The following is a 70321-nucleotide window of genomic DNA, read 5'->3' on the forward strand; positions in this document are numbered from 1 at the left end:
TTTGCTACAACAGTGTTTCCCAGCGTGTTTTGTCTTTCGTGCCCCTTTGGCCTTTCAGTCGTCAGCCGCCCCCACCTCAAGGGTGTTTATTTAGAAAGTAATTACTTAAAGCAGTATAAGTAACTTATTTACCATAATAAACCCTCCCCGTAGTCCCTGTGGGGGTGATACAAGTGTTTATGGAATGATCGGAGGGTCTTTCATCGCCCCCTGGTGTCTCTGGACAGAAAACCATGTTTGCAACTTGACTGCCACCGGTGCGGAGAAAGCAATACACACTAATGGAATCACGAAGAAGAAGCTAACATGCTAACGGGCAAAGCTAACTGCGGCTAACGTCACTTTAAACAGTATTTACAGCCAAGTTTGAGTGAAAAGAAATATCTCCGTTGTATAATTGGATGCACAGTAACCCTCTGTCCCTTCGCCTTTCCTGTCAGCGTAGTATTTACTCTCCAAGACAATTAATACATTAAAAAATCTTAACTTGCTACGACACCTGCAGTTGCACTTATGGCCTCTAGGGGGAAGAGTTACTTAGCACTGCTTTAAAAGTGGTATTTGTAAGAAAAAGGACAATGTCGCCGTCAAAATAAACCTACAATTCTCCCAAAGCTGCACATTTTACTGAACGATATGGCTTTTCCTATAAACATGATGTTACATTTTCCCCTTTTTTCAATCTGAAATAGTTCCAAGTACCAGGTCCTCGAGTTCCCCCAGGGGTCTCCGTACCCCTGGTTGGGAAACACTGTGCTACAACACCATAATAATAATATTAGAATATATTTTTTTCTCTATATGCTCTGGCGACCCCCCAAATGTGTCTCGACCCCCAGGTTGAGAAACCCTGTGCTAGAAAATAGTCCCTCAGAATGCGATCATTCATGTGATGCAGGTCAGTTTTATTCCAAACATTAGACGTTTATATGGTTAGTCTGGTGTTATCAGTGACTCAGGTGCTCTGTGGGTCACACTGTTTTTAATGCAGGCTAGCTGATACCATAGACATGCACTAGCCTCGCATTAGCCTAGCACCACGAAACTCTTCAAATATAAGAACTGCATGAATTACAAAAAAAAAATATCTCCATAAATCAGCAACACTCTGGATAACGAGGACATGAGGCCCTGAGTCAAACATCCTGAAACATCCCTTTAAGGGTTACTTTTAGAGCAAGTGGACGTCGTTTATAATTTAATCTCATATGCTCTACTATTTAAACTTGTTTTTTCAGCAAATTCTATCAAAACGAGTCAAAAATATTCATGAATCAGGACCAAAACGAGACCAACATTAGATGAAACTCGGACGATTCTGACTAAAACTGAACTTTGCACATTTTTGATTTATTTTCCGTTTTCTAATCTAAGGAAACGTCCTCACAAATACAGTCACTCGCGGCGTCATCACATCCATGAAGAATCTCCAGGACAAGCCTCGATCACCTCGCCCCCCCCCCCCCCCCGTGCGTCACATCCTGCCCCCCCCTTCCCTCGTCTCCGTGGGTGAAACCAAACGTTGATTTCCGTGCAGCAGGTGATGTGTTTAAAGCAATAGAAGCAGAGGAGATTCGTAGAGCAGCCTTAACTGTTTATCACATATAAAAAAACAAAGTATATCTGTGTCTGTTTCTGTGGGATTTTATTTTCTTACTGTTTAAATGCTTATAAAAGTCCTCCGAGCGAATCCTCTGAGTCTCTGTTTGAAAACCTGGGTCTCGGGTTCGGGTTCGGGACGGTTTCTGTGTCGGGCGAGCGTCACTGTGGCGACTTCGGCGTCAGTTTAATGTCATGTTGCTCTATTGTTTTTCACCACAAACCGTCTCAGAAATATAAACAATCAATAAAGGGTGGAGCGGCGGAGTGATCTGTGAGAAAATAGTCCCTCAAAGTCATTCATGTGATGCAGGTCAGTTATATTTATATGGTGAGTCTGGTGTTATCAGTGTCTCAGGTGCTCTGTGGGTCACACTGTGTTTAATGCAGGCTAGCTGATACCATAGACATGCACTAGCCTTGCACTAGCCTAGCGCCACAAAACTCTTCAAACAAAAGAACTGCATGAATTAGAAAAAAACATCTCCATAAATCAGCAACACTCTGGATAACGAGGACATGAGGCCCTATGTCAAACATCCTGAAACATCCCTTTAAGGCGAGACACTGCAGGGGAAACATGTATATTTACAGATATCGATCAGTGGCATAAATGTGAGAAAAAAATACATGGCAAGTTTTCTGTCATTTTATCTTTTCATATCAGAACAAGGTGTTTTATGCCTAAAAATGCCCCAGATTTCCTCATCTTTTCGGCGACAAATTCTGAATAATGGACAGAGCTACATTCAAACTTATGGTTTCATTTTATTGATGAATGAGTTGCCAAGACTTTCTCAGAGCGGATTTAGGATTTCTTGTTTAGTTTTAAAATAAGCTGTTTTTTAGTGGAAAAATGTGTAAAAATGTAATTCTCGTCTTATTTTTTGACATTCAAAACTCAATAAATGGGGCTTAAGGGATTAAATAATAAAAAATCCCTCTGAAAAAATGTTCCAAATCTTGTTCAGTCCAAGGCTGGAAAATGTGAAGTCTTTAGGTCCGACTGACGTGGACATAGTGTCGCCACAATGACAGAAACATGTGTTTGGAGAAAAAGGCCCTTGAAATTGTGTTCTCCCATATAAGTCTATGGGGGAACATTGAATCAGGGCAATATTTAAACATGTTATTGTGAAGATTAGGCATGTTTTCTGTTTCCGGGTGAAGCTTATATGTTCAGAGACAGATTTGGCCCAAAACCTGAAAACTGATTTTTTTTTAGTTTTGCCTGTAGTGTCTCCTCTTAAAGGAGGAAAACAATTCGGAGAAAAATCTAAACTTTCTCTAATTATTCAAAAACTACTGTAGCAAACGCTGAATTCTGAATATAGTTTCTACTAAATAAAGACACAAAGACATGGAGAGGAGCAAAGTGGTTCAACAGCCCATAAATACATGAATAACGGAGAATTCTGACATGATGCTACATGTTAGCATCGGGCTAATGCTAATGCTAGCAAGCGCTGGCTACGACTGCCGTTTTTTCACTTTTACTGAACAATCTGCTGTGAGAAAATATCCACATGGACCCGAGTTACACTTGACTTTATTTGCATGTGATAAATAAGTTCATATTCCACCAGAAAATGTGTAAAAAGAGAGAAAACTGATTCTGTTTCCCCCTCGGCGAAGCCACGCCCCCTTCTATGACGAGACGCGTCTGGAGCTGTTGCAGAAACCAGACTCGAGTCAGACTTGATTTTGACGACTTTGGGACTTGACTTGGAGGTTGCACTTTGAGGAGACTCGCTTTTCCTTAAACAAAACTAAACTTACTAAACTTACTGTACTTACTATACTTACTATACTTACTCTACTTACTCTACTTACTATACTTATATAGTGTCACATTAAAGGGACCAGACGGAATGTAGACGTGTTTTCCAGCCGTTTCCTGATGTGCAGGACGAGCCCAGACTTATTAAATACCAACTTTCTCCATCGTCAGGCACGAGCTTAACATAGAGACTGCAGTTACACGGACGGCCTGAGGGGGCAGTGGAGAGTAAAGGATCACAACTTCCATCTGGTCCCTTTAACAAAAGCTCTGCTGCAGAGATGGGAAAATGTAAAGAATCTTATAGGTTTGTTAAGTGACATCACACACAGTAATAACCGAAACAACAACAGACAAAAGGCCAGAAACTGTTTTACACCTGAGTAGAATAATATATGAGTAGAATAATATATAAGTAGAATAATATATAAGTAGAATTATATAAGTAGAATAATATACGTCTCTATTTCTAAAGCAAAATGAAGATATTTTTTATGTTTTAAGAAACGCCTTCATTATTTGTGGAAAAAATGATTTGATAATTAATGTCAGAAAAGATTTACTTAAGAAAATCTGGAGTTAAAGTAATATTTCTGTGATGTTTTAAACTGGCTAAATCAGAGAAATCCTGGAAGTCGAGCGATGACGTCACTTCACTTCTATGAGAACTTGGAAAAAAAACTAATTTTAAAAAGGTTCTTGACTTGCAAAAAAAGAACTTGTTCCACTTCTGGCATAAACAGTAAACAAACCTTTGAAGGTGCATTATGGAACTTTTTATTAAAAAAAGAAAAGAAAATGTCAATATTAGTGCATACAGTGCATAATATGTGAGGAAGAAACCACAGAAATGATATAAATGCCATGAAAAGTACAAAACAAACCTTTTATTATGACGCTCGGCCTCCTCTTCATTTGCACAGAAATGGATCATTCTATTTAAATCGGGTCCAGTTTGTGAAGAAAATTATTGAAAATGAAATTAATTTTTGAACTATAGCAACACCTTTGCAATGGAAACTGCTGTTTGGTGATTGGTGGATAGGGGTACACTTGGGACAATAAAAAAACAATAAAATAGGAAGAAAAAACGTGTAATTCAGCATATTATCTAGTTTAGAACATTTTTTTTAAACACAGGAACTAAACCAGGTCTAAGTTGTTTTTGCTGAAGTGGTTTTAGCGTTTTGGAGTTCAGTGCTGTTAATTGTGTGGAAAGAAAAGCCTCTTCCTTCCACATAGGACACTTTCTCAGCTTCAGCTCCTCATAGTGTTCGGGACGTTTTACTAGCAGCACTTTTTATACACAGGTTTCCGACAGGACACAGTTCTATCATGAACACGTTTCTCTCAAACTAACCCACACTTTTCCAGTGGCTCAGTTACAGGATGACTTAATATAATAATAAAACTAAAGTGAAGCTTTACTTCTCGCTCTGACAGAGGCACTGAAGCCTCAGAGACGTCCCAAAGGGGGGGCCACAAGTCTGCAGGTTTAAGTCCTAAATTATGAAAAGGGAAATAAAACTATGTAAAAATCATTATTGTGGGTTTTATTTTTTCATGTTGGTTGATTCTCCAGTGATTCAAACGGAAAGAGAGTTTACACAATATTCAGGCTGCAGAGAGGGGGGAGGACTAGACTGTACATGACATCACAGCAGGACCCAGACCTGGTGCTTAGACCTGAGTTTGGAAACATCTCACGCTGCCCCCTAGTGGAGGACACGTCTCAGAGTCACTTTCTTCACCTCCTTTTTAACCTCTTCCCTCCTCCTTAACCGAGAGCATCTTCTCCTGCTGAGCTTTACAACAGGCCAGAGTGACGCCTCATTTGAAAGCTGAGACCTACAAAACTAAATGGATCTTTTTCTTCCACTTGTCGCCGCCTTGTCGTGACTTTGACATGTTTTTTTCAGCGCTTTTTTGTCACATTTTTGCCGTTCTTCATTGGCTTTTTGTTGCATTTTCAGCTCTGTTTTAGTCCCGTGTTTGTCATTTTTTTCCTTCGCTTTTTCATCATGTTTTTGTCACTTTTTCATCATGTTTTTGTCACTTTTTCATCATGTTTTTGTCACTTTTTCATCATGTTTTTGTCACTTTTTCATCATGTTTTTGTCACTTTTTCATCATGTTTTTGTCACTTTTTCATCATATTTTTGCCATATTTTTCATCATGTTTTTGTCACTTTTTCATCATGTTTTTGTCACTTTTTCATCATGTTTTTGTCACTTTTTCATCATGTTTTTGTCACTTTTTCATCATATTTTTGTCACTTTTTCATCATGTTTTTGTCACTTTTTCATCATGTTTTTGTCCTTTTTTCATCACTTTTTTGTCACTTTTTTGTCACTTTTTCATCATGTTTTCGTCACCTTTTTGTTTTTTGTTTCATCCTCGTATTTTGTCGCAAATTTGACACTTTTTCAGTAATGTTTGATTTGGGTAAAGCCATTGAAGAGAATGTGCTCTGTTCCGGTGGGAGCTGAAAGGTTAAAGCTGCTTTTGGAGACAAAAAAAAGCTTCTGAAACAAACTGAAACAGCAGCACTTCTGTGAGCAAGAGGAGGCAGAAACAAGAACTAATGTGTCTGACTATGAATCCCACAGGGGGCGGGGCCACATGACGGTCAGAGGCGGGGAGTACTCAGATACTTTTTGATGTAATTGTACCTCTTAGAGTAGTTTACCACACAGTACTTTCTACTTGAGTAATATTACAATGCAGGATCTGAACTCTTACTTGAGTAAAAAAAACTCATTCCACAGTGAGTAAATCTTTAAGGGACAAAAACTTCATGTGACAAATAGAAAAACAGATGTATTTTATGTCTCACATGAAACTTTGAGGTTTGAGTTTCATGGTATTTCCTTTGGGAATACGAGGATTTTTACATAATTGCAGATTTTCCCCTCGTTATTTTATGTCTGAATCGTTTACGCTCAAACAGTTACTCGGATGCTCAAGTTTAAACCTTTTCCACCTTTTTCAGGCACTCAAAGCGCTTTACAGTGAAGAACCACTCACCCATTCACTCTCATCCAGGCACCAGTGTTCACAGACACTGGAGGCCAGGAGGGAGAAGTGTCTTGCCCAAGGACACGACAAAAGCGTGACGACCCACTTTTGTCGCCCATTTTCCGCAGGTTCTTTTTTCCTCTTCCTCGGGTCATTCAGTCACTGCTTTTTACTTCTTCTGGAGTAAGATTATTTTAAAATGAAGCTGCTCTTACTTGAATAAACCTTTCAGCGACTCCACAGCGGCTTCACATCTTTACAGTCACCGGTCACAACTGCTGCATTTTTCCGATACCTGAACGATAGCTTTTTCGATGCCTGTACTAAATGATTTGTCAAATAGAACCCATTTTTTCTATTTTTTATTCTTCTTTTCTTCTATTTTGAAGAACAACGGCATCAAAACGTGAATATAAAGATTTGAAAAGGCGGAAAAAACACTTTCCATGTTTGTCTTATTTTTTTTCTCTTATTTTTTCCCCCTAAATTTCTCAAAAAAAATTTCTACTTGTTTTTCCCATTTTTTCCCAGTTTTATCAACTTGTCTTTGTTTCTTTTTTTCACCTTTGATGAACAACAGCATTAAAACTTGAATGTAAAGATTTGTAAAGGGCAGATTTTCTTAATTTTTAACCATTTTTTCCCCTAAATTATCCCAATTTTTATGAACTTGTCTTTCTTTTCCTTTTACTTTTTTTCTTATTTTGATGAACAACAGTTTTAAAACTCTGGATCTACATTTCTTTTCGGCTCCTACTTTTATTTTTCGATCCCAGTAGAACCTGAACCTTTTTGTCGTCCCACAGACGGGTTTAAGGGTTCCCGAGTCACAAAGACAATCCCGACAACAGAACGAAACATGTGGGACAAAGTCAGAAACAGCTTTTGAAGCAAAACGTCAAGAACATGTGGAGCTCCGGGTCCTCACAGTCCCGCCTCCCCTCAGCCCGGCCCCTTGTAGACCCGGCCCTCACAGTCCCGCCTCTCCTCACAGTCCCGCCTCTCCTCAGCCCGGCCCCTTGTAGACCCGGCCCTCACAGTCCCGCCTCTCCTCAGCCCGGCCCCTTGTAGTCCCGCCTCTCCTCAAAGTCCCGCCTCTCCTCACAGTCCCGCCTCTCCTCAGCCCGGCCCCTTGTAGTCCCGCCTCTCCTCAAAGTCCCGCCTCTCCTCACAGTCCCGCCTCTCCTCAGCCCGGCCCCTTGTGGACCCGGCCCCAGTCCCGCCTCTCCTCAGCCCGGCCCCTTGTACAGCTCGTACTCTTTGAACAGGATGTAGTTTTTGAGTCTTTGGGGCAGAGGCAGGAAGCTCATGAAGGTTTCAGATCGGAGGCGCAGTCGCCCGAGGCAGCGGCGGATCCGGAGGCGACACAGGTGCTGCAGCGAGCGCGGGTTTTCTGAGACAGAGAGAGGAGGTGAGTGTGAGGAAACCCTGATGAAACCCTGAGGAAACCCCGGTGAAACCCTGGTGAAACCCTGATGAAACCCTGAGGAAACCCTGAGGAAACCCTGGTGAAACCCTGGTGAAACCCTGATGAAACCCTGAGGAAACCCTGAGGAAACCCTGGTGAAACCCTGATGAAACCCTGGTGAAACCCTGATGAAACCCTGAGGAAACCCTGATGAAACCCTGGTGAAACCCTGAGGAAACCCTGGTGAAACGCTGAGGAAACCCTAATGAAACCCTGATGAAACCCTGATGAAACCCTGAGGAAACCCTGATGAAACCCTGATGAAACCCTGATGAAACCCTGAGGAAACCCTGATGAAACCCTGATGAAACCCTGATGAAACCCTGATGAAACCCTGAGGAAACCCTGATGAAACCCTGATGAAACCCTGAGGAAACCCTGAGGAAACCCTGATGAAACCCTGATGAAACCCTGAGGAAACCCTGATGAAACCCTGATGAAACCCTGAGGAAACCCTGATGAAACCCTGAGGAAACCCCGGTGAAACCCTGGTGAAACCCTGATGAAACCCTGAGGAAACCCTGAGGAAACCCTGGTGAAACCCTGATGAAACCCTGGTGAAACCCTGATGAAACCCTGAGGAAACCCTGAGGAAACCCTGATGAAACCCTGATGAAACCCTGAGGAAACCCTGATGAAACCCTGGTGAAACCCTGAGGAAACCCTGGTGAAACGCTGAGGAAACCCTAATGAAACCCTGATGAAACCCTGATGAAACCCTGAGGAAACCCTGATGAAACCCTGATGAAACCCTGATGAAACCCTGAGGAAACCCTGATGAAACCCTGATGAAACCCTGAGGAAACCCTGAGGAAACCCTGATGAAACCCTGATGAAACCCTGAGGAAACCCTGATGAAACCCTGATGAAACCCTGATGAAACCCTGAGGAAACCCTGATGAAACCCTGATGAAACTCTGATGAAACCCTGATGAAACCCTGAGGAAACCCTGAGGAAACCCTGATGAAACCCTGAGGAAACCCTGATGAAACCCTGAGGAAACCCTGAGGAAACCCTGAGGAAACCCTGAGGAAACCCTGGTGAAACCCTGAGGAAACCCTGATGAAACCCTGAGGAAACCCTGATGAAACCCTGAGGAAACCCTGAGGAAACCCTGAGGAAACCCTGAGGAAACCCTGATGAAACCCTGAGGAAACCCTGAGGAAACCCTGATGAAACCCTGATGAAACCCTGAGGAAACCCTGATGAAACCCTGGTGAAACCCTGAGGAAACCCTGGTGAAACCCTGATGAAACCCTGAGGAAACCCTGAGGAAACCCTGGTGAAACCCTGAGGAAACCCTGGTGAAACCCTGAGGAAACCCTGAGGAAACCCTGGTGAAACCCTGAGGAAACCCTGGTGAAACCCTGGTGAAACCCTGAGGAAACCCTGATGAAACCCTGATGAAACCCTGATGAAACCCTGATGAAACCCTGAGGAAACCCTGATGAAACCCTGATGAAACCCTGATGAAACCCTGAGGAAACCCTGAGGAAACCCTGATGAAACCCTGAGGAAACCCTGAGGAAACCCTGAGGAAACCCTGATGAAACCCTGAGGAAACCCTGATGAAACCCTGATGAAACCCTGGTGAAACCCTGATGAAACCCTGAGGAAACCCTGATGAAACTCTGAGGAAACCCTGAGGAAACCCTGATGAAACCCTGGTGAAACCCTGATGAAACCCTGATGAAACCCTGAGGAAACCCTGATGAAACCCTGAGGAAACCCTGAGGAAACCCTGATGAAACCCTGAAGAAACCCTGATGAAACCCTGAGGAAACCCTGAGGAAACCCTGAGGAAACCCTGAGGAAACCCTGATGAAACCCTGATGAAACCCTGAGGAAACCCTGAGGAAACCCTGAGGAAACCCTGAGGAAACCCTGATGAAACCCTGAGGAAACCCTGATGAAACCCTGATGAAACCCTGGTGAAACCCTGATGAACGCAGGGCGAGGGGGGGCCTGACCTTGGATGGCGCAGATCTCGGGCCACTGCCTGGTCTCCATCAGAGCCGTCTTCAGTTTGGAGCACAAAGTCACATGGTCCTGGTAGTCCAGCAGGATCCGGACCACCTGACCCGAGAGGTGTCTGAGCGACGAGAGGCAGATCACCTCACAGAACTACAAACATGGCCGACAGACACGGTTAGGACTACAGGACCACACGTGTGAGACAAAGTTCAAATCCAGCCTGAAAATCATCACTGTTGCTGTGATTATGACAACTGGAAGTGTTTTATCTGCACTTTGCCTTAAAAGAATATATGATTTATGTTTCATTGTATTGTTTTTGCCTTTAAAGATGCACTATGCAACTTTGTATGTGAAAAAAAGTGATATTTGTGCATATTTGACCTTGTAGTCTCTCAGTGGTGATAGAAGTGCTTTCCGGATTAAAAAAGGCACTATCTCGGCGATATTACTGCGCGGATGTCAAAGTACTCCAGGTGTTATTACGCCTCACAATATAGTGCCCCCTTTTTATCCCCTTAGAAAACCGCTGTGTTTAATTTTGTTGGACTTGGATCATGTAGAGGCTCACGTGACTGTATTTAAACAGGGAAACGTAGAACAGCTGCTAACGGCTAACGGCTAACTCACTCCAGTTTAAAGCTATACCTTTGCCGGGAGAGGCTAAATGCTAACAACATTAGCGTGACTCGTCTAAGCTAAGGTAAGAAAGAGTAAGATTTAACCAATGGGCTTTGGCTGCTCTGCTTTGTGCCCACAATACTAGAGGGCGCCATTGCTGTAGTACCTCCATATCACCACTAGGCCCCATTGAAAAGCACTGGAGTTTAGACACGTTAACAACAACTTTAACGCCTGGTTTAGACGAGGCTGATCTTCCTCCTGAGATCACGCTGAGTCACAGTTAAAGAAACCAGGCTGGTTTTCGTAAGAAGAATTTTAGAAATCTCGTACTTGATACGGCTCGGACTGTTAGCATTGGAGCAGCGCGAGCTACACGTCACACAAGGGCGGAGTCTACAGTGAAGATCCCGCCCTTATGCCCTTTTTAGGAACATGCTTCGTCAGAGCTGGGGAGGAGGAGTCTGTAAATCCTCCATGACTCCTCCCTCGACCGTGGTCATTATGGTAAACGGGGAGGAGTGAGAAGGAGACGTCAGTTTAAATACAGTCTATGATTAAACAGGTGTGTTTAGCCCCGCCCCCAGGTGTGTTTAGCCCCGCCCCCGCCTCACCATGGAGTCCTTGATGACGGTGTTGCTCCAGCCCTCGTAATCCCGCGGGACGTGGGAGCCGCCGCCGTACGGACAGTGGAAACACTTCTCCACATCGTACCCGAAGTTACAAAGCATCCGCATCATCACCTGCAGGGGGAGACACCGAGCCAGGACCTTTAGGACAGACAGGGACTGAACCGGGACTGAGTCACTGTTTTAGTCTCATTAACCACCTTTAGGACAGGGACTGAACCAGGACTGAGTCAGGTCTAACCCGGGCCTGGCTCAGGTCTAACCCGGGCCTGGCTCAGGTCTAACCCGGGCCTGGCTCAGGTCTAACCCGGGCCTGGCTCAGGTCTAACCCGGGCCTGGCTCAGGTCTAACCCGGGCCTGGCTCAGGTCTAACCCGGGCCTGGCTCAGGTCTAACCCGGGCCTCACCTCGTCCTTCAGCGAGTACTGCAGAGCTGAGGGAAAGTGCGTCGTGTTGATTTTACAGAAATAGTTCACGTTGGCCCCGAACTTCAGCAGCAGTTGGATCAGCTCAAGGTTCCCCATACGCAGCGCCACCTACAGGACACAGATGCAATCCTCAGATCCTTTCATCCAAACGCTGAAAAGCCCCACATACCTGTATCTTTCCCTGGTAGAGGAATACCATGGTTAAAAGCTCTAAAAAGTCGGACTCATTAAAAAGCGTGTTTGTTTCTAGAGGCAGTATTTAGATTAGAATGTGTTAGTGATGTCTAAAAACTGTTAGAAGCTGTTCCTTTGGAGGAAACGTCACGAGGACCAACCTTCATGCAGAGTTTCGACCTTGCCTGGCCCGTCAGACGCTCCTCCTTTCTGGCGGCTCATTTCAGCAGCCAATCATTTCACATCCAAGGCCGTGGGAACCCAGGGTGCTGAGGGCGATGCAGCCCCCCCCCCCCTGGTGGATAGTTTGTGAACTGCAGGCAATATTAACCTCTTAACTCCCACCTGAACCGAGCACATTTTCTCCAGCTTTACCCCCAGTCCAAAAGCCTCTGGAAAAAAGGTGTGAAAATAGCGACAAAACTGAGACGAAAACAAGGATGAAAATGTGAAAAAAGTGAGAAAACATTGACGAAAAAATTACAAAAAATTTACATAAAAAGTGAGAAAAATTGCGAGAAAAAAAATGGACGAAAAAGTGACAAAAAATTTACAAAAATCACAAAAATTGACAAAAAAGTCACGAAAACATGACAAAAAATGAACAAAAAATGTACAAAAAATTACAAAAAATTTAGAAAAATTGACAAAAATGTGAAAAAAAATGGACGAAAAATTGAGAAAAATGGATAAAAAAAATTACAAAAAAAATGCGAATAATTTGACGAAAAAGTGACAAAAAACTCACAAAACTTTGACTAAAATGAGACGACTGCCCAACGAAAAAAGTGATGACAAAAACTCTGCCGTGAGGAAAAAGATCCATTTAGTTTTGTAGGTCTTTCAGATGAGGCGTTACTCTGGCCTACAGGATTTGGGTAAAGCTGAACTGGAGAAAATGCTCTCGGTTCAGGCGGGAGTTAAGAGGTTAATCAATAGGATTTATGCACAGAAGAAGTATTTTGGGGGTAAATTTTGTCCCTCAGCGCCCCCTAACTAAAACATCTCCCCACGACTTTACCCACATCGGTCCAATCACGCACCAAGAAACAGAAACCGTCGCCACCACACTCTCTTCCAAAACATTAAAGATGGCGGCGCGGCGACCGATGCACCGTTTTCTTCTGCTCTTTCAGTTTTAAATCATTTGGAAAATATTAAATCCCTAAAACCAGAGTTATATAAGGACGTTTTTGGAAAGGTTTCCTGCCGCTTGTTACTGCGGCGTATCCAGCGTTGCTCTGATTGGCTGATGTCGTCTGTCAATCACGCCCCCCGGGAAATCATTGAGATCATGTAGTCGTAGTTTGGCAGGACAGGCAAGTTTCAACCCTAAACCTCAGACCTCTCAGTGATGCCCCGTCACTGCCGCATCAGTAACGGGTTTACCTGAACAAATCCTGTCCGTCAAGTGTTAATGGGATGATTGGGGGGGTCCTTCATCTCCCCCATGCTGGCAACTCCCCTGCCTCCGGAAGCTAACAGGCTAACGGGCAAAGCTAACAGCTGGTGTAATCACTGCCACTTTAGCAGGAACTAAAGCCAAAGTGGAGCAGAAAGAAAGATCTCCACTGTGTCCCTGAGTTGTGGCACAGAGAGATATTTTGTCTTTTCTGTCACTGTAGTATTTTGTTAATGAGTTCAAACAAACATGCAGTGATGCTCACGGCCTGTAGGGGCGTGAGTGGCCAACAGGAGGCTCCTCCCACTTGCCTGCAGACACTTGATTGGGTCCTGGTTGGGAAAGGCTCCGCCCTCTAACAGCGCTCGGGCTGATGGGACGTCGTTGTTGGAGACGGCGAAGAACAGCGCGGACTTCCTCTCGTCGTCGTAGCTGCGGCGAACCCACGGGTGCAGCATGAAGTTGGGGTCGTAGCCCGCCTCCAGCAAAGCCTTGTGGGAAATGTAGTGTAAGAGTCAGTAGGTTTGAACCAGCAGAACATCCTGATACTACAGTAGAAACCCCAGTGAGGTTTGAGGCAGGGCAGGTGTTTCCTTCACCTGGATGCAGTGGGTGTGTCCTCCCGCCGCCGCAGAGTGGAGCGGACTCATCCCGCTGTCCTCCACCTCAGACATGGTCGTCACCGGGATCAGCAGCTTCAGAGCTCTGGGCAAGAAACACAACGCTCTAAATGGATCGATTTCAGTTCAGTGTTGTGGAAAACCTTCGACAAACTATCATAAAGTAAAATAAAGAGTGAAGAATTATAAAATTTATTTGCGAGCTTTTCGTTTCTATGGCTCTTTAGCGTATTATATTACAATGTATGCAAAGTGTTTTTGAGTTCTCTGTTACAGCCAAGGTCCAGTGGAAAGTACCAAAGTGTGTACGAAGTGTCCTAAAACCAAGGCCACAGTGTGGGAAATATCAGATAAGCGCACCCAGCGACGTACAAAAATGCCACACCATATCATATAATAAAATGGTGATGAGGGAGGAGCTACAAAATTACCAACCAATGGAAACAACTACACGTAGCCTAGGCTCATGAATATATGAATACTCTGACTTCACTATGACCTCAGTCTCCTCCGGTGCAGATGGGGGCTAAGAGATTCGATTGTCAGGGACTGGGAAGCAGAGCTCTGTATTAGATGACTTGTTAGGGAAATAAATCTTCTTGATTGAACCTCCTGAATCATGGTCATCTATATCTGGTATGTGTTATTAGCTGATAGTGCAGTATCGTTGACTTCCTGACCTCTCTTCCAGTTTTGAACATGCAGAGAAGTGTGTTGCTACGACAGAAGGTAAAGACAATATGAGATAGTACACGAGGTTTATACTTGTCTATTATTTTAAGGTGACGAGTGGAAAACAACACATTCCTTCAAGAGAATTAAAGTCTGAATCCAGAGTGGAAATGTGTTGGACATGTGCTGATGGAGAACACAGAGCAGGGCAAGTCTGATATTTATGATATTTATCCCTAAACACACCAGGAGGCCGGACACACTCATGGTCAGACTTATCTCTAAGTGCAGCGCTGAGAGAGACGACACTCAGTCAGTTTAGGCGAGAACAGCCACGAACACACGGATAAGACCAGCACATACAGATACTGTCTGCACAGGAGCCGTCACGTCAGGCCGATGTCTGACTTTAAGAAATAACTTCTTATTTTTTCCCTATAAAGTAATAATGTCTTAAGTTAAGTTTTCTTGAGAAAAAACTTCTTATTTTTGGAAATAAAATCCAGCCATTTCTTGTTCAGATAAATTTGCAAAAAACATGATAATTTTTCTTGTAACAAGAAAGAAAAAAACTTTTTGAATCTTCTTCAGTTTTAGACAAAGAATATTTTTTGTTATTTTAAGAAAAACTCAGATCAGCAACTCTTAATGTCAGACCTGCTTCTCACAGAGATAAAACATTCCATTCTTTAAAGTGGGCGGCTCGGTGGCACAGCGGTTAGAGCCTCAGCTTCACAGCTCGAAGGTCCCGGGTTCGATTCCCACCAGGACGGGGCCTTTCTGTGTGGAGCATGTTCTCCCCATGTCTGCCACTAAAAACATGTACAATAGGTGAATCCTCCAGGTGATTCTGACCCTCAGCCTGGCTCCACATCATGGAGACGGGTCTCCGGGCAATACTTTCCTTAAATATTATTTATTAAGAACATTTTGCTTAAATCCAACAACATTTCAGTAAAATATCCCACATGTTTCACTAAATAAGAATGTTTTCCTAAATGATTCCATTTCCTGAGGACATTTTGCTTAATTCTAGTTATTTATTTGCTTAAATTTAGTGTTTCTTACTTGTTTAATGATAAGAAAAATATTCTAGAAATAGGAATTCTTGGCAAGAAAAAAATGCTGACCCCATTGGCAGAATTTTTTCTTTAAAACAAAACGTCTTGTTTTAAGATGTGTTTCCTTGTTTTTTGCAGGTACTTTTCGCAGTGAGCATCAGGACGGCGGCTCCAACACGTAGTAAAAGTGAAGCTGTGAACGTGTTGGACCTGCAGGTGTGGAAGTGCAGTCCACATGTTTCATTTGTACATGAGTGGTTTCAGGAACACGTCTGGATCCTTTACTCTGAGAAAAACCCTGTGAAAGGTGGGCATGCGTGTCCACATCACTGCAGTCTGATCATGCAGTGGCCCCGTACTCACTGCAGGTGGCCCCGGTGAGCGAGGCGGTGGATGGGCAGTGGCCCCGTACTCACTGCAGGTGGCCCCGGTGAGCGAGGGGGTGGATGGGCAGTGGCCCCGTACTCACTGCAGGTGGCCCCGTACTCACTGCAGGTGGCCCCGGTGAGTGACGCGGTGGATGGGCAGTGGCCCCGTACTCACTGCAGGTGGCCCCGGTGAGCGAGGGATGACTGCAGTCTCGTGTAGTGCCCCCGCAGTGGCCCCGTACTCACTGCAGGTGGCCCCGGTGAGCGAGGCGGTGGATGGGCAGTGGCCCTGTACTCACTGCAGGTGGCCCCGGTGAGCGAGGGGTGACCGCAGTCTCGGGCAGTGCAGTGTAGTGTAAGACCGGCCCCCGCAGTGGCCCCGTACTCACTGCAGGTGGCCCCTCGCTCACTGCAGTGGCCCCGTACTCACTGCAGGTGGCCCCGGTGAGCGAGGGGCCACTGCAGTCTCGTGTAGTGCAGTGCAGTGGCCCCGTACTCACTGCAGGTGGCCCCGGTGAGCGAGGGGCGACTGCAGTCTCGTGTAGTGCAGTGCAGTGACCCCGTACTCACTGCAGGTGGCCCCGGTGAGCGACGCGGTGGATGGGCAGTGGCCCCGTACTCACTGCAGGTGGCCCCGGTGAGCGAGGCGGTGGATGGGCAGGTGTCCCGAGTGTTTGGGGACGTCAGCGTCGGCCCCGTGCTCCAGCAGCAGCTGGATCATCTCCGGGTCTCCGTTCGCCGACGCCTCGAACAAAATGGACGCCTCATCGTTGGCCTGAGACAAGACGTCGGCTCCTGGACAGAGACGGACATGAGGGGGAGGCGTCTGGGGAGAGGGAGGACCTGCAGGTGCGTGAGGGAGAACTTTCTATTGGCAGTGTCGGGCCAGTTACTTTTTAATATATTCTGTATTAGTGATTACAGCTTTAAATATGATTGTATTACATATTACTGTTCAGTTACATTACTTTTAGTTACTTCTGACTTACTTTGGGCAAAATACAAACTGAACATAGTAATAATTCAATAATAATTGGTTGGCAATCTACATCTTGCCCTGAGACTACAGTTGAAAACTATCTTTAGAGCTAAATCTGGCACATTTACAGTGAAGTTAATTCATGTGCATTGTCCCTGTTCAAATAAACTAATCAAATAAAATAGTACTAAAGCCACAGAGCGACAGTGCAGTCAAAGACTTCCTTTCCTTTGCTTTCCCCCATTCTCTCTCGTGTTTGTTTTGACTGTATTAACGACAGGCTGCAGATCTGAAACACCAGATGAAACAACAACATGATTTGATGCTGGATTTTATTTGGGGGAAGTTTTTGCTGCTCCATTAAATGTTCTTGTAACTCAAGTTACTCAATGTAATGACTAATATATTCCTGTATTTAGTTTAAAGCAGCACTAAGTAACTCTTCCCCCTAGAGGCCATAAGCGCAACTGCAGGTGTCGTAGCAAGTTGAGATATTTTTATTTATTAATTGTCCGTGAGAGTAAATCCTACGCTGACAGGAAAGGCGAAGAGAGAGAGGGTTACTGTGCATCCAATTACACAATGGAAATATTTCTTTTCACTCAAACTTGGCTGTAAATACTGTTTAAAGTGACGTTAGCCGCAGTTAGCTTTGCCCGTTAGCATGTTAGCTTCTTCTTCGTGATTCCATTAGTGTGTATTGGTGACTCTGGACCGGTGGCAGCCAAGTTGCAAACATGGTTTTCTGTCTCCAGAGACACCAGGGGGCGATGAAAGACCCTCCAATCATCCCATAAACACTTGTATCACCCCCACAGGGACTACGGGGAGGAGTTATTAAGGTAAACACGTTACTTATGCTGCTTTAAGTAATATGTGATGTTCCTTAGTTACTGAAAACCCCCAACACTTTCTAATGGTGTCATCAGGGTTTATATAAACAGCAGAGTCACACTTTATACATTTTAATGCACAAACACTGTATGTTTAAAGGGACTATACAGAGTTTAAACACTGTTAAAACTAAGTATTTTCCTCCCCCACATGTTCCTCCATGTCCTCATGTGTGGACTGAGCTCAGACCTGTTCATCACAACTGCCTCTAAAGTCCTGTCACTCAGAAAGGTGTTACTCAGGGTCTGAAGTGCCGTCATGCACGAGCTGCAGTTACATGTATGACCTGAGGGGGCAGTAGGGAGAATAAAATGGCCAACTTACATCTAGCCCCTTCAAGAACAGTGGGCTGGTGTCTAATCTTAACACACAAAAAGTACATTTCAATATTCAAGTGCAGAATGACACTTCAGAGGCTTCTTTGGAACAAAACATTGTGTTTGATTTGATTTCAGACAAAACTGTAGTAAAGTAATAAAGCAGTAAAGTCTAACAATGTCATTAGTTTCCAAGATATTAAGATTTAATGACAGTCAGAACCCAAATGAATGTTTTAATGACATTCATGGTCTCATTTGAAAGCTAAGACCTGTTGTTCTTTTTCATCTAATTTTTGCCACTTTTTTGTTGAGTTTTTGTCGCCTTTCTGTTGCACTTTCATCACTTTTTTGGGTCATATTTGTGTTGCTTTTGTTGATTTTTTGGGCTTTTTTAATCATCCTTGTCTTAGGTTAAATAAATAAAAGATAAACAATATTTTGGGGGCTCAATGTTTATTCTCTTTTATCCATGTAACACTTTAATTTTTACTGAAATAAATTCTGTGAAAATGTTTTTGTTTTCAGTTTGTTTTTTAAGATGTTGTTTGTTTCCCCCTGGTCTTCAATAATATAATTGTGTGAGACATTTCCCTCCTGTTGTTGTTGTGATTCTTTAATATGTGGTGAAACAGGTTCGTCTCATTTCTGTAACTGAAACACCCTGAGCAGAGGAAGCGTCTGGGGAGAGTGCGCTCACCTTCCCGGAGCAGGATGTGGATCACGTCCCGGTGCCCCCCCTGAGCCGCCAGGGCCAGGGGCGTGAGTCCGTAGTGGCTGCGCGGGTCGGGCCCGGCTCCGCCCCTCAGCAGCAGCTCCGCCAGCGCCGCGTTGCCCTGGCGCGCCGCCTCGTGCAGCGGGAGGCGGCCGTGGCAGCCCCGGCCGCTCACCCGCGAGCCCGAGCGCAGGAGGAGCTCCACCAGGTCCGAGCGGCCCGAGCGGATGGCTGCGGAGGAGAGGGGGCCGTGGTCAGAGGGGGGGGCTGAGGAGGAGAGGGGGCCGTGGTCAGAGGGGTCAGAGGAGGAGAGGGGGCCGTGGTCAGAGGGGTCAGAGGAGGAGAGGGGGCTGTGGTCAGAGGCTGAGGATCTCCAACACATCCTCCTCAGTAACAAACACCCGGTCGTTCTGCTTTGTGATCTCCTTTTGCTCCTTCGCTGCAAAACTGTGTCAATAAAGTAAAATAAAAGGTAGAACCCGTCCCTGCGGCTCGTGAGGCTGTTGTGAATGAAGGGATTAAGCTCAGCAGGAGATTAAGGCCAGAGAAAAGTACTTCCTGGATACGCAGAACCTCAGGAGCCTCAGGAGCCTCCAGTGGAGAACAACAGGGGCTGACTCATGTCCATCCTGGAAGAGCACAGAGGGGCCCCCGGCTCCAGGGCAGGTCCGGCCTCTCCATTTTCTCCTCTTACCCCCCCGCCTTAACCAGTGTTAATGTCGTCGACTAAAATATTTAGTCTTAATTTTAGTCAAAGTGATATTTTTGTGACTAAAATTGGACTAAAACTAAATTAAAAGTTTCTCATGAGACTAAAACTGTGACTAAAATGTCCAGATGTTTGAGTCGACTAAAATCAGACTAAATAAAAATGAAAAGGAGAGACTAAAATCATCCAAACTTGTATTGAGCGTCTGAAAGAGCCTCAGATCATGTTTAAAGGATCAGCTCTGAGCTTTGTTCATGTGGAGCAGAAACATGAAGCAGAGGAACAACATTAAACATGATTAGAATCAATATTATCAATGCAAAGTCCACTAGATTAGTCTGACATTTAGTCGACTAAAACTAGACTCAAATTGTAAAGTTTTTTATGACTAAATCTCGACTAAAATTAAATTACATTTTAGTCAAAAGACTAAAACTAAAATAAAATAAGTTGTCAAAATTAACACTGGCCTTAACCGAGCTTTACCTAAATCTAAAAGCTCAAAAGAAAAGCATCAAAATAGCGACGAGGTTGAAAACGGAACAAAAATGTGCCGGAAAAGCAACAAAAAACGTGATAAAAAAGCAACGATAAAAAGCTGCGAAAAACCAACAAAAAATCCACAAAAACACGACAAAAATGTGACGAAAACACGGATACACAACAACCCCCCCCAAAAAAACACAAAAAGTGACGAAAAATGTCACGAAAACACAGTAAAAAAACGTTATGAAAAAGCAACAAAAAACAAAAATGTGGCGACCTGACAAAGAGTTTCAGTCACTTTACGCTGTTGCTCTTCGGTCCAGAAGTGTCGCATTTACGCTAATGTGGGCCGGGCCGGTCAGAGCCCAGGGCCGGTTTTCAGTCCCCGTCCGGCCCTGGAGAACAAAGCCACTGAAATGCCACAAATGCAAATAAATCCGTCTCAAACCTTCCATCAAAGAACTTTAGAGGAAAAACGTGGAGACAACTTCAGCCAAAACTGCAGCTAAACATGTTTAAACTATGTTTTTTTGGTTTCGCAGTAAAAATGGGTGATTAATGTCAATGTTTTCAAATGAATAAACATTTAAAGGCTGTTTGAAGTTGGTGCGTTTTAGCTGAATTCATTAAATGACCTTTAAATGGATGTTTGACACAGGGCCTCATGTCCTCGTTATCCAGAGTGTTGCTGATTTATGGAGATATATTTCTTTGTAATTCATGCACTTCTTGTATTTGAAGAGTTTCGTGGCGCTAGGCTAGTGCAAGGCTAGTGCATGTCTATGGTATCAGCTAGCCTGCATTAAAAACAGTGTGACCCGCTCCACAGAGCACCTGAGGCAAATCACTGATAACACCAGACTCACCATATACACGTCTGTGTCCATAGAGTCATGTTTGGAATATAACTGACCTGCATCACATGAATGATCGCATTCTGAGGGACTATTTTCTAGCAGATCACTCCGCCGCCGCGTAGCTTATACAACCACGAAGCTGATGCTGCTCAAATATAAGGTCTTTTAAATGACTCTATGGACACAGACGTGTATATGGTTAGTCTGGTGTTATCAGTGATTTGCCTCAGGTGCTCTGTGGGTCACACTGTTTTTAATGCAGGCTAGCTGATACCATAGACATGCACTAGCCTTGCACTAGCCTAGCGCCACAAAACTCTTCAAATATAAGAACTGCATGAATTACAGAAAAAATATCTCCATAAATCAGCAACACTCTGGATAACGAGGACATGAGGCCCTGAGTCAAACATCCTGAAACATCCCTTTAAAGCTTTAAAGCCCTGTTTTAAGGCGGTGGTACTACAGTGTTTGTGTGGGTGGTACTACAGTGTTTGTGTGGGTGGTACAACAGTGTGTCTGTGGGTGGTACTACAGTGTTTGTGTGGGTGGTCCTGCAGTGTTTGTGTGGGTGGTTCTACAGTGTTTGTGTGGGTGGTACTACAGTGTTTGTGTGGGTGATCCTACAGTGTGTGGGTGGTCCTACAGTGTTTGTGTGGGTGGTACTACAGTGTTTGTGTGGGTGGTCCTACAGTGTTTCTGTGGGTGGTCCTACAGTGTTTCTGTGGGTGGTCCTACAGTGTTTGTGTGGGTGGTTCTACAGTGTTTGTGTGGGTGGTACTACAGTGTTTGTGTGGGTGGTCCTACAGTGTTTGTGTGGGTGGTTCTACAGTGTGTCTGTGGGTGGTACTACAGTGTTTGTGTGGGTGGTTCTACAGTGTTTGTGTGGGTGGTCCTACAGTGTTTGTGTGGGTGGTACTACAGTGTTTGTGTGGGTGGTACAACAGTGTGTCTGTGGGTGGTACTACAGTGTTTGTGTGGGTGGTCCTACAGTGTTTGTGTGGGTGATCCTACAGTGTGTGGGTGGGTGGTACTACAGTGTTTGTGTGGGTGGTACTACAGTGTTTGTGTGGGTGGTCCTACAGTGTGTGTGTGGGTGGTACTACAGTGTTTGTGTGGGTGGTCCTACAGTGTTTGTGTGGGTGATCCTACAGTGTGTCTGTGGGTGGTTCTACAGTGTTTGTGTGGGTGGTACTACAGTGTTTGTGTGGGTGATCCTACAGTGTGTGGGTGGTCCTACAGTGTTTGTGTGGGTGGTACTACAGTGTTTGTGTGGGTGGTCCTACAGTGTTTCTGTGGGTGGTCCTACAGTGTTTGTGTGGGTGGTCCTACAGTGTTGGTGTGGGTGGTTCTACAGTGTTTGTGTGGGTGGTACTACAGTGTTTGTGTGGGTGGTCCTACAGTGTTTGTGTGGGTGGTTCTACAGTGTTTGTGTGGGTGATCCTACAGTCTGTGGGTGGTACTACAGTGTTTGTGTGGGTGGTTCTACAGTGTTTGTGTGGGTGGTTCTACAGTGTGTCTGTGGGTGGTACTACAGTGTTTGTGTGGGTGGTTCTACAGTGTTTGTGTGGGTGGTCCTACAGTGTTTGTGTGGGTGGTCCTACAGTGTTTGTGTGGGTGGTACTACAGTGTTTGTGTGGGTGGTCCTACAGTGTTTGTGTGGGTGGTCCTACAGTGTTGGTGTGGGTGGTTCTACAGTGTTTGTGTGGGTGGTACTACAGTGTTTGTGTGGGTGGTCCTACAGTGTTTGTGTGGGTGGTTCTACAGTGTGTCTGTGGGTGGTACTACAGTGTTTGTGTGGGTGGTTCTACAGTGTGTCTGTGGGTGGTCCTACAGTGTTTGTGTGGGTGGTACTACAGTGTTTGTGTGGGTGGTTCTACAGTGTTTGTGTGGGTGGTCCTACAGTGTTTGTGTGGGTGGTTCTACAGTGTTTGTGTGGGTGGTTCTACAGTGTGTGTGTGGGTGGTACTACAGTGTTTGTGTGGTACTACAGTGTTTGTGTGGGTGGTCCTACAGTGTTTGTGTGGGTGGTCCTACAGTGTTTGTGTGGGTGGTACTACAGTGTGTGTGTGGGTGGTACTACAGTGTTTGTGTGGGTGGTACTACAGTGTTTGTGTGGGTGGTCCTACAGTGTTTGTGTGGGTGGTTCTACAGTGTTTGTGTGGGTGGTCCTACAGTGTTTGTGTGGGTGGTTCTACAGTGTTTGTGTGGGTGGTCCTACAGTGTTTGTGTGGGTGGTCCTACAGTGTTTGTGTGGGTGGTACTACAGTGTTTGTGTGGGTGGTCCTACAGTGTTTGTGTGGGTGGTACTACAGTGTTTGTGTGGGTGGTCCTACAGTATGTCTGTGGGTGGTCCTACAGTGTTTGTGTGGGTGGTCCTACAGTGTTTGTGTGGGTGGTACTACAGTGTTTGTGTGGGTGGTCCTACAGTATGTCTGTGGGTGGTCCTACAGTGTTTGTGTGGGTGGTCCTACAGTGTTTGTGTGGGTGGTACTACAGTGTTTGTGTGGGTGGTCCTACAGTGTTTGTGTGGGTGGTCCTACAGTGTTTGTGTGGGTGGTACTACAGTGTTTGTGTGGGAGGTCCTACAGTGTTTGTGTGGGTGGTACTACAGTGTTTGTGTGGGTGGTCCTACAGTGTTTGTGTGGGTGGTCCTACAGTGTTTGTGTGGGTGGTCCTACAGTATGTCTGTGGGTGGTCCTACAGTGTTTGTGTGGGTGGTCCTACAGTGTGTCTGTGGGTGGTTCTACAGTGTTTGTGTGGGTGGTCCTACAGTGTTTGTGTGGGTGGTACTACAGTGTTTGTGTGGGTGGTCCTACAGTGTTTGTGTGGGTGGTTCTACAGTGTTTGTGTGGGAGGTCCTACAGTGTTTGTGTGGGAGGTCCTACAGTGTTTGTGTGGGTGGTTCTACAGTGTTTGTGTGGGAGGTCCTACAGTGTTTGTGTGGGAGGTCCTACAGTGTTTGTGTGGGCGGTCCTACAGTGTTTGTGTGGGTGGTACTACAGTGTTTGTGTGGGTGGTCCTACAGTGTTTGTGTGGTACTACAGTGTTTGTGTGTGTGGTTCTACAGTGTTTGTGTGGGTGGTACTACAGTGTTTGTGTGGGTGGTCCTACAGTGTTTGTGTGGGTGGTCCTACAGTGTTTGTGTGGGTGGTTCTACAGTGTTTGTGTGGGTGGTTCTACAGTGTTTGTGTGTGTGGTTCTACAGTGTTTGTGTGTGTGGTTCTACAGTGTTTGTGTGGGTGGTTCTACAGTGTTTGTGTGGGTGGTTCTACAGTGTTTGTGTGGGTGGTTCTACAGTGTTTGTGTGGGTGGTACTACAGTGTTTGTGTGGGTGGTTCTACAGTGTTTGTGTGGGTGGTTCTACAGTGTTTGTGTGGGTGGTACTACAGTGTTTGTGTGGGTGGTACTACAGTGTTTGTGTGGGTGGTACTACAGTGTTTGTGTGGGTGGTTCTACAGTGTTTGTGTGGGTGGTTCTACAGTGTTTGTGTGGGTGGTTCTACAGTGTTTGTGTCTGTGGTCCTACAGTGTTTGTGTGTGTGGTGCTACAGTGTTTGTGTGGGTGGTTCTACAGTGTTTGTGTGGGCGGTCCTACAGTGTTTGTGTGGGTGGTACTACAGTGTTTGTGTGGGTGGTCCTACAGTGTTTGTGTGGTACTACAGTGTTTGTGTGTGTGGTTCTACAGTGTTTGTGTGGGTGGTACTACAGTGTTTGTGTGGGTGGTCCTACAGTGTTTGTGTGGGTGGTCCTACAGTGTTTGTGTGGGTGGTTCTACAGTGTTTGTGTGGGTGGTTCTACAGTGTTTGTGTGTGTGGTTCTACAGTGTTTGTGTGTGTGGTTCTACAGTGTTTGTGTGGGTGGTTCTACAGTGTTTGTGTGGGTGGTTCTACAGTGTTTGTGTGGGTGGTTCTACAGTGTTTGTGTGGGTGGTACTACAGTGTTTGTGTGGGTGGTTCTACAGTGTTTGTGTGGGTGGTTCTACAGTGTTTGTGTGGGTGGTACTACAGTGTTTGTGTGGGTGGTACTACAGTGTTTGTGTGGGTGGTACTACAGTGTTTGTGTGGGTGGTTCTACAGTGTTTGTGTGGGTGGTTCTACAGTGTTTGTGTGGGTGGTACTACAGTGTTTGTGTGGGTGGTCCTACAGTGTTTGTGTGGGTGGTACTACAGTGTTTGTGTGGGTGGTACTACAGTGTTTGTGTGGGTGGTTCTACAGTGTTTGTGTGTGTGGTACTACAGTGTTTGTGTGGGTGGTCCTACAGTGTTTGTGTGGGTGGTACTACAGTGTTTGTGTGGGTGGTACTACAGTGTTTGTGTGGGTGGTTCTACAGTGTTTGTGTGGGTGGTACTACAGTGTTTGTGTGGGTGGTACTACAGTGTTTGTGTGGGTGGTCCTACAGTGTTTGTGTGGGTGGTTCTACAGTGTTTGTGTGGGTGGTACTACAGTGTTTGTGTGGGTGGTTCTACAGTGTTTGTGTGGGTGGTCCTACAGTGTTTGTGTGGGTGGTTCTACAGTGTTTGTGTGGGTGGTACTACAGTGTTTGTGTGGGTGGTTCTACAGTGTTTGTGTGGGTGGTCCTACAGTGTTTGTGTGGGTGGTTCTACAGTGTTTGTGTGGGTGGTCCTACAGTGTTTGTGTGGGTGGTTCTACAGTGTTTGTGTGGGTGGTTCTACAGTGTTTGTGTGTGTGGTCCTACAGTGTTTGTGTGGGTGGTACTACAGTGTTTGTGTGGGTGGTTCTACAGTGTTTGTGTGTGTGGTTCTACAGTGTTTGTGTGGGTGGTTCTACAGTGTTTGTGTGGGTGGTACTACAGTGTTTGTGTGGGTGGTACTACAGTGTGTCTGTGGGTGGTTCTACAGTGTTTGTGTGGGTGATCCTACAGTGTGTGGGTGGTCCTACAGTGTTTGTGTGGTACTACAGTGTTTGTGTGGGTGGTCCTACAGTGTTTGTGTGGGTGGTACTACAGTGTTTGTGTGGGTGGTACTACAGTGTTTGTGTGGGTGGTACTACAGTGTTTGTGTGGGTGGTACTACAGTGTTTGTGTGGGTGGTTCTACAGTGTTTGTGTGGGTGGTTCTACAGTGTTTGTGTGGGAGGTCCTACAGTGTTTGTGTGGGAGGTCCTACAGTGTTTGTGTGGGCGGTCCTACAGTGTTTGTGTGGGTGGTACTACAGTGTTTGTGTGGGTGGTCCTACAGTGTTTGTGTGGTACTACAGTGTTTGTGTGTGTGGTTCTACAGTGTTTGTGTGGGTGGTTCTACAGTGTTTGTGTGGGTGGTTCTACAGTGTTTGTGTGGGTGGTTCTACAGTGTTTGTGTCTGTGGTCCTACAGTGTTTGTGTGTGTGGTGCTACAGTGTTTGTGTGGGTGGTTCTACAGTGTTTGTGTGGGCGGTCCTACAGTGTTTGTGTGGGTGGTACTACAGTGTTTGTGTGGGTGGTCCTACAGTGTTTGTGTGGTACTACAGTGTTTGTGTGGGTGGTTCTACAGTGTTTGTGTGGGTGGTACTACAGTGTTTGTGTGGGTGGTCCTACAGTGTTTGTGTGGGTGGTTCTACAGTGTTTGTGTGGGTGGTACTACAGTGTTTGTGTGGGTGGTACTACAGTGTTTGTGTGGGTGGTCCTACAGTGTTTGTGTGGGTGGTTCTACAGTGTTTGTGTGGGTGGTACTACAGTGTTTGTGTGGGTGGTTCTACAGTGTTTGTGTGGGTGGTCCTACAGTGTTTGTGTGGGTGGTACTACAGTGTTTGTGTGGGTGGTACTACAGTGTTTGTGTGGGTGGTACTACAGTGTTTGTGTGGGTGGTTCTACAGTGTTTGTGTGGGTGGTTCTACAGTGTTTGTGTGGGTGGTACTACAGTGTTTGTGTGGGTGGTCCTACAGTGTTTGTGTGGGTGGTACTACAGTGTTTGTGTGGGTGGTACTACAGTGTTTGTGTGGGTGGTTCTACAGTGTTTGTGTGTGTGGTACTACAGTGTTTGTGTGGGTGGTCCTACAGTGTTTGTGTGGGTGGTACTACAGTGTTTGTGTGGGTGGTACTACAGTGTTTGTGTGGGAGGTCCTACAGTGTTTGTGTGGGTGGTTCTACAGTGTTTGTGTGTGTGGTACTACAGTGTTTGTGTGGGTGGTCCTACAGTGTTTGTGTGGGTGGTACTACAGTGTTTGTGTGGGTGGTCCTACAGTGTTTGTGTGGGTGGTTCTACAGTGTTTGTGTGTGTGGTACTACAGTGTTTGTGTGGGTGGTCCTACAGTGTTTGTGTGGGTGGTACTACAGTGTTTGTGTGGGTGGTACTACAGTGTTTGTGTGGGTGGTTCTACAGTGTTTGTGTGGGTGGTACTACAGTGTTTGTGTGGGTGGTACTACAGTGTTTGTGTGGGTGGTCCTACAGTGTTTGTGTGGGTGGTTCTACAGTGTTTGTGTGGGTGGTACTACAGTGTTTGTGTGGGTGGTTCTACAGTGTTTGTGTGGGTGGTCCTACAGTGTTTGTGTGGGTGGTTCTACAGTGTTTGTGTGGGTGGTACTACAGTGTTTGTGTGGGTGGTTCTACAGTGTTTGTGTGGGTGGTCCTACAGTGTTTGTGTGGGTGGTTCTACAGTGTTTGTGTGGGTGGTCCTACAGTGTTTGTGTGGGTGGTTCTACAGTGTTTGTGTGGGTGGTTCTACAGTGTTTGTGTGTGTGGTCCTACAGTGTTTGTGTGGGTGGTACTACAGTGTTTGTGTGGGTGGTTCTACAGTGTTTGTGTGTGTGGTTCTACAGTGTTTGTGTGGGTGGTTCTACAGTGTTTGTGTGGGTGGTACTACAGTGTTTGTGTGGGTGGTACTACAGTGTGTCTGTGGGTGGTTCTACAGTGTTTGTGTGGGTGATCCTACAGTGTGTGGGTGGTCCTACAGTGTTTGTGTGGTACTACAGTGTTTGTGTGGGTGGTCCTACAGTGTTTGTGTGGGTGGTACTACAGTGTTTGTGTGGGTGGTACTACAGTGTTTGTGTGGGTGGTACTACAGTGTTTGTGTGGGTGGTACTACAGTGTGTCTGTGGGTGGTTCTACAGTGTTTGTGTGGGTGGTTCTACAGTGTTTGTGTGGGTGGTCCTACAGTGTTTGTGTGGGTGGTCCTGCAGTGTTTGTGTGGGTGGTTCTACAGTGTTTGTGTGGGTGGTCCTACAGTGTTTGTGTGGGTGGTCCTGCAGTGTTTGTGTGGGTGGTACTACAGTGTTTGTGTGGGTGGTACTACAGTGTTTGTGTGGGTGGTACTACAGTGTTTGTGTGGTACTACAGTGTTTGTGTGGGTGGTCCTACAGTGTTTGTGTGGGTGGTACTACAGTGTTTGTGTGGGTGGTACTACAGTGTTTGTGTGGGTGGTACTACAGTGTTTGTGTGGGTGGTACTACAGTGTTTGTGTGGGTGGTCCTACAGTGTTTGTGTGGGTGGTACTACAGTGTTTGTGTGGGTGGTACTACAGTGTTTGTGTGGGTGGTCCTACAGTGTTTGTGTGGGTGGTACTACAGTGTTTGTGTGGGTGGTACTACAGTGTTTGTGTGGGTGGTACTACAGTGTTTGTGTGGGAGGTACTACAGTGTTTGTGTGGGAGGTCCTACAGTGTTTGTGTGGGTGGTCCTGCAGTGTTTGTGTGGGTGGTACTACAGTGTTTGTGTGGGTGGTCCTACAGTGTTTGTGTGGGTGGTTCTACAGTGTTTGTGTGGTCCTACAGTGTTTGTGTGGGTGGTACTACAGTGTTTGTGTGGGTGGTACTACAGTGTTTGTGTGGGTGGTCCTACAGTGTTTGTGTGGGTGGTCCTACAGTGTGTCTGTGGTACTACAGTGTTTGTGTGGTACTACAGTGTTTGTGTGGGTGGTCCTGCAGTGTTTGTGTGGGTGGTCCTACAGTGTTTGTGTGGGTGGTCCTGCAGTGTTTGTGTGGGTGGTCCTGCAGTGTTTGTGTGGGTGGTTCTACAGTGTGTCTGTGGTACTACAGTGTTTGTGTGGTACTACAGTGTTTGTGTGGGTGGTCCTACAGTGTGTCTGTGGTACTACAGTGTTTGTGTGGTACTACAGTGTTTGTGTGGGTGGTACTACAGTGTTTGTGTGGGTGGTCCTACAGTGTTTCTGTGTGTGGTCCTACAGTGTTTGTGTGGGTGGTACTGCAGTGTTTGTGTGGGTGGTTCTACAGTGTTTGTGTGGGTGGTACTACAGTGTTTGTGTGGGTGGTACTACAGTGTTTGTGTGGGTGGTCCTACAGTGTTTGTGTGGGTGGTACTGCAGTGTTTGTGTGGGTGGTACTGCAGTGTTTGTGTGGGTGGTTCTACAGTGTTTGTGTGGGAGGTCCTACAGTGTTTCTGTGGGTGGTACTACAGTGTTTGTGTGGGTGGTACTACAGTGTTTGTGTGGGTGGTACTACAGTGTTTGTGTGGGAGGTACTACAGTGTTTGTGTGGGAGGTCCTACAGTGTTTGTGTGGGTGGTCCTGCAGTGTTTGTGTGGGTGGTACTACAGTGTTTGTGTGGGTGGTCCTACAGTGTTTGTGTGGGTGGTTCTACAGTGTTTGTGTGGTCCTACAGTGTTTGTGTGGGTGGTACTACAGTGTTTGTGTGGGTGGTACTACAGTGTTTGTGTGGGTGGTCCTACAGTGTTTGTGTGGGTGGTCCTACAGTGTGTCTGTGGTACTACAGTGTTTGTGTGGTACTACAGTGTTTGTGTGGGTGGTCCTGCAGTGTTTGTGTGGGTGGTCCTACAGTGTTTGTGTGGGTGGTCCTGCAGTGTTTGTGTGGGTGGTCCTGCAGTGTTTGTGTGGGTGGTTCTACAGTGTGTCTGTGGTACTACAGTGTTTGTGTGGTACTACAGTGTTTGTGTGGGTGGTCCTACAGTGTGTCTGTGGTACTACAGTGTTTGTGTGGTACTACAGTGTTTGTGTGGGTGGTCCTACAGTGTTTCTGTGTGTGGTCCTACAGTGTTTGTGTGGGTGGTACTGCAGTGTTTGTGTGGGTGGTTCTACAGTGTTTGTGTGGGTGGTACTACAGTGTTTGTGTGGGTGGTACTACAGTGTTTGTGTGGGTGGTCCTACAGTGTTTGTGTGGGTGGTACTGCAGTGTTTGTGTGGGTGGTACTGCAGTGTTTGTGTGGGTGGTTCTACAGTGTTTGTGTGGGAGGTCCTACAGTGTTTCTGTGGGTGGTACTACAGTGTTTGTGTGGGTGGTTCTACAGTGTTTGTGTGGGAGGTCCTACAGTGTTTCTGTGGGTGGTCCTACAGTGTTTGTGTGGGTGGTACTGCAGTGTTTGTGTGGGTGGTTCTACAGTGTTTGTGTGGGAGGTCCTACAGTGTTTCTGTGGGTGGTACTACAGTGTTTGTGTGGGTGGTACTACAGTGTTTGTGTGGGAGGTTCTACAGTGTTTGTATGGGTGGTCCTACAGTGTTTGTGTGGGAGGTACTACAGTGTTTGTGTGGGTGGTCCTACAGTGTTTGTGTGGGAGGTTCTACAGTGTTTGTATGGGTGGTCCTACAGTGTTTGTGTGGGAGGTACTACAGTGTTTGTGTGGGTGGTCCTACAGTGTTTGTGTGGGTGGTACTACAGTGTTTGTGTGGGCGGTCCTACAGTGTGTCTGTGGGTGGTCCTACAGTGTTTGTGTGGGTGGTCCTACAGTGTTTGTGTGTGTGGTCCTACAGTGTTTGTGTGGGTGGTTCTACAGTGTTTGTGTGGGTGGTCCTACAGTGTTTGTGTGTGTGGTCCTACAGTGTTTGTGTGGGTGGTCCTACAGTGTTTGTGTGGGTGGTCCTACAGTGTTTCTGTGGGTGGTCCTACAGTGTTTGTGTAGGTGGTACTACAGTGTTTGTGTGGGTGGTCCTACAGTGTTTGTGTGGGTGGTCCTACAGTGTTTGTGTGGGTGGTCCTACAGTGTTGGTGTGGGTGGTCCTACAGTGTTTGTGTGGGAGGTCCTACAGTGTTTGTGTGGGTGGTACTACAGTGTTTCTGTGGGTGGTACTACAGTGTTTGTGTGGGTGGTCCTACAGTGTTTGTGTGGGTGGTCCTACAGTGTTTGTGTGGGTGGTCCTACAGTGTTTGTGTAGGTGGTACTACAGTGTTTGTGTGGGTGGTCCTACAGTGTTTGTGTGGGTGGTCCTACAGTGTTTGTGTAGGTGGTACTACAGTGTTTGTGTGGGTGGTTCTACAGTGTTTGTGTGGGTGGTCCTACAGTGTTTGTGTAGGTGGTACTACAGTGTTTGTGTGGGTGGTCCTACAGTGTTTGTGTGGGTGGTTCTACAGTGTTTGTGTGGGAGGTCCTACAGTGTTTGTGTGTGTGGTCCTACAGTGTTTGTGTGGGTGGTTCTACAGTGTTTGTGTGGGTGGTCCTACAGTGTTTGTGTGGGTGGTCCTACAGTGTTTGTGTGGGTGGTCCTACAGTGTTTGTGTGGGTGGTTCTACAGTGTTTGTGTGGGTGGTCCTACAGTGTTTGTGTAGGTGGTCCTACAGTGTTTGTGTGGGTGGTTCTACAGTGTTTGTGTGGGTGGTCCTACAGTGTTTGTGTGTGTGGTCCTACAGTGTTTGTGTGGGTGGTTCTACAGTGTTGGTGTGGGTGGTCCTACAGTGTTTGTGTGGGAGGTCCTACAGTGTTTGTGTGGGTGGTCCTACAGTGTTTGTGTGGGTGGTCCTACAGTGTTTGTGTGGGTGGTACTACAGTGTTCCTGTGGGTGGTCCTACAGTGTGTCTGTGGGTGGTCCTAAAGTGTTTGTGTGGGTGGTCCTACAGTGTGTCTGTGGGTGGTACTACAGTGTTTGTGTGGGTGGTCCTACAGTGTTTGTGTGGGTGGTCCTACAGTGTTTGTGTGGGTGGTCCTACAGTGTTTGTGTGGGTGGTCCTACAGTGTTTGTGTGGGTGGTCCTACAGTGTTTGTGTGGGTGGTACTACAGTGTTTGTGTGGGTGGTCCTACAGTGTTTGTGTGGGTGGTCCTACAGTGTTTGTGTGGGTGGTACTACAGTGTTTGTGTGGGTGGTCCTACAGTGTTCCTGTGGGTGGTCCTACAGTGTTTGTGTGGGTGGTCCTACAGTGTGTCTGTGGGTGGTCCTACAGTGTGTCTGTGGGTGGTCCTACAGTGTTTGTGTGGGTGGTCCTACAGTGTTTGTGTGGGTGGTCCTACAGTGTTTGTGTGGGTGGTACCACAGTGTTTGTGTGGGTGGTCCTACAGTGTTTGTGTGGGTGGTCCTACAGTGTGTCTGTGGGTGGTCCTACAGTGTGTCTGTGGGTGGTCCTACAGTGTTTGTGTGGTACTACAGTGTTTGTGTGGGTGGTCCTACAGTGTTTGTGTGGGTGGTTCTACAGTGTTTGTGTGGGTGGTCCTACAGTGTGTCTGTGGTCCTACAGTGTGTCTGTGGGTGGTCCTACAGTGTGTCTGTGGGTGGTCCTACAGTGTTTGTGTGGGTGGTACTACAGTGTTTGTGTGGGTGGTTCTACAGTGTTTCTGTGGGTGGTCCTACAGTGTTTGTGTGGGTGGTCCTACAGTGTTTGTGTCTGTGGTCCTACAGTGTTTGTGTGGGTGGTTCTACAGTGTTTGTGTGGGTGGTACTACAGTGTTTGTGTGGGTGGTACTACAGTGTTTGTGTGGGTGGTCCTACAGTGTTTGTGTGGGTGGTCCTACAGTGTTTGTGTCTGTGGTCCTACAGTGTTTGTGTGGGTGGTCCTACAGTGTTTGTGTGGGTGGTACTACAGTGTTTGTGTGGGTGGTCCTACAGTGTTTGTGTGGGTGGTCCTACAGTGTTTGTGTGGGTGGTCCTACAGTGTGTCTGTGGGAGGTCCTACAGTGTTTGTGTGGGTGGTCCTACAGTGTGTCTGTGGGTGGTACTACAGTGTTTGTGTGGTCCTACAGTGTTTGTGTGGGTGGTACTACAGTGTTTGTGTGGGTGGTACTACAGTGTTTGTGTGGGAGGTACTACAGTGTTTGTGTGGGTGGTCCTACAGTGTGTCTGTGGGTGGTCCTGCAGTGTTTGTGTGGGTGGTCCTACAGTGTTTGTGTGGGTGGTCCTACAGTGTTTGTGTGGGTGGTCCTACAGTGTGTCTGTGGGTGGTTCTACAGTGTTTGTGTGAGTGGTACTACAGTGTTTGTGTGGGTGGTCCTACAGTGTTTGTGTGGGTGGTCCTACAGTGTTTCTGTGGGTGGTCCTACAGTGTGTCTGTGGGTGGTCCTACAGTGTTTGTGTGGGTGGTACTACAGTGTTTGTGTGGGTGGTTCTACAGTGTTTGTGTGGGTGGTACTACAGTGTGTCTGTGGGTGGTCCTACAGTGTTTGTGTGGGTGGTCCTACAGTGTTTGTGTGGGTGGTTCTACAGTGTTTGTGTGGGTGGTACTACAGTGTTTGTGTGGGTGGTTCTACAGTGTTTGTGTGGGTGGTACTACAGTGTTTGTGTGGGTGGTCCTACAGTGTTTGTGTGGGTGGTCCTACAGTGTTTGTGTGGGTGGTTCTACAGTGTTTCTGTGGGTGGTCCTACAGTGTTTGTGTGGGTGGTTCTACAGTGTTTGTGTGGGTGGTACTACAGTGTTTGTGTGGGTGGTCCTACAGTGTTTGTGTGGGTGGTCCTACAGTGTTTGTGTGGGTGGTTCTACAGTGTTTGTGTGGGAGGTCCTACAGTGTTTCTGTGGGTGGTCCTACAGTGTTTGTGTGGGTGGTACTGCAGTGTTTGTGTGGGTGGTTCTACAGTGTTTGTGTGGGTGGTCCTACAGTGTTTGTGTGGGTGGTCCTACAGTGTTTGTGTGGGTGGTCCTACAGTGTTTGTGTGGGTGGTCCTACAGTGTTTGTGTGGGTGGTCCTACAGTGTTTGTGTGGGTGGTTCTACAGTGTTTGTGTGGGTGATCCTACAGTGTGTCTGTGGGTGGTTCTACAGTGTGTCTGTGGGTGGTTCTACAGTGTGTCTGTGGGTGGTACTACAGTGTTTGTGTGGGTGGTTCTACAGTGTTTCTGTGGGTGGTCCTACAGTGTTTGTGTGGGTGGTCCTACAGTGTTTGTGTGGTACTACAGTGTTTGTGTGGGTGGTCCTACAGTGTTTGTGTGAGTGGTACTACAGTGTTTGTGTGGGTGGTCCTACAGTGTTTGTGTGGGTGGTTCTACAGTGTTTGTGTGGGTGGTACTACAGTGTTTGTGTGGGTGGTCCTACAGTGTTTGTGTGGGTGGTCCTACAGTGTGTCTGTGGGTGGTCCTACAGTGTTTGTGTGGGTGGTACTACAGTGTGTCTGTGGGTGGTCCTACAGTGTGTCTGTGGGTGGTCCTACAGTGTGTCTGTGGGTGGTCCTACAGTGTTTGTGTGGGTGGTCCTACAGTGTTTGTGTGGGAGGTCCTACAGTGTTTGTGTGGGTGGTCCTACAGTGTTTGTGTGGGTGGTCCTACAGTGTTTGTGTGGGTGGTACTACAGTGTTTGTGTGGGTGGTCCTACAGTGTTTGTGTGGGTGGTCCTGCAGTGTTTCTGTGGGTGGTCCTACAGTGTTTGTGTGGGTGGTCCTACAGTGTTTGTGTGGGAGGTACTACAGTGTTTGTGTGGGTGGTCCTACAGTGTGTCTGTGGGTGGTCCTACAGTGTTCGTGTGGGTGGTCCTACAGTGTTTGTGTGGGAGGTACTACAGTGTTTGTGTGGGTGGTCCTACAGTGTTTGTGTGGGTGGTACTACAGTGTTTGTGTGGGTGGTCCTACAGTGTTTGTGTGGGTGGTCCTACAGTGTTTGTGTGGGTGGTCCTACAGTGTTTGTGTGGGTGGTCCTACAGTGTTTGTGTCTGTGGTCCTACAGTGTTTGTGTGGGTGGTACTACAGTGTTTGTGTGGGTGGTACTACAGTGTTTGTGTGGGTGGTCCTACAGTGTTTGTGTGGGTGGTCCTACAGTGTTTGTGTGGGTGGTCCTACAGTGTTTGTGTCTGTGGTCCTACAGTGTTTGTGTGGGTGGTCCTACAGTGTTTGTGTGGGTGGTCCTACAGTGTTTGTGTGGGTGGTCCTACAGTGTTTGTGTCTGTGGTCCTACAGTGTTTGTGTGGGTGGTCCTACAGTGTTTGTGTGGGTGGTCCTACAGTGTTTGTGTGGGTGGTCCTACAGTGTTTGTGTGGGTGGTCCTACAGTGTTTGTGTGGGTGGTCCTACAGTGTTTGTGTGGGTGGTCCTACAGTGTTTGTGTGGGTGGTCCTACAGTGTGTCTGTGGGTGGTACTACAGTGTTTGTGTGGTCCTACAGTGTTTGTGTGGGTGGTCCTACAGTGTTTGTGTCTGTGGTTCTACAGTGTTTGTGTCTGTGGTACTACAGTGTTTGTGTGGGTGATCCTACAGTGTTTGTGTGGGTGGTCCTACAGTGTTTGTGTCTGTGGTTCTACAGTGTTTGTGTGGGTGGTACTACAGTGTTTGTGTGGGTGGTTCTACAGTGTTTCTGTGGGTGGTACTACAGTGTTTGTGTGGGTGGTCCTACAGTGTTTGTGTGGGTGGTCCTACAGTGTTTGTGTGGGTGGTCCTACAGTGTTTGTGTGGGTGGTCCTACAGTGTTTGTGTGGGTGGTCCTACAGTGTTTGTGTGGGTGGTCCTACAGTGTTTGTGTGGGTGGTCCTACAGTGTTTGTGTGGGTGGTCCTACAGTGTTTGTGTCTGTGGTCCTACAGTGTTTGTGTGGGTGGTCCTACAGTGTTTGTGTGGGTGGTCCTACAGTGTTTGTGTCTGTGGTTCTACAGTGTTTGTGTCTGTGGTACTACAGTGTTTGTGTGGGTGGTCCTACAGTGTTTGTGTGGGTGGTCCTACAGTGTTTGTGTGGGTGGTCCTACAGTGTTTGTGTGGGTGGTCCTACAGTGTTTGTGTGGGTGGTCCTACAGTGTTTGTGTGGGTGGTCCTACAGTGTTTGTGTGGGTGGTCCTACAGTGTGTCTGTGGGTGGTACTACAGTGTTTGTGTGGTCCTACAGTGTTTGTGTGGGTGGTACTACAGTGTTTGTGTGGGTGGTACTACAGTGTTTGTGTGGGTGGTACTACAGTGTTTGTGTGGGTGGTACTACAGTGTTTGTGTGGTCCTACAGTGTTTGTGTGGGTGGTTCTACAGTGTTTCTGTGGGTGGTCCTACAGTGTTTGTGTGGGTGGTCCTACAGTGTTTGTGTCTGTGGTCCTACAGTGTTTGTGTGGGTGGTTCTACAGTGTTTGTGTGGGTGGTACTACAGTGTTTGTGTGGGTGGTCCTACAGTGTGTCTGTGGGTGGTCCTACAGTGTTTGTGTGGGTGGTCCTACAGTGTTTGTGTGGGTGGTTCTACAGTGTTTGTGTGGGTGGTACTACAGTGTTTGTGTGGGTGGTACTACAGTGTTTGTGTGGGTGGTCCTACAGTGTTTGTGTGGGTGGTCCTACAGTGTTTGTGTGGGTGGTCCTACAGTGTTTGTGTGGGTGGTCCTACAGTGTTTGTGTGGGTGGTCCTACAGTGTTTGTGTGGGTGGTACTACAGTGTTTGTGTGGGTGGTCCTACAGTGTTTGTGTGGGTGGTCCTACAGTGTTTGTGTGGGTGGTCCTACAGTGTGTCTGTGGGAGGTCCTACAGTGTTTGTGTGGGTGGTCCTACAGTGTGTCTGTGGGTGGTACTACAGTGTTTGTGTGGTCCTACAGTGTTTGTGTGGGTGGTACTACAGTGTTTGTGTGGGTGGTACTACAGTGTTTGTGTGGGAGGTACTACAGTGTTTGTGTGGGTGGTCCTACAGTGTGTCTGTGGGTGGTCCTACAGTGTTTGTGTGGGTGGTACTACAGTGTTTGTGTGGGTGGTCCTACAGTGTTTGTGTGGGTGGTCCTACAGTGTTTGTGTGGGTGGTACTACAGTGTTTGTGTGGGTGGTCCTACAGTGTTTGTGTGGGTGGTCCTACAGTGTTTGTGTGGGTGGTACTACAGTGTTTCTGTGGGTGGTCCTACAGTGTGTCTGTGGGTGGTCCTACAGTGTTTGTGTGGGTGGTTCTACAGTGTTTGTGTGGGTGGTCCTACAGTGTTTGTGTGGGTGGTCCTACAGTATGTCTGTGGGAGGTCCTACAGTGTTTGTGTGGGTGGTCCTACAGTGTGTCTGTGGGTGGTCCTACAGTGTTTGTGTGGGTGGTCCTACAGTGTTTCTGTGGGTGGTCCTACAGTATGTCTGTGGGTGGTACTACAGTGTTTGTGTGGGTGGTCCTACAGTGTTTGTGTGGGTGGTCCTACAGTGTTTGTGTGGGTGGTCCTACAGTATGTCTGTGGGAGGTCCTACAGTGTTTGTGTGGGTGGTCCTACAGTGTGTCTGTGGGTGGTCCTACAGTGTTTGTGTGGGTGGTCCTACAGTGTTTGTGTGGGTGGTACTACAGTGTTTGTGTGGGTGGTTCTACAGTGTTTCTGTGGGAGGTTCTACAGTGTTTGTGTGTGTGGTCCTACAGTGTGTCTGTGGGTGGTCCTACAGTGTTTGTGTGGGTGGTCCTACAGTGTGTCTGTGGGTGGTCCTACAGTGTTTGTGTGGGTGGTCCTACAGTGTTTCTGTGGGTGGTCCTACAGTATGTCTGTGGGTGGTCCTACAGTGTTTGTGTGGGTGGTCCTACAGTATTTGTGTGGGTGGTCCTACAGTGTTTGTGTGGGTGGTACTACAGTGTGTCTGTGGGTGGTCCTACAGTGTTTGTGTGGGTGGTCCTACAGTGTTTCTGTGGGTGGTCCTACAGTATGTCTGTGGGTGGTCCTACAGTGTTTGTGTGGGTGGTCCTACAGTATTTGTGTGGGTGGTCCTACAGTATGTCTGTGGGCGGTACCGGTGAAGATGGGCGTGTCCTCGTCGGCGCTCGGTGCGTCCGGATTCGCTCCGTGTTGAAGCAGAAACGCTGCGTTTTCGAGGAGGCCTTTCTCCACCGACACCTGCAGCGGCGTCTGACCAATCACAGAGCAGAGCTCCAGGGAGTCCCGCCCCCCAGCTGCAGACGGACAGAAAGAGCTGAAAGAGCTGAAAGAACTGAAAGAACTGAAAGAACTGAAAGAACTGAAAGAACTGAAAGAGCTGAAAGACTCATGAAGGAGACTCATTTATCCTCAGCCCGGGTCTGACAGATCCAGTTCATTAAACTCTTAACCCTGTTCGGTTTTACCTAAATCTAAAAGCTTCTTGGCTGGAGCTTTCACCGCCCACAGAACAAAACTCACATAAAAACATCTTTTTCCTTGTGTTGTTTCTGCGTCACTTTTTCATTCATTTTTTGTTATATTTTTGTTACTTTTTTCTTGTGTCTTCGTCACTTTTTTCTCAAACTTTCATCATTTTTTATGTTTCATTTTCATCACCAGAAGCTTTTAGATTGGGGTAAAGCCAAACTGGAGAAAATGTGCTGAGTTCAGGCGCGGCTGAAGAAGAGGTTCAAATCCCAAATGAGAAAACTCAACTGACTCAGGACTGACCCAGGACTGACCCAGGACTGACCCAGGACTGACCCGGGACTGACCCAGGACTGACTCAGGACTGACCCAGGACTGACTCAGGACTGACCCAGGACTGACCCAGGACTGACCCAGGACTGACCCGGGACTGACCCAGGACTGACTCAGGACTGACCCAGGACTGACCCGGGACTGACCCAGGACTGACCCGGGACTGACCCAGGACTGACTCAGGACTGACCCAGGACTGACCCAGGACTGACCCAGGACTGACCCGGGACTGACCCAGGACTGACTCAGGACTGACCCAGGACTGACTCAGGACTGACCCAGGACTGACCCAGGACTGACCCGGGACTGACCCAGGACTGACTCAGGACTGACCCAGGACTGACCCGGGACTGACCCAGGACTGACCCAGGACTGACTCAGGACTGACCCAGGACTGACTCAGGACTGACCCAGGACTGACTCAGGACTGACCCAGGACTGACTCAGGACTGACCCAGGACTGACCCGGGACTGACCCAGGACTGACTCAGGACTGACTCAGAACTGACCCAGGACTGACCCAGGACTGACCCGGGACTGACCCAGGACTGACTCAGGACTGACCCAGGACTGACCCGGGACTGACCCAGGACTGACCCAGGACTGACTCAGGACTGACCCAGTACCTTTAAGGACGAGCTCCAGGACGGTGAGGTTGGGCTGAGCCGCCGCCTCGTGCAGGGGGGTCCATCCTGTGGCGTCTGATTGGTGGAACTGCCCCTCGTGACTCACACACAAACTCCTCAGGAGCTTCTCATTTCCTGAACAGAAACAGTCACAGCTCAGACTCCAGAGGCCCCAGAGGCCCCCAGAGGCCCCCACTCACCCCCCACACACACACCAGAGGCCCCCCCCCAGACACCAGAGGCCCCCCCCCCCCCCACTGTTTAAAGTGACGTTAGCCGCAGTTAGCTTTCCCGTTAGCCTGTTAGCTTCTTCTTCGTGATTACATTAGTGTGTATTGCTTTCTCCGCACCGGGGGCAGTGAAGTTGCAAACATGGTTTTCTGGCCCTGGTCACCAGGGGGCGATGAAAGACCCTCCAATCATCCCATAGACACTTGTATCACCCCCACAGGGACTACGGGGAGGATTTATTAAGGTAAATAAGTTACTTAGTGCTGCTTTAAAGGGGCTAGATGCAAGTTGGCCATTTTATACTCACTGCTGCCCCCTCAGGTCATACGTGTAACTGCAGCTTCTATATTAAGCTCGTGCATGACGGAGCTTCAGACCTGAAGTAACAACTTTCTGAGTGAGGTCAGGACATGAGGACATGGACGAACATGTAGGAGGAAAATACTTCATATTTACCTTTTTAAACTCTGTATAGTCCCTTTAAGGTAAACATGTCACTTATAATGACTTACTGTATCGTGACACGTATCGGATCGGCTCCTGAGTATCGTGAGGAGCGTCACTAAAACCACTCAAAACATGTACAATAGGCCTGAATGAACGAGAGTGAGGGATTCAAATGACCCCAAGTCTACAATCCGGTGTGGCGTGTTCTTTAACATGCTCTGTCCCAGCCCCCCCCCCTGTAAAGAGTCTCACCTCGTCTGATGGCAGTAACGATCTCAGTGTCTCCAGAATCTGAACTGAAACACATTAAAACAACAGAATAAGGAGATGTTTGTCCAGATGTTCAGATGTTCTGGGCAGATGAAGACCTGGAGCTGGTCTGAAGGTTTTCCAGGAGACTCTGTTGGATCATGAACTGAACGTCTGCATCTTCATCTCCCTCGTCTCCCTCCTCCAGCACAAAGTCCATCTGAAACAACAGGGACTCAGCTCCACCGTGCACTTGGGCAAGACACTCGACCCACCACTCATGACACAGTGAGGGCCTGTGGAGACGCTCCAGATTAATGTGACCGGGATTAAAACGAGGCCTGATCTAAAACTTGTGGATAAGATTCAGATGTTTTAATTATGAATCTGCCTCATACGTTTTCATTGAACATTTGGCTTCCAAAAGTTATATGTTGGGTCTATTTAAAGGCGCACTGTGTAACATTTAGGATCATTCCGTTTCCAGCACTACAAAACATCAACAGCTCCTAATGACGAGCTCGACACAGAAATCTGTTTTTACAGTTGGTGATCAGAGTGTGGACTTGGAGGAGGAGCTTAACCCCCTTTAAGGGCCCGTCTTTAAGGGCCCGTCTCACTGGGGGAACGTTGTGGAGACTGACGCAGCATCTCCCCATACAAAGAGTCTCACCGGCCTGGAGACTCGCTGGAGACTCGCTGGAGACTCGAGTTGCCGCTGGTCACAGACAGGCCCACCTTATACTAACAGGCCCCAGGGTTTAAACAGAACTGTAGGCTCCCACCCCCACTCATAACCCTGCTACTCCTACATGTGTCCCTCTGGGCCAGGCAGGGCGGAGGTAGGGCGGAGGTAGGGCGGAGGTAGGGCGGAGGTGGGGCGGAGGTGGGGCGGAGGTAGGGCGGAGGTAGGGCGGAGGTGGGGCGGAGGTGGGGCGGAGGTAGGGTGGAGGTAGGGCGGAGGTGGGGCGGAGGTGGGGCGGAGGTAGGGTGGAGGTAGGGCGGAGGTAGGGCGGAGGTAGGGCGGAGGTAGGGCGGAGGTAGGGCGGAGGTGGGGCGGAGGTGGGGCGGAGGTAGGGTGGAGGTAGGGCGGAGGTAGGGTGGAGGTGGGGTGGAGGTGGGGCGGAGGCAGGGCGGAGGTAGGGTGGAGGTAGGGCGGAGGTAGGGCGGAGGTAGGGCGGAGGTAGGGCGGAGGTAGGGCGGAGGTAGGGCGGAGGTGGGGCGGAGGTAGGGCGGAGGTAGGGCGGAGGTGGGGCGGAGGTAGGGTGGAGGTAGGGCGGGGCTTCTCCAGGTACACACATGGGAGCGACGCACAATCATCGCATACGCTCAGTCATGCCGCAAACTGAAGTGATGGACATTAAAATCTTTTTTTCCTATAATTCTGATGGGCCCTTGACTACGGCCCCTGGGCTCCAGCCCCTGCTAGCACATTGGTTAAGGTGGCTCTGCGGAGATGTCTCCGGGACGTCCCCTGGCAATAATGCGAGTCTTGATTTCAGCGGAATCTTCGCGTGGTCTCTGGGTCTACACGGTTTCTAGCAGCTGTGGCAACTTTGTAAACAATATTTGTTCTTCTCAACCTGAAAGACGTTTCTGTGACGTCCCTGCGCTGTCCTCGAGACCTTTCAGATGCCGAACAGATCTCAGAGTCATGTGAGTCTCTTTCCAGTCTCCACGCCGTCTGAGATGAAATCCAACCCGTTAGTTTTCACCGAGACTTCCTGGAGACTCGCCTTATCTCCAGGGGCAACTCCAGTCTCCAATCAGGCTCCGGTGAGACTGGCCCTTTAGTCAACATCTCCATGGAGACGAGCGATTATTTGGTATTTTTCATTGATAAAAATATCTGTAAGAACTGGTATTTTAATCTATTAAGTGAAATGTGTAGCTTTAATGATCACGCACTGATAATGTGTCAAGTTTGTGCCTTTAAACAGGTTTTCTCTGACGAGACTGTCAGGTGAGTGAAGTGTCTTGCCCAATGACTGAACAGTAGGATTGAACCGTCTGCAATTCAACACATTGTGCTGCTGCTTTAAGACAAACCAGAATCTGTTACTAATCACCAAAGTAACTCGTTCATGTCAGTGTCGTCTTTAAGTGTAAATGTTTTAAATGTTGTCTTTAAGTGTAGATGTTTTAAAAGTCGTCTTTAAGTGTAGAAAGTGTACATGTGTAAAAGTGTAGAAAGTGTAGATGTTTTAAATGTTATCTTTAAGTGTAGATGTTTTAAATGTCGTCTTTAAGTGTAGATGTGCAGAAAGTGTAGAAAGTGTAGAATGGTAGAAAGTGTAGAATGGTACAGTTACCTCGACACTGACGTCTGTTTTCTAAGGCAGTTCTTCTTCACGGGTTTGGAGCCGCCTCATGTTTCTCTGCTCCAGACCAAAAGTTATTTTTACTGCAGTCAGTGGGTCACGTTAACGTTAAAGGTGCAGCTGCAACGACTGCTGTGACATCATGTGAATAACCACATTAGACCCACATTAGTTCCTTTTATCCTCGACTGTAAGTCTGCAGCTCGATATAAACGCAAACAGTGAACATTAACTATTAACAAGGATATTTATGGATCTTGACAGGATTTAAATGATTCATTCTCCATTATTGGCAGATCACAATGGGAGTCACACAAACACATGTAGCAGTTGTTTAGTAATACTTGAATGTATGTTTACGCTTATATCTTCATCTTTTCCCCCTTGTGTCTAATGTTAAGTATATGGTCATTACTTGTAGAGGCCGTGTGACCTTGTGCCACACAAACCACTACGATGCAAAGTTTTGAAGGGTTTCAGACGCGTGTTCCAATCAAAGGGGAGCACAGTAATAATAATAATATGTTCCTTTATTTACATGAGCTCAGCACGGTCCAAAGACTGTTCCTCACTTTGCAACACCCTAACCCTAACCCACTGAGTACCAGGCTTAAATAGGGCCAGGGCAAGAAGCACGAGGAGGAATCAGCCACAGCGACCCCTAGAGGTCAGGCAGGCATTCTGGCCGCTACACTTGTAATAAGAAACGGCATTGGTTGTGAATATATTGTGAAGATCCTATAGAATGTCCCCATTACGTTTGCAGGACAATCAACCGACTTTACACAAGTCTTAGTTTTCTTTATTTTGGTGAGGATTTAGTAATAAAAACTTTATAGCCCAAATCATTCTTGGGACATCTTTGCAGTAAAGTCTTGGAACTCCAACATAAATGAGAAGTTTCCTGAACCAGCGATACCGAGGGGGTCACAAGTCTTTTGCAGAATATAAGTTGAAACTGTGTGAACACTTTATGGTACGAGTCTAGAGTATTTATACTGAATACATCTGTATAAGTGGATTATCACCGATCACTTTTAAACGTTAAAGCCATTGTGATGATGGTCACGTCCCCGGAGCCCCATGGAGCACCGACCGTTAATGTTTCCTGGTTTGAAGACAAAGCAGCTGCAGAAAATAAACCTTCACATCCGACTGATACAGTTTAATATCAGCCAATCGTTTTAATACTTTGGTGATTTCACTCAGGCTTTGCTGAACTCTCCAACAGAAGAGCAGACATGGGAGGAGCAGCAGATTCAAAAGAAAAAGAATTGTTACTTTGACACGTTTTCCCTCCGCTTGTGTTCATGACACTCAAACAGACGACACTTGGACTTCACACATTTCTACTTGAAAACATTTATTGTTCAGCTCATTTATGACCTGGGTCTCTCCTTCTTGCCTTTGTACAGAGCCAGCAGAGACACGTTGGCCACTTTCACTACTTTGAATCGGACTCCGGGAATATCTCCCACGGCGTGACCTTTACGACCGAATCCTGCCACCAGAACCTCGTCGTTCTCCTGCCAGACACAAACAGACACAACGGGGTCAGAAAAGCTGCACAAGTCAGTCGTTTATGTTCTCAGAAACAACGTGATGGTCCAGATCAACACTTTACATGTGTTCAAACAGAGCCGTACGAGACTGTGAGACAGAAGAGTCAGACGCACAAACCTCCTGCACAGCCACAAACAAACAGTTTTTAGAGCTTTACCTCGATGAAGTTGAGGCAGCCGTCGTTGGGCACAAAAGCAGTGATTTTCTTGCCGTTCTTGATGAGCTGGACCCTCACACACTTCCTGATGGCAGAGTTAGGCTGCTTAGCCTCAACGCCACTGAAAGGAGACAAACATAAACGTTTCATTTACTGATGAATGTTCAGAGTTTGGCTCCAGAGCTGAAGCTGCGCTGGTTCTTACACTTTCTCCAGGACGATGCCCTTGGCGTGGGAGGCTCCTCCGAAGGGGTTGGCCTTCAGAGCGGTGCCCAGATGAGCCTTCTTGTATTGTTTGTCGTGCCATTTCTGCTCACGACGGTGGTTACGGAGCTTACGAGCCGTACGCAGACCTCGGCACTTTCCTGAAACACAAACAACGTCATATTGTTAATCTTTTTCACTCACTGACCAATGGATCATGTGCAGTACGGCTGCACAATATCGCAAAACACATTGTATCCCAATAGGAGATGCAATATCTGTATCGTGAGAAACCACAATGTTTCACATCATCACTAAAGCCTTAATCTGAGAACACCAGAAAAACATAACTTATGAATAAGTAAAGTTCATTTTTATTTCTGACATCCAGAAATTGCGATTTGTGTTAAATTTGAATCATTCTTGGTAAAATATCACAGTATTATAACATTGCACCGTCGTATGGCAGAGGGAGGCAACGTCAGGCCCGGGGGCCAAATCCGGCCCCCCAGCAGAACCTCTGGCCCTAGAGATGATTTTGAGAAACATTCTCACACAAATCAGAGAGAACTTTTAACATTATTAGAGTTAAATGGGAGGAAAAAAAGGTAGAAATACTGTCAATGCTCCCAGTGAGGTCATATATTATGGACAACACTGACATGTGAAGGAAGTGCACTGAAATGACATAAATCTGCTTGAATTAAGAGATTAAATCCAAGGTTTGAGTAGATTTGTTCTGGTCTTAGATAAAATAAAACCTCTAGTCGTCGTTATTCTCTTCATTCAGATCATTTTGTCTCATTTCAAGGGAAAAACTATTATTTGTCTCATTTCCAGTGGGTTTTATTCTTGTTCCATCGGCGCTAAAGCATTTGTATCTTGGATTAGTTCAAACCGACTCAAATTCAACATAATCAAGTCACTTATCTCATTTAAGACGGTCATTTTTCCACCTGTGCTTCACTTTGGGATAATAATCATAATAATGGGTCTATTTACAATAAAGAAAGTCGTCCCTCCGCTAAGAAAACTAGTCTCCCCTGTCGTTTGGTATATCGCAGGTTACTTCAGACCGGACTGCCCTCATGTTCAGGGCAGTGCAGGGTTAGCAAAATGACAATTACTTCACCAGCCTGGCAACATACATTTATTTATCTACTATATAAGCGCCATAAGAGGATATTATCTACGATCTGATCAGAAAGTACCACCGGTATCTACATTTAGCCAGAGAGAAACAGTGACCCCGGAGTGTCGGACCCTGAAGCTTCCGGAACCTCGGCTTTTACAAACAAACTTCTCAAACTCTGCGATTAAAACACGTTAACTTTCAAATGCGTCACAAGAAACACAAACAGAAAGAATTTGATAAAACAGTTTGACAGATGTGGACGGAGAGGCCACGGCTGAGCATCGCGGTGCTAACGGCTAAGCTAACGGCTAAGCTAACGCGGCTAACACGCCGTCATGGCCGCTCCACGTTGCGGAGAATCAGGCCAAACATAAAGACTAAATTTTGGACTCTCCGCGCGTTTTGGTGAAATAAACGAGCTCGAGGACCGAGTCTGACACGTTACGAAGCGGATCGAAGCGTAAGTCTGAAGGAAACGGGGGCATTTTCGTGTGTTTGGAGATGTTCTTTACACGTACCCATGATTGCAGGAGCGAGTCTGGGATGGAAAAGGAAGGGCCCAGAGTGCACCGCGGCAAAGTCTCCTGTCAGGACCCCGCGGGAGGGGCTTAAATATCGCCTGAGCTAAAACACATTTCATTTCTGAGTTTGTGTCATGTTCACAGGTTGTTGTTTATTGTTTGCATGAGGGGAAATACTTAATTACACAACCTCACGTGATCATTAACATGTAACTTAAACAATGTATAAAATAAATAAAGTCAATAAAGGCCCTGAACCTGAACTTATGTTTGTCCTCCTCCAGTACATTGTAAACTAGGAGTGTGACAATATCTCCATTTTTTTAAATATATTTTGCAGCTACGATACCGATATTTTTTATTTCAATAGTAATACTTTTGATGACGTCATGCATATTAATGACGTAGCAGGGCTGCACTGACTACAACTGACTTACTGTTATTTCCAACAAATAAAGTAAAAGAGGTTTCGTACAAAATCATCCATAAATATTATCCAGTTCATTCTTTTATGACCAAATTCAAAAGGGACATTGATGTGAACTGAGATCATCCAGAGACATGTTCTTATCCCAAGACATTCTGGAAAGACTTCTGTAGTTTTATAATTGAACATCTACACAAGGACTTTACATTGAAATGGGAAAACGTTATTTTTTGTTTCTTCAGAAGCAAAAGAATGAAGACGTCTATTTTGTCATTCATTTACTCATCCTTGTGTCCAAATGTTATATTCACAAATGTAAATATTCTAAGCAGAAACACAACTTTGCACATTTTTTAGTGATACTCTTCTGAAAACAAATCAGTATTTGCTCAAAATATAATATATTTGTAACTGAATAATTGTATTGTACAATTCTGTTACCCCCGGCATACTCTGTGTACTCAAAGACTTTTCAATGAAAAATAAAAAAAATAAAAAACAGGGAACAGTAAGACAATTACAGCAACATTAACATAATAAAGTATCATCTAAATACTTAGAATATTATAAAACAGTCACATGGAGGATATTTTTTCATTTACAAGGGATTTTTACAGATTAAAGATTATAAACACACAAATATTTGACCCATTCCAGATATTTGGTCCAAAGTAGGAAAAGGCCTTCTTCCCCCGTCCTGTCTTTACACAGTGAGACTCTGAGACCTGAGAGCTGGAAACATCTGACCTGACATTTATGTTCACATTATATTTCAGTCAAAGGCCAGTGATGAAGAACTCAGTCAGAACAGCAGAGGCAGCACTTGGACCAAACACTGGCCCACAGATATATTACTTTTAAAGATAGTTTATATAATTGTAAATAAGATTCATTTGGTCAATAGACCCAGTGAGTGAGTCAGGGATCAGTTATTCGTTTATTTAAGAGAAAGGGAAACAAATGCAACATGTTTTATTTTATTTTTAGTCTCAGTCTGACTAAAATGTAATTCAATTTTAGTCGAGATTTAGTAAAAAAAAAAAAAAAATCATTTCAATTTTAGTCTAGTTTTAGTCGACTAAATTTCAGACTAATGTAGTGGACTTTGCATTGATAATATTCATTATAATCATGTTTAATGTTGTTCCTCTGCTTCATGTTTCTGCTCCACATGAACAAAGCTCAGAGCTGATCCTTTAAACATGATCTGAGGCTCTTTCAGACGCTCAATACAAGTTTGGATGATTTTAGTCTCTCCTTTTCATTTTTATTTAGTCTGATTTTAGTCGACTCAAATATCTGGACATTTTAGTCACAGTTTTAGTCTCATGAGAAACTTTTCATTTAGTTTTAGTCCAATTTTAGTCACAAAAATATCACTTTGACTGAAATTAAGACTCAATATTCTAGTCGACGAAATCAACACAGTTTTGTTGATTATTTTTGTGAAATACATCGATTATCACAGTATCGTGAGATTATTGTTATCGTGAGCCATGTATCGCGCATCGTATCGACTCGTGAGGTTCCCAAAGGTTCCCGCCCCTTTTGTAAACTCAGATAATTGTGGGGAAAACACTCATCTAATTATAAAGCATTTGGATCAACTTCATGAACTTGAAGGCATTTCTGTCCCTGCATGTCTTTGAATCATTCCTGAAAAGAATCAGGACGTTTGAATTGAAAGATAAGCCTGAGTCGGAACTATTATATCATAATAAAATAGGCATAAATGTGGGAATATGTAGAGTAAACACAGCAGTGGAATAGCAAGTTACCAATGGTCAATCAAAATGTAATGAAAATCCCCCTTCATGTCAGCCTAATGAACTTTTGCTTTAGTCAATCCCTCCAATCAAATCACCCACGACCACAAATAAATGAAATATTTTCAAAGACAATCCTGCATTTGACTCGAATGAAAAGTTTGCATTTCCCCAAGACTGCAGAACACAGACCAGTTACAAAAAAATCTTTATTATTTCATTCTCTTTACAATTAAACGACACCAGAACTGAAATATATGAAGGTGAGGTTTGTCAAATACTGGGGGGAGAAGCAGCGTTTGGTCTCACATCTCACTTCCATCATGGTTTGTCTTCTTTAGGTTTGGGTTAAAGGCGCCGGGTTGTCAGAGAAATCCAGAATCGTACAAATGTTACACAGTGAAGAAACGTGGTCCGTGGCGCTCACTTCTTTCCCGATTTCTTAATGCCGCCGCTGACTGCGAAACACAAGAGAAAGCAGCTTTTTAAAAACCGTCAAATCAGCCACGATGATGCAACATTTATACAGCAATAAATGTAAAAGATCAGAAACTAGAGAAACTGAAATGTGTGTGGACTTGGTGAACTGTTTGGCGTAAGAGAAAACAGGAGCAGTTATTGATAATCGGAGCAAATAAAGTCATGAGTTTCCTGAAGAATTTGCATTGAGGAAATGAGAAAACAAAGACTTTCTAGATAAACAACTTCCAGGCCTGGTTTTCACACATTTGGATGTTAAAATATTTAGTAGCTTATTCGGCAATTGTATGGGAAAGTATGAAATTGTCTTGTGTATTAAGGTTGCACGTGTGACGTCATAAACAGCGTGGCAACCAAAGCCAGGCGTGTTTAAAGTGGAGCAGGCGGCGGTGGCGGCCGAGGGCGGAGAAAGACCTCGGCCACATCACGACCCCGAGAACAGAGGAGCCTCAGATCACGCAGCGGCTCACGTTTGTTAGAAAGAATTTGGGATTTTCAATTAAACTATTTGAAAAGTTGATGAACACGTTTATGCTTCTCCAACAGACAAGACAGACACTAGGGCGGCAACTAACGAATATTTAGTAATCGATTCATCTATTGATTATTATTACGATTAAACAAGTAATCGCTTGGCTGTGAATGATGTTTTTTATCACATATAACTTAAGTGGCGCTGCTTGAGGAAGTGTTGATGGACTAAACTAAAGGGAAATGTTTGTTGAAGGCTCGATTCATGAAATTTACAATGTACAAAACACTACAGACCCTAACTAGAAAAACACAGTAGGTTTTCATCAAAAATACTACAGTTTTTATGTCATTTTTGCTCCATTTAAGTCTGTGTGAACCAGAAAACGATTAATCGATCACTGAAACAGCTGTTGACTCTTTCAATAATCGATTCGTCGTTTCAGCCCTGATCCACACCACCTTCAGCCCTGATCCTCACCACCTTCAGCCCTGATCCTCACCACCTTCAGCCCTGATCCTCACCACCTTCAGCCCTGATCCTCACCACCTTCAGCCCTGATCCTCACCACCTTCAGCCCTACACCTCACCACCTTCTGCCCTGATCCTCACCACCTTCAGCCCTACACTTCACCACCAGAGCGAAGAAGAGACGATTCTTACAGTTTAGGATTAGAATAACAAACTTCTGCTTATTTAAATGCTGGTATCATGTTGGTCACTTCCTTGGCACTCTCTGTCAATGAGGCATTTCTGCAGATCAGAGCAGATCTCTAATGAGAAGGGGGGAGGCTGCGGAGCTTCAGGGCGACAGGTTTCTGATCAAAACCCATCAGTCAGTCCGCTGTCAGTGCACGTGTTGCTTCTGTAGCTCAGGCAGCCGAGCGAGGCAGTGAAACGCAGCTTCACCGCCGGCCCGAGGCTCTCCACGTGCCCTGCTCTCGCGGGAGCGTCATGGCCGTTGCAGAGATTGCATCAGAGCATCTTGGACATGAATCCGACTGCGAGGAGCCGCCTGGAGCCGCCTGAGCACGACTCGCTCATCTTAAACTGTCCCCTAATACAAGTCTGCGTCGTTATGGTTTGATTTTGCCACACACTACTAACTAACAATCCAAGTTTACAGATGAAAATGAAGTGATCTTGTTATACCCAAAGGTCCTTTCCCTGAAGCCTTGGCTTTCAGCTGCTCCATGGCTTTCTGCTCCTCTTTCTGCTTCTGTTTGAACGCCATTTCGTCCTGGAACAAAAATGACCAGATAAATGAAGAAGAAGAAGAAGAAGATGACAGCCTCTTTCTCCTGTTTGACATCATTTAACTCTGCCCAGCATTTACTCACATCGTCCATGTCCTTGTTCTGCTTCTTCGGCGCCTTCAGGGGCTTCTTTTTACCACCTAGAACAAACAGATATCTCTTTATTTGATCACATTTGTCTGACGGATAAATGCACATTCATAGTGAAGCACAGAATGAAACCAGGCGTGAGCACAAAAACACGGCATGAATCCAGCCACAGTCACAGGGTTAAAACAGTGACAGGTCCACAAACATCTGCGGAGAAGACACAACACGAGGCCTTTATTTCAGAAGCAGATTCTAAAGAAAGACATATGCTAAACACCTCACGCCTGCTTTAGCCGTTAGATGCTAAATCCGCTCGACACTGTTTCCCTTTCTTTCTTCTGTTCACGCAATTTAAATTCATTTAAAGCCACTTTAACGAGCAGCGCGATAAGAAAACATCTCACCGTCCCTTCCAGACATGTCTGATTCCTGCTCGTGTCGTTCTAAGAGGAAAACAAAGCGAATTTCCAAACAGAATCTAGCCGCCGGGTTCGTGCTTCACAATCCGTGCCGTCAGGACCCCCGTCGCACACCGGAAGTAGTACGTCAGAGGCGCGCCTGAGCAGAAAGGGACAGTTCACCGTGGGTCATGCGGATGCTAACAAATTAGCCTTGACAAACTGCGAAAAGTGACATGACAGCCTCAGAATCCGGGATGTTTCTCTGTCACGCGGGAAACGGAGCTCGCGGAACATGAGGGGAAGCGACACATTCTGCTGAAAACAGTTTAGGAGCCAGAGTGTTTCAGCTAACGCTAACTGTGAATGAATCATATGAGGAACTGGTCACCTTCCCGGATCTGTCCCGAGAAAGGTTATTTTTTATATAAGATTTATTTTTTACACTGTAAACTTTCCCCCCTTACATTTCGGAACCAGTAACCAGTGTGTGTTTGCTTCTCTTCCCACAGGCCAATTGTGATGTGAATAACTTTTCTCCTCTTCACTCACCACCTCCATAACTACAAATGAGGTACAACAAAAAACACTGGTTTTGTTTTGGGGGTTTTGACATTTTTAAAATACTAAATCAAATGATTAAAAATAAACATTATATTGCAAAAAGGTCACAGTTTTGTCGCATGGTTCATTTAATCAAGATATTTTGATTTGTAGAAGTGAATAAACAGACTAGCTTTGTGTTTTTATATTAAGATTTCAAATGTATTATTTATATTCATAGTGATGGGTAGTGATGGCAAGATGAAGCCCCATGAAGCGTTGAAGCCTCACAGCCAATTGCATCACACATGGTTCGAAGCATCAAGGTGCTTTGCTCCACTGCGCCATCATGTGGACAAGAAATGTATCAATCAATCAGTAAAAGTGTATTTATATAGTACTTTACAACAACACCAGGAGGACCAAAGTGCTTCACAGGAAGATAAAAACAATACAAAAAAACCCAAAAAACACACCAAATGTTTACAACCTGGACACAATTCAGTGTCTCTAAGTATTAAAAGCAAGTTTGAAAAGATGAGTCTTTAATCAGGATTTAAAAAGGGACAGGTCCACATATATAACATGCTGAGTGCTTATAATAAATGTTGGGGCTGAAAGACTAAATTTGCGAATTCATGGAGTTGTGATGGAAAATGTGCTTGTGTTACTTTGTTTATGTCCAACACAAACACTCAAAATGTCACTGTCGCTTTTGTTTTGAATCGCGCTTCAAACACGCAAATCATTTCCTGAATCAGTCACGTGGTGCGGCCGCTTCCCGAGGCTTCGAACGTCACCACACACGTGATCAACACACGCATCGATCCGCGCTTCAATAGACACTCCTCTAGATCAGGGCTTCTCAACCTGGGGGTCGGGACCCACTAGGGGGTCGCGAGACAAATGTGGGGGGTCGCCAGAGCATATAGATAAAATATGTATTTTAATATTATTATTATGGCGTCGTAGCATATGTGCTGTTTTACCAGGGGGCCATTATTTGTTCTAAATTTAATTCATTTTTGTTTTTAGCCATTGTTTTTTCTTTGTTTTTTAAGAGTTATATAGTTTAACCTCCTAACTCCCGCCTGAACCCAGAGGATCTTTTTCCTCACGTCATCAGATTTTTTTCCATCATTTTTTTGTTTGGTATTCAACTCATCTTTGTAGCTTTTTCATCATTTTTTGTCATTTTTTTTGTCATTTTGATCACGTTTTTGTAATTTTTGTGTCACATTTTTGTCATTTTTTGTTCATTTTTTGTTCATTTTTTGTCACATTTTTGTCAATTTTTCGTCACTTTTTTGTCACATTTTTGTCATTTTTTTGTCACATTTTGTCAAATTTTTGTCATTTTTTGGTCATTTTTTAATCACATTTTTGTCATTTTTTCGTCACTTTTTTGTCACATTTCCATCATTATTTTCGTCTCAGTTTTGTTGCTATTTTCACAGCATTTTTCCAGAAGCTTTTGGATTGGGGTAAAGCCAAACTGGAGAAAATGTGCTCGGTTCAGGCGGGAGTTAAGGGGTTAATGTCCCTGTTTTTCCCATGGTCTGACCCGGGTGGGGGTCACGATCCTAATTAACTGTTATAATGGGGGTCGCGGCTCCGAAAGGTTGAGAACCACTGCTCTAGATTACTCGGCACACGCTTCGAAGCCTCGACACGATCGGCACATCACTACTGTTAGGATCATATTCTGATTGCAATGTTGTCATATTCGCCGTAGCCCGAATATTAACCTGCACGTCCAGTGTTCCTGTATTTCAGATGAATTTCAGGTTTGTGTAAAAGCCTGTGACCGTTTCACTTTGACACAGAGGGATCCAGATGTGCGTTTTGTCGCGCCGCTTTTCTCTGCACGGGCCCAGAAAAGTCTTTGCTCCTGTGATTCGGTTCTACAGCGACGTCCCGAACCCTAAAACACCAGAAGAGCAGGAGAACGTCAGGAACAGAGCGGAGAACGTCAGGAACAGAGCGGAGAACGTCAGGAACAGAGCGGAGAACGTCAGGAACAGAGCGGAGAACGTCAAAGAACAGGCACGCGCCACTTTACAGGTAAGAAACTCTGGGACTGTGTTAATGTGTTTGTGTCTAAATCTGTTGTAATGTTGCATCGTTTGTGTATCTGTGACTCGCACAGTGATGTGTTACACCAACAACAAACCCCAGCTTTAATAAAGGATTCTGATCTGAGGTTATTGTTAGTGTTTGGAGGTCGAAGTGACGTCTAACTTCTCCCCATCCTGCTGTCAATGCTTAACATGTACTGGTCATACATGACACGTGTTACTGTGTCAGTCATGGGACCACCGGGTTTCTTATCGTGTATGGTGTTGTTATGTGTGTGTACGTTTCCCAGAATGCATCAGCGCTGGGCCGACAGTGGGCGCAGAGCTCGTCTCGAGCGGCCAGTGCTAATCTGAACTCGTGGTGGAGTCAGTACGAAGAGTTTGTGGGAATCAACGAAGTCCGAGAGGCGCAGACGCAAGTCACACAGGTCAGACACAGGAACATATATTTCAAATGTTATTTGGTTTGTAACTCGATCGACACAGGTTAAATAACCTGTTTGTTCCACAGAACATATTTATTTTTCTATTTCATAAACATCAAATTAAATATATGTTTTAATTGTTTGTGACATATTTTCCCCAGATGTGATCAGACAATTCTGGAGTTGAATAAATCATGTAAAAGCTTTGCAGCTTTTAAACCTGTTCGATAATAAACATTTACCATAGAAGGATAATGATGATCTTAAACTGTTTTGAGAAACGTCCCGATCTAGCTCCAGGTGATTTTAGTTCAGAGAGAAAGCTCATTATTCCCTGGCTGTTTCTGTCAGGCTGAGTCAGACTTCATGGTGTCTCGGTCGCTGGTCAGAGAGGCCCACGTGAGCCTGGAGGCTCTGCAGGTCCGACTGAAGGAGGTTCGGGAGCGGCTGGATCGAGTGTCCCGGGAGGAGCCGCGTTACCTGGAGCTGGCCACTGTAGAACACAAGCTGCTGCAGGTACCGGGACTGAGCAGCAGCACCGCCCCTGACCTCGGCGAGAACCTAACCCTCTGTGCCTCCCCCAGGAGGACCGCAGACTGCGCTCGGCCTACGAGCTGGCCGAGAGCTCGGAGAGGGAGAAGTTCGCTCTGTTTTCTGCTGCTGTGAGAGCGAGCCACGAGAAGGAGCGCACCAGGGCCGAGCGAACCAAGAACTGGTCCATCATCGGGTCTGTGCTGGGGGCCCTGATCGGAGTCATGGGGTCCACGTACGTCAACAGGGTCAGACTGCAGGTGAGGAGGATTACAGGGTTACAGAGTTATTATGAATGCAGTATCTGTAGAACAAAGAGCCACAGGGTGTTTCCAAATCACAGGTTTTTCCTCTGACAGAGATTCACACATACAGAAAATATAATATTGCAGAATAAGGTGACGCAGTGTCTGTATCGCAGACGTTCATGTTCTAGAGTGTATTTCAGTTGGAGCCGAGGCCAAAACAAACAAACAGAGCCTCACAAATCTGCCACATGGTTCTCATGGCTGAAAGTTCTTCCTTGGACTTTAAGAGGAATGAATTATACCATAGTTCACATGAGCTGAAGAGAGGACTTTGAACTTTGTGACTGTTTTAACTCTGTGACAGAATTACAGAGAGATTAGGAACAAACTGAGACTCAAAATCTGCATTTTTCAAAAGCAACTTTGAGCATCTGCAGAAGCATTGTTATTCTATTTATTTATTTGTTTGTTGTTTTGACAAAATTCAATGGATTAGTTCAGATTTACAGAGGTTCCTGGGTCATTCTACTCCCATAAATATAACACAAAGGTTTCACTGGAGTCTCATCGTGTCCACCCCCTGTGCACACTTTGGGTGATCAACACTATCTAAAAATGAACCCGCCTTAATCTTAAACAAATATTCTTCCCTTCAGGAGCTAAAGACTTTGCTACTTGAAGCCCAGAAAGGACCAGAAAACCTACAAGAAGCTTTACGAGCCCAGGCTTCGAATCACCGCACGCAACAGGACGAGCTGGGATCCCTCATCGGCCAAATGAGACTGGCTTTGCTCAGCTTCACGACCAGCCACAAAACAACCGAAGCTCCTCCTCAGATCCAGTCGAGTCCGGCCCCTTCAGGCTTTGATTCTGCCCTGCACCATCTCCAGGAGGAGCAGCAGGCCACGCAGAAGGTTCTGGACGGGCTGAAGACGGGCCTGGAGTCCATGCAGAGCGACGTGGCGGTGGTTAAGATGATCGTAGAGCAGCGGAGAGTCGTCGAGAAGCCGGAGGAGCCGCAGAAGACGGAGAAGACGCAGCGAGTTGAAGTGAAACCCGCACATGTGCTGAACGAAGAGGTTCTGGTCAGGAGTTTAGAGGACGCGCAGATAAACTTCCATGAGAGGATAAGGAGAAGCGAGCTGGTCAACACGGTGGTGGTTTCTACAGCGAGCGCCATCACAGTGTCTGCACTTTATCTACTGCTGAGGGGAGCCACGCCCTAAATATTAAATTCAATAAACAAACAAGGACTGAGCTGTGACTAAACCAACAACAGTGGGAGAGGGGACATTTGTTATTCATTCCTAACATCCAAATCCTTCACTGAGATTAGTTTATTCTCCCCCCCATTAGGGCTGTGCAATTAATCGAAATTCGATTACGATTTCGATTACAACAGTAAACGATTACAAAATAAGCATAATCGCAAAAAATCAATTAGAATTTATTTTTTCAAATTTTTTTCAAATTTTTTTTTTTTCAAATTTTTTTTCCACATTTTTTTTTTTTCAAATTTGGGATTTTTGTCTTTTTTTAATGGATTTTTGTCACTTTTTTGATTGATTTTTGTCTTTTTTTTAAATGGATTTTTGTCACTTTTTCGCTGGATTTTTGTCTTTTTTTTTAATGGATTTTTGTCACTTTTTCGCTGGATTTTTGTCTTTTTTTGATGGATTTTTGTCTTTTTTTTTGATTGATTTTTTTTAAAGGCAACAAATAATCGTTTGAATAATCGTGATTTCAATTATGACAAAAATAATCGTGATTATTATTTTTTCAATAATCGAGCAGCCCTACCCCCCATACTAACCTTTTCACAAGTGTCCCATCGACTTTCCACCCAGGTCTTATTGATGATGGGAGAGCGTGACCACTACACCCTCTCCAGCACATCCCAATGATTCTCAATGGGGCTTTAATACCAGACCCCAGATCAGAACCGTTAACTTTGGTCAGGCCGTGTTTATTCCACTACTAGAACCAAATCTATTGTCAATGTTGGGGAGAATACGTTGAAATTGTATTAGGATATTGAATACTCGCCTTTAAAAGGTGTTTTGTAATGTATTCCATCACTTTGTCCAATATTCTGTCATCTAAATACTGACTCATTGATTCATATTATGTTCATTCTACACTTACATCTACACTAACTTATTTACCACTAATTAGGAATGGGAGAAAGCAGCCCAGAAGGACAAAGCTATGATTATGAAATTGAAATTCAACGATTGTATTTGTTTGATTTTAGGAAAGTGACTGTTCTAAATCCCCTCAAATGAAATAGTAACGTCACCGGGGTCGGACTCGGACTGAAAACCGGCCCTGGACTCAGACCAGCCAGGCCCACACTAATGTAAATGCGACACTTCCACAAAGGCGGATTTTAACCTCTTACAGTTACTGCCCAACACTGCATATGACTAATATATATGAGCTGATACAACAAACCCATGCACTGGATACAGAGGGAGAAAAGGTGTTTATTTAAAGGGGGGGTGTTCTGCAAAATTGACTTTTTCCAGCTTTCCATCCTATTATTCTGTCACTCCCTCATTAAAAACATGGCTGAAGTGTTGCCTTGGCACATTCACGTATTTCTGAGTAATCTGTAAAAACTCTGATGGCGGCCATTTTAGGGATAGGTTTGCCTGAGTCCTCCTAGGAACGCCCCCACCTCCTGGAGACGCCTCCGAGCTTTGGTCACCAGCCGAGTAACCAACCACTGCTCCTCAGCAGAACCCCCTCCCCACTGATGCCACAGACAGCGTGTGGAGGGGGCGTGTCTAAAGGCTCAGAGGTTCTTAAAGAGACAGAGGCCTATTTCAAGACATTCACTACAGCCATTTTGAGAGAGACATTTTATACAAGGCAGTTATTCTAATTTACTGCATTTACAGACCAACAGAAGGTTTGTCATCATTATAGTGTGATATATTAAAGGGCCTATACCAGATTTATTTAGAATGAAAGACGAAACCACTGAATAACACGATTGTTTTTTCCTGATTCTTCACAGGGACGAGTTTATGTCACGTTTCACAACTTGCAGTGTCACAGAAATGCTAGAAAACCGGCCTGAGAGTTCATGACACTGATACAGATGCTTTGTAACTAGGTGGACAGTGTTTGGATTGGACATTATACTAGACGAGGACCAAACAAGATGTGTTCCACTATTAGAAAAGAATCAGGTATGGAGCCTTTAAGCCTTTAAGGACGAGGACTGGAGTCTAAAACAGATGTGAGATAATCCGTGTCAAGGACGATAGAACCAAGATAAATGTGTTATTAACGTATGGATCATCTGGGACAAGTACATGATGTTTCTGTTTGATTTTCAGAATAAAATGTGATTTTTTTTTTAAGTGATTGTGCGTTTGTGATGCAATGTCTGTACCGACCACTAGAGGGCATACATGTAATATGGTTATTCCTTTGATTAATAGCTTATTAGGAGTAGAAGTAGAGCTTTCACCCTCTTAACCCCCACCTGAACCAAGCACATTTCCCCCAGTTTGGCTTTACCCAAATCTAAAAGCTCGTCAGAAAAGAGCAACAAAAAAGAGCAACGAAAGTGCAGCAGAAACATGGTGGAAAAGCAAATGTACCAAAATAAAAAAGCGACAAACATACAACAAAAAAGTGATGAAAACACAACAAAAAAGCAACGGAAAAGTGAAAAAGAAACAACAACAAAGAAGCAACAAAAGAGCGACAAAAATGTGACAAAAAAGTGATGAAAACACAACAAAATAGCAACGGAAAAGTGATGTTAAAAAGCCACAAAAGTGAAAAAGAAACAACAACAAAGAAGCAACAAAAGAGAAAAGACAAAACAAAAATGTGACAAAAAAGTGATGGAAAAAAGAGCAAGAGGAGCAACATATAAAACTCAACAAAGGAGACAAAAACACTTCAGATGCGGCAAAAACTTAGGATCAGTTTTGTACGTCTTTCTTTCAAATGACTCGGTTGCTCTACAGTCAAGAAGCTTTTAGATTTGGGTAAAGCCGAGCTGGAGAAAATGCGAGATGGTTTGGACGTTTCCGAGCTCAGAGTTGTTTCTGGAGCCTCTTGAACTAGATCTCGCTCTCTTGGTTTAGTCGTGTCCCAGGACCAGAAACCAGGCGGAAACCATTAACCAAACAGATCCTGACAACGAAGAGTTAAAGCAGTTAAAACCGGGACTAAACCTGGACTAAACCGGGACTAAACTGGGACTAAACCGAGACTAAACCGAGACTAAACCGGGACTAAACCGGGACTAACCCATAAATCTTTGACCCACTTTGCTCAGTTTTCCATTAACCACTTGTAGTTTATCTTTATCTTTATTGTAGAAGTCACGTTTTGGATGAACATCAAACCTTAGACACTTTCCCCGGTTAGAAATGAACGCCTGCTGCTCATCTGGGGAACATCTGGGGGAACATCTGGGGGAACATCTGGGGGAACATCTGGGGGAACATCTGGGGAACGCTGCAGCTGATTTATTAATTTATCTTTCAATGTGAGCTTTTTGGTAAAACTTCTTGAGTTTACAGTGAGCTCGTGTCTCACACATGTATATAAACATATAAAACATATAAAACATATAAAACATATTTTATGCCCAAAGAAAAGCCCAGAATTTCCCATATTTCTGGCGACGAAATCTGAATCTTGGATCGAGCCAGGTCTGATTCCTGGACTTGACTTTTCTGTGTGAAACTTGCAAGGATGAAAAGTAATATAATACAAATACTAAATATCAGGAAATCCTACATTTTAAGAAATATCTTAAAGGGATGTTTCAGGATGTTTGACACAGGGCCTCATTTCCTCGTTATCCAGAGTGTTGCTGATTTATGGAGATATTTGTTTTTTGTAATTCATGCAGTTCTTATGTTTGAAGAGTTTCATGGCGCTAGGCTAGTGCAAGGCTAGTGCATGTCTATGGTATCAGCTAGCCTGCATTAAAAACAGTGTGACCCACAGAGCACCTGAGTCACTGATAACACCAGACTAACCACTAACCCGCGGTGTTTGAAAATGGGCTCTGTGACGCAGACTTGCCTATGGACATTGTTGGAACATTTAGGGGGAGGAAATTAGATCATTTTCCCATTTTTAAACTCTGAATAGTCCCTTTAAGGGCAGAAAGATTTACTCCAGTGACAGTTTCCTGTTCTTATTTGAGGGACATTTTGCTTCCGTTCAGATGAGTTTATGCCATGTAACACTTTATCACTTTCTCCCTAATCGAGAACAGCAGCTTTGAGAAAACCCTTGTTAACCATGACTAAGACCTTACAGTCGCTCTAACTTTACCCTTAAGCCTAATAATACATTGAGTAACTATAATCCACGACGACTCTGGGAGTGACTGAGAGTCCAACATTCTGCAGTGATTAAACACAGTGACTGCGCAGAAATGCTTTGACAACTGCCTCAGGGATCAACACATGTTTGGCTCTGAGACTCGATTGAACCTGAACTAACGAGGAAGCGTTTAATCCCATTTGACAGATTTATTGAGCGACACCTGATGCACTGGAACTCAGGACTCGCTTTGCCAATTTCAGGACCACACCTAATTATATACAGGAAATGTTTATTATATCCAGGCTCTGATTTGTGTTATAATATTTTCAAAATCATCTTAAAACACTATTTGGGTCAAAGGGGTCGAGACTTGTGGAACGATCTCAACAATGATCTTAAAAGGAGCAATTCCTTCATTATTTCAAAAAACAGTTTAAACCTTAATGTGGTTAAGTGAAGCTTGTTACTGTTGTGCATAAACTGGAACAGAGAAACAAACGAGCATTTGTATTTACAAATGACCATATTATTATTTTAGTAAAGAAGAACAAATATGTGTACTGTATATGTGTGTATGTATAAGTACATATATAATATATTGTATACATTTGTTTTTGTAACGTCTTTGATGTACATGTTGTTTTGTTGTTTCCGCCTCGTCTGTGATGAATTTGCAGAACATACTTTTTGTTTTATGTTTTGTTTTTAAACCTTCTTTCATTTCATTTTGTGAGTTCTTTTGTTCCTTTTTTCAGGCGTGTAGATTAGTTGCCGTGTAAAAACCCCTCATGTGCCCCGTGTTTTAAAACATGTGGAAAATGAATGAATCAAGCTGCTGTTAAAGAGGCTACATGTAATTTGGTTATTGTTGTGGCTCATTTGAACAGCCACAGTTTGCCAGACGTGAGAGGTTTCTTACACTGAAGACGAGGGAGACGTGATCCAGTGAAGTCCGTTTATTAGACAAATATAAAGTTAGTTAGTTTGTTAGTTAGTTAATTTATTTTCTTCGGTCATTATGAACATTTAAATCACATGTCACATGTTTTCCAAAGATCTTAGACATTATACAATAAGAAAAACACATACATTAAGAGTTTAATCTAAATGAAGCCTGACCGAAAGGGGTTCAGGCTGAAGCTGAGACTTATTCTGCCTCTAAACACTTTTACAAACTGTGACTCTGTGTCCAAAGAGACTCATTATACACTTTCTCTAATACCAACCATGGAAACACTTAAGCACAAAACTTAAACTTCAACAAACACAAATGATGCTTTGTTTCCTCGATCGACTTCTTTTCTAATGCTTTTCATTCAAGTGTTCTATACGTCTCTATCAGGTTTAACTTATACCTTAAGTTGAATAAACCGTTCCATAGATCAACGCCTTTGACTGATAAACTCCTCCTCTTAGTGTTTCTGTAGCAGATCAGTTCCTCTGAGGTTGTTTATAGATCCTCTAGTTTGAAACATCTCCTGTAAACTCTGAGGGAGCCTGAGACTGTGAGCTGCTGTGGAAACATCAACAAGATCATGTAATTTGAAGATATTGAGTCTGATAAAAAGGGGATTTGTTGGAGTATATTCTGCGTGGCTGATCACTCTAACTGCTTTCTTTTGCAATAAAAAGACAGGTTGTATGTTAGTTTTATAGGTTTTCCCCCATATTTCCACACAACAGCTCAGGTGTGGAAGGATGAGGGGATTGTACAGTAAATATAATGCGTTTTGATTCACAGAGGTTTTTATTTTACATAGTCTGGCAATCATTTTAGACATGTTAGTCTTTAGTGTATTTATGTGCACTTTCCTATTTAACTTATCAATATTGATTCCCTTTGTTACAAACACCCTTTACATTTCTACCTCCCCCATTTTGAGTTGACACGGTTTATTTACTTCCTTGTTTCCAAATACAATATATTTAGTTTTATGCAGATTGAAAAATGCACATGACAGTCTCTGTTTGCTCCCACACCTGAACTCAGCTCAAACTGATGATCCGAGGTGTCGAAGTAACGGGAGTGACTTAGACTGAGGCTTTTTTACCTCTTTTAACTCTTGCACAGCTTGAATGCATTTGAATCTTACTGTTTTTATCTTTTAACGCTTTTACATTTAGTCTTTTAAACTGGACTTTTTAAACTTAGCTACGTTTTAACCAAAAAACAAACAAACTATTATTTAGTATTTTCTAACTTTAACTTTAACGCTTTTTAGCATTTTCACTGCATCGGCTCACAGTTATTTTACACTCACTGCTGCCGCCTCAGGTCTGACGCGTAACTGCAGGTTCTCGTGCATGACGTCACTTCGGACCCTGATGACCCCCTCTCTGAGCGACAGTGCAGGACTTTAGAGGTGGTTTTGTGGTGAACAGGTCTGAGCTCAGTCTATAGGACACGGCTGGAACATTTTTACATTTCTAAACTCCGTACAGTCCCTTTAAAGTGAGTGTAGAAAAAACAAAACTTCTGAACATTTACATTCCGATTTACAGGCTGGACGAGTTTCTCAAACCACTGATCTGCCGACGGCTCGATCCCCCCCCGGCTCGTTTGACTGAACCAACCACTCACTCACATCTTCACCCACAGGCAGGTCGGGGGGAGTGTCCTGCCCCGGGACATGATGCCATATCTGCCTTCACTCTGACCTCAACATGTTTGTGAGGCTTTTACTTTAGGGCCGTTTGAGCCACTGTCTGAGTGTGAAAAGTAAAAGAGCGTCTTGACCGACACGGCGTAAAGGGATGTTTCATATTTGAAGAGTTTCGTGGCGCTAGGCTAGTGCTAGGCTAGTGCTAGGCTAGTGCATGTCTATGGTAACTAGTAGCCTGCATTAAAAACAGTCTGACCCAAACACAGAGCACCTTATAACACCAGACTAACCATATAAACGTCTGTGTGACTGAATAATGTTTTAAATATAACCATTTTGTATTTAAAATCACTTATATTTGAGCAGCTTCCTGGTTGTAGCTACGCTGCGGCGGAGTGATCTGCTCGGTGACCGGATCTACAGTCGTTTGTTTACCTGCGGCCGCATCACTACACCTGGAATTCACAAAGGAGCTTCTGCAAATCAGATCTGGCAACGTTTGGAGGACGAGCCCAGGATTATGAAGAGCTACTAGTTACCATAGACATGCACTAGCCTAGCACCACTAAAGGTTAGGTTAGGTTCATTTATTTGTACCCGTGGGTAAATTCGTTTTGCAATTCTGAGAACTAGTCGACACATTAAAACCCTTTATACAAAGATAAAACATCACACATATAAAATATAAAACTTATAAGTGCTGCAGATACTAACAGGAAGTGCCTTTGGTACAAAAACAACTGAGATTTAAGCCACTTGACAGTAACAAAGATAAAAAGCCGTGTCAGGGGTGATTTAATCCCGACTTGTTCATAAAGGAAAGGGCAGCGGGAACAAAGCTTTTCTTAAACGGTTCCTGTGGTTTATCGGCATCAAAAACCGACGCCCAGATGGAAGCATCGAAACTCTGAGTGCAAAGGATGCTCTGAGTCTTTACGAGGCTTCGTCCTCTCTAACTGTCTGTCCTGCAGAAAGTCCAAACTGGTCTGAGGCCAATGACTTTGCTTGACCACTTGACCGGCTGATTCAGGGCGTTTTTGTTTCTAACAGAGGAGCTCCCGTACCAGGCGACCAGGCAGAGCTCGGGTCGCTTCCATGAACGCCCGATAGAAAAGTGTCATCACAGTTTGAGCTACATGGAAGAAGGACAGTTTCCGAAGACAAAACAGTCGTCGGTGACCCTTTGTATAAACAGCAGCACAGTTTTCATTAAAATTCAGTTTGCAATCTGTAATTGTTCCAAGACACCTGTAGGACTCCACACACTCCACTTGTTGTCTCTTTATATATGTTACAACATGTGGGAGAGCTCTTCCTAAAGTCGATGATCAGATCTTTTGTTTTTGCAACGTTCAAGAGAAGATAAGACTCATCTCACCATTTGACAAAATCCTCAACAACTGGGCCATGCTGACTTCAACTCTTCAAATATACATGCGTTTCCAATGACATCATGCATAGTTCCGGCAGCCATTTTGAATACCGAGGTAGGCTTATACTACAACATGTAACAACATCTCTGCTCAGGATGAAAGATGACTGACTGACGGGGCATTTGTATGTAGTCGTGATCATTGTGATAAAAGCAGCAGATGTGGCTCAGACGTAGCAGCTCCGTCTGTGGAGCCACAGCAGGATTTACTAAAGACCTGCTTCACTCTGAAGACTAAATGAACACATCAAAGAGGAAAACAGGAAACCTTTCTCTGTGATTTTTACAGTTTGTCAACAGTCTCAGTCTGAGTCAGTGTTTAAGCTGCTCAAGACATTAGCATGCTACCGGTTAGCATTTAGCTTCAATGGCTTCAACACGATAAACACATGTGTGGCTCACATCTATGAACACGGAGGAAACACCACAGTAACAGCTCGGCTCAGGCAGACCTGACCTAAAGGCTAACCGGTAGCATGCTAGCATCTCGAACAGCTTAAACACTGACTCAATGGTTTCTTAAACTTTGTGTTTTTACTGTTTTCTTCTTGAGGAATGATTGTGAGTTCATAAAAATGCCCCGTCAGTCGTCTTCCATTCTCATCCTGAGTAGAGACATACGTGTTGTACTGCTGCATAATCACACTTCATTCAAAATGGCTGCTATAAAAACAGAAGTCACATGACCAAAAAGCATGTGTAGGACTGCATGAATTAAAACAAAACAAAACCCTCCAGAAATAAACAACTCTCTGGATAACTGGGAAATGTCAAAAATCCTGAAATATCCCTTTAAAAGAACCCTCCGCCTTCGCCTTCGAGTGCATTTTCTTCAGTCCAGCTTTACCCAAACCTAAAAGCTTCTCGACCGGAGCTTAAAGCCTTTCGGTGATGAGATAACGTCTCATTTCAAAGCTACACAGTCTTTTTTCAGGAAGCTTTCAGATTTGGGTAAAGCCAAACTGGAGAAAACGTGCTCAGTCCAGGCGGGGTTAAGAGATGAACGTGAAAACTTGGATATTCCTCAATTCCTACAGTAAAAATGAGATGAAGGATCATTGTTGAACTATAGAGTTGCCTTGTGTGTTTCATGTGTGGTGTAAATAAACATGTCTTTCCTTTTTCAGCTTCACTTTCTCATCTCGAGGCTTCAGACTCACAGCGTTTCACAACAACCTGCCTCAGCATCAGAAAACCTGCGCTCTCTCTCCTCCCATAGTGACTAACGTGGATCTGTGGGCCATGAGTTTCAAAGCCTGGGTTTGTCCAGAGTCGTGTCTTTTATTGTGAAGGACGAGCGTCAGTGGGATTTGCTTTTCTAAACAGACAGAGGAGAGTTCAGCGCATTCCTCCGATCCATTCTGAGAAACGGGACTGAGCAGAGTCCAGCGGCAGAGACAGGACTTACAGGACATTCACCCAAAGAGACGTGAAGAGCAGTGACCCGAGGAATTACTAAAGTAGTTAGAGAGCGTAAAGGTTTGTGTGAAAAGAGACATGATTAATGAGAGAGAAATAACATGAAAACACTAATGTTTCCAAAGTGAATTACAGGAAAATATAGAAAAGGAAAAAACTGAGGAATAAAGTGAAACATAAGTTGACAGCTGATGCAAAGAGGAAAGAAAAGCGCAATAGAAATAAAATGTATAATTATTGTATTATTATTATTATTATTATTAAAGGGACTATACAGAGTTTAAAAATGTTAAAACTAAGTATTTTCCTCCCCCACATGTTCCTCCATGTCCTCATGTGTAGAATGAGCTCAGACCTGTTCACCACGACTGCCTCTGAAATCCTGCTCTGTCAGAAACGTGTTAGTTCATCATGCACGAGCTTAATATAGAAGCTTACACTTATGACCTGAGGGGGCAGTAGTGAGTATAGAAATGACCAGCTTGCATTGAGCCCCTTTAATCAGTGTGTAGCTGGTGCTAATTTTCAACTGCACTAGATTGTTTTCTGCACTGCATTAAAGTTCAATGGTTTCAACTTATAAAGCGCTTTTCCACCTACATTAGGCACTTAAAGCGCTTTACAGCAGGATCCACTCACCCATTCATGCCCTCATTCATACACCAACACACGCAGACACTGGGGGCAATGTGGGTGAAGTGTCTTGCCCAAGGACACAACGACAGTGTGCACTTTCAGGAGGTGGGATTCGAACCTCCGACCTTCCGATCACGAGACGACCCTCTCTACCATCTGTGCCACTGTCGTCCTATTTGTTACACATTTTGAATTTCATTCTGAAAACTCACCAATACAAACGTATCATTTACTCAAAGTCAGGGCTCTTTACAAATGTGTACATTTCTGTTTCGATTTCAGCCAAGACTTATCCCGAGAAGTGAACATTTTAAACTATATGGTTTGAGTTCAGTGGACAGTGAGTTCCACCAGTGCCTGTAAAGTCTGACCAGGTGTGATGAGGAGCTGTGCAGATGTTACTGACGAAGTCTCTGGTTCATCTCTGTGTAAATGAGGCTCAGGTTCAGATCATTCAGACATTTGAAGTTTAGTTTGAGGAAGCATAAATGACTAAAGCGTTCAAAGCTGAGCAGTTTATACTTGTGAAGAATATTACAATGATGTTAGATCGGCTTTGTGTCCAATCGAACATCATCTTGGGTTTATTTTCCTCGTTCCACCATGACAGACACTGACTCGCTGCTACGTCAATTCAGAAATCAAACTGTCTGGAAAATAATGGATAGTTCATTAGAAAAACAACCCTTTGATAAACAGTCGTTCACTTCTTCAGAAAGAGTTTATTAAAACAGGGGCTCGATGGTGAAGCCGTGAATCATGAATCTGTGGCTCCAAAGCAAAGACGAGCTCAGCCTGTCGTGTGACTGGATAAGTCAGTGCTTTATTGTACAAGGTACAATGACATTACAATGACATAATGTAATAACATAAAGTAATAACATAATGTAACATAATGTCATAACATAATGTGGCCGTGGTGCAGTGTGATTTATATTTGTGAGAATATCATAGTGTCATGTACAGGAGGGACGGTTTGGGATGTGGTGTCTAATAACTCTGAAACTATTGCTTTCTGTTGCTTTCTATAGTGTTTCACATTAGTCGGGGGTCGAAGACCAATCTAAGGTATTTAAATTCAGTTACCAATTTTATATTATACTTTAAGAAAACACAAACTTTATTATAATACTTTATTATAATATTACTCCAAAAAGTACCAAATGATAAAGCTCATCTGATCTTCAAAAACATGACTCAGGTGCTGAACTAAAGATTCTACCGTTGCCAACACAAAACATGCTCCTGACGACCAGGCAGGAAGTGTTTTTTAGGAGTAATTAATCATAGAAAGGATCTGACTCTTTAATCGTGATATTCAGCTGCCTTTAGTCACCGTCTCCATGGAGACGAGCTCTGACGTCACAGTCAGGTCTGAGCTGAAACATGTTTAATTCCCTTCGTCATATTCCATGTGTAACGTATTCCTACTTCTCGTCGTTTCCTCTGGGCCTTTGTCCTGCAGTTCATGCTGCTCACGGTTTAGTCCCAGGTTCGTGTCCTGCTGCAGTCTTGCCTCTGTCTCCGGGCGGTGTAGGAGCAGTTATTCTAAGGATTAAATCTTACATAAATATCATTATGTAACTGCCTTTGTTCCCCGTGACGCACCGAGGAGGCTGAGATTAGGCCTCACCACGCCTCAGTGCCTTGCTCAACGGACGCCGGAAACCGGGATTAAACCGGGATTAAACCAGGACCAAACGAGAACCATGAGAGACGTAAACCAGGACCACCCGGGCCATGACAAGAAAAGGAGTTGTGCCAAAATTAAAGCATGAAGTTGGATTCAAACTGGCTTTAATCTAAGTTTGTTGGAGAATAACGACACTGTAAACGGTCACACCCTCGTATAGTTTGTTCTGCTTTGACTCTGATTACAGCACAGTCACAGTGTCATTGTGTCAGGAAACTTCTGCAATGTCCAAAGATCCAGTGTTGCCATAACTTCTCACAAAGATCTTGTGTCAATCTCCTTCCAAAACATTAAAGATGGCGGCGCGGCGACCGTTTTCTTCTGCTCTTTTTAAACCTTTTGAAAAACATGAAACCGGAGGGAGAGGCTTCCTGACGCTGTTTCTGCGACGTATCCAGCGTTGCTCTGATTGGCTGATGCCGTCTGTCAATCACGCCCCCCGGGAAATCGCTGAGCTCGTGTTTGCTCCGAGAATATCTTTGAAACATCTATGACAACGTCTGCAGTTTGGCAGGTCAGGAAAGATGGGAGAGTCTCAAGATCTAGAACTACCTTAATCTCTTAACCCTGATTTACCCGGCCTTAACCGAGTTTACAGCCTAGAGCCTCATTTGAAAGCTAAGACCTACAAAGTTTGGTTGTTTTTTCAAAAATATTCGTCGCCTGTTTTGTTTTTTCTTCCCTTTTTGTCGCCTGTTTCGTCGCCTGTTTTGTTGTTTTTTCATCACTTTTTGTCGCCTGTTTTGTCGCCTGTTTTGTTGTTTTTTCTTCCCTTTTTGTCGCCTGTTTCGTCGCCTGTTTCGTCGCCTGTAAGACGTCATCCTTAAATCAGACGTATGAGATGAATCTGGGCTATAAAGAGCCAATCTAAGCTGGTCCTCAGTTCTTTTGTAAACAGAGGCACATGTCTAGACACGGGGCCTCACATGTTTGACCTTTGACATCTGACCCTAATCCCTTCAGTGTGAACCCTCTGACCTCCGCTGCTCTCACCCAAAACCAAACCCGGTTGATGGAAATGTGACAAAAAAGTGAGAAAGCTGTGACAAAAAATGTGACAAAAATGTGACAAAAAAATGACAAAAAAAGACACAAAAAAAAGACAAAAAATGACAAAAATGTGACAAAAAAAGACAAAAAAAGACAAAATAAAAAGACAAAAATGTGACAAAAATGTGACAAAAATGTGGAAAAAAAATGACAAAAAAAGACAAAATAAAATGACAAAAAAAAGACAAAAAATGTGACAAAAAAAGTTACAAAATGAGTTTTAAAAACCCCCAAAAAAGATAGAAAAAAATGTGATGATGTGAGGAAAAAGATCCATTAGATGAGTTTTGTAGATCTTAGCTTTCAAATGAGGCGTTACACTGGCCTACAGGATTTGGGTAAAGCTGAGCTGGAGAAAATGCTCTCGGTTCAGGCGGGAGTTCAGAGGTTAAGTATCACAAAATGCAGACATACTGTGAGATCAAAAAGGATTATCTTATCTTTGACACATTCTAATAAACATTATAAATGCAAAGTTGACTAAATTAATCTTAAATTTTGTAAACTATATTTAATAGAATCTTTGCCCAGTCCTTAAAGGAACAGGCCACGGTTTTTCCACACTGAGATATGTTCTTACCTGAGCTTATGTGAGCGGTGACGTCTGCGATGTGTAGTTTATGCAGTTTGTGACGTGTTAAGAAGCCACGAGACACAGCGGTCACTTATGAAGGCGTCTCCGTTTACCCTGGCAAAATATATATAAACATACAAATACAAAAATACAATCAGCAAAAATACAATCAGCAAAAATACAATCAACAAGTGCCACTAACGAGATCCAGCCCAAACTAAAGGGGAGGAGACAATGGACCGTATTAGCATCTCCTGCAGTTCTTCACATGAATAAATTAAAACATCGGGTCTGGACGAAGCTCAATATCAACGTAAATACAAATCAAGTCTGTTCCCAGGAGAAAAGAAATGCACTACATTGACAAACGGACTCTTAAAACATTGGATCCCAATATCAGATTTGCAAAGGGAAGAGCAGGGGTCAAGGGTCAAACCCCGAATATATCCGAGGGGCATCTCCAAAGGGTTAGTGCTAGATCATCTGCTCCGGAGGGACAGTCTGCTGTGAAGACGTGAGATATCACGACACAAATGAAGGTTAGGGAAATGGTTAAGCTCTTAACTCCCGCCTGAACCCAGAGGATCTGTTTCCTCACGTCATCACATTTGTTTTCCAACATTTTCTTGTTGGGGGTTCAGCTCATTTATGTAACTTTTTTGTAATTTTTTATCACATTTTTGTCATTTTTTCCTACATTTTTTCGTCAATTTTTAATCAATTTTTTGTCACTTTTTTGTCACATTTTTGTAACTTTTTTGTCACAAATTGTCACATTTTTGACATTTTTTCGTCAATTTTTAATCATTTTTTTGTCACATTTATTACATTTTTTGGTCCATTTTTTATAAATTTTTTGTCATTTTTTGCATTTTTGCCACTTTTTTTGTCAATGTTTTCTCACTTTTTTGTCACATTTCCATCATTGTTTTATTGCTATTTCCACAGCTTTTTTCCAGAAGCTTTTGGATTGGGGTAAAGCCAAACTGGAGAAAATGTGCTCGGTTCAGGCGGGAGTTAAGGGGTCAACCTTACGGATTAGGATTATTAGTATTTTTAGACAAACCAACTCATAGATCTATACAAACTCACAGCAGACCGTCCCTCCGGAGCAGACGATCGAGCACTAACCCTCTCGGAAGTCAACGAAGAAGAAACAAAAACATAGAAGAAGTGGCTGGAGGACCAAGTCTGCACAGAGTGTCAAACGCCAGGTCTGGACAAAATGTTGTGTAATTATACCGTTATTACTTATGAACTTATAGCTCCAAACCA

General features: G+C 44.8%; 4 protein-coding genes across 4 annotated transcripts; 1 reads left to right on the forward strand and 3 right to left on the reverse strand.

Moving 5' to 3' along the window:
* Window positions 1-7627: 7627 nt before the first annotated feature.
* On the reverse strand, window positions 7628-41034 carry asb14a (ankyrin repeat and SOCS box containing 14a; the record flags this gene model as incomplete). The annotated part of the gene is made up of 14 exons (XM_079556550.1): window positions 7628-7791; window positions 9838-9991; window positions 11077-11205; window positions 11498-11626; window positions 13406-13585; window positions 13694-13799; window positions 16439-16610; window positions 18706-18987; window positions 37495-37653; window positions 38788-38922; window positions 39718-39761; window positions 39834-39934; window positions 40335-40432; window positions 40527-41034. The coding sequence occupies 14 exons, from the start codon at window positions 41032-41034 to the stop codon at window positions 7628-7630; spliced, it is 2361 nt and encodes a 786-aa protein (XP_079412676.1).
* Window positions 41035-43381: 2347 nt separating this feature from the next.
* On the reverse strand, window positions 43382-45686 carry rps23 (ribosomal protein S23). Its single transcript, XM_079557001.1, has 4 exons — window positions 45613-45686; window positions 43961-44120; window positions 43756-43876; window positions 43382-43561 (listed from the first exon to the last, which is right to left on the reverse strand). The coding sequence occupies exons 1-4, from the start codon at window positions 45614-45616 to the stop codon at window positions 43415-43417; spliced, it is 432 nt and encodes a 143-aa protein (XP_079413127.1). The 5' UTR covers window positions 45617-45686; the 3' UTR covers window positions 43382-43414.
* Window positions 45687-48017: 2331 nt separating this feature from the next.
* tma7 (translation machinery associated 7 homolog) lies at window positions 48018-50643 on the reverse strand. Its single transcript, XM_079556919.1, has 4 exons — window positions 50511-50643; window positions 50101-50156; window positions 49913-50000; window positions 48018-48266 (listed from the first exon to the last, which is right to left on the reverse strand). Exons 1-4 carry the CDS (start codon window positions 50524-50526, stop codon window positions 48232-48234), a joined length of 195 nt encoding a protein of 64 aa, XP_079413045.1. The 5' UTR covers window positions 50527-50643; the 3' UTR covers window positions 48018-48231.
* A 21-nt stretch (window positions 50644-50664) lies between these two features.
* Window positions 50665-55612, forward strand: ccdc51 (coiled-coil domain containing 51). The gene is made up of 7 exons (XM_079556917.1): window positions 50665-50919; window positions 51017-51078; window positions 52874-53111; window positions 53416-53553; window positions 53902-54066; window positions 54135-54341; window positions 54986-55612. Exons 2-7 carry the CDS (start codon window positions 51074-51076, stop codon window positions 55553-55555), a joined length of 1323 nt encoding a protein of 440 aa, XP_079413043.1. The 5' UTR covers window positions 50665-50919; window positions 51017-51073; the 3' UTR covers window positions 55556-55612.
* The last annotated feature ends 14709 nt before the right edge of the window (window positions 55613-70321 follow it).

Source organism: Gobius niger, assembly GCF_951799975.1.
Source record: "Gobius niger genome assembly, chromosome: 5".
Taxonomy (NCBI): Eukaryota; Metazoa; Chordata; class Actinopteri; order Gobiiformes; family Gobiidae; genus Gobius; species Gobius niger.

Excerpts from the sequence above, each read along its gene's own strand:
- rps23 (XM_079557001.1), bottom strand. Across the intron at positions 43,877-43,960 it reads GGCATCGTCCTGGAGAAAGT|TGGCGTTGAGGCTAAGCAGC; the intron begins GTAAGAACCAGC and ends GTCTCCTTTCAG. Across the intron at positions 43,562-43,755 it reads GCTGCCTCAACTTCATCGAG|GAGAACGACGAGGTTCTGGT; the intron begins GTAAAGCTCTAA and ends TGTGTCTGGCAG.
- tma7 (XM_079556919.1), bottom strand. Across the intron at positions 50,001-50,100 it reads AGAACAAGGACATGGACGAT|GACGAAATGGCGTTCAAACA; the intron begins GTGAGTAAATGC and ends TTTTTGTTCCAG. Across the intron at positions 48,267-49,912 it reads TTCAGGGAAAGGACCTTTGG|TCAGCGGCGGCATTAAGAAA; the intron begins GTATAACAAGAT and ends TGTGTTTCGCAG.
- ccdc51 (XM_079556917.1), top strand. Across the intron at positions 54,067-54,134 it reads TAGAACACAAGCTGCTGCAG|GAGGACCGCAGACTGCGCTC; the intron begins GTACCGGGACTG and ends TGCCTCCCCCAG. Across the intron at positions 54,342-54,985 it reads TCAACAGGGTCAGACTGCAG|GAGCTAAAGACTTTGCTACT; the intron begins GTGAGGAGGATT and ends TCTTCCCTTCAG.